Source organism: Halichoerus grypus, chromosome 3 (genome assembly GCF_964656455.1).
Source record: "Halichoerus grypus chromosome 3, mHalGry1.hap1.1, whole genome shotgun sequence".
In the NCBI taxonomy this organism is placed as follows: Eukaryota; Metazoa; Chordata; class Mammalia; order Carnivora; family Phocidae; genus Halichoerus; species Halichoerus grypus.
Window position 1 is genome coordinate 103,047,382 of NC_135714.1, and position 72,089 is coordinate 103,119,470.

The 72,089-nt window shown below is 39.5% G+C and overlaps 1 protein-coding gene across 1 annotated transcript; it reads right to left on the minus strand.

Moving 5' to 3' along the window:
- Positions 1-488: 488 nt before the first annotated feature.
- Positions 489-42,259, minus strand: NDNF (neuron derived neurotrophic factor). The gene is made up of 4 exons (XM_036099218.2): positions 41,751-42,259; positions 15,003-15,191; positions 5,583-5,707; positions 489-3,657 (listed from the first exon to the last, which is right to left on the minus strand). The coding sequence occupies exons 2-4, from the start codon at positions 15,188-15,190 to the stop codon at positions 2,264-2,266; spliced, it is 1,707 nt and encodes a 568-aa protein (XP_035955111.1). The 5' UTR covers position 15,191; positions 41,751-42,259; the 3' UTR covers positions 489-2,263.
- Positions 42,260-72,089: the final 29,830 nt, after the last annotated feature.

Below are 72,089 nucleotides of genomic sequence, written 5' to 3' on the forward strand. Positions count from 1 at the left end.
ACATTAGTAAATGAGATCTTTATTTTTAATAGGTTTTTTCCCTTTCTTTATGAGAGAGAGAAGTTTCACAATGTGTATTTAATTTTCCTTTAAGTTCTAAAAGGCAAATTTCACTGGGGCCATGAAAGAATTCTCAAATTTATCCAGACTATGTAGAAACCACCATCACAGCTGGCTGAAGGTAAAAGCTTGGTTAAATTGATTTGGCTGGGTTCCCAGGGGTTCGCAGGCATTAAGCAATATCTGAGAGTAAGTCCATCGCATTCAGAAGCTGCAATAACTCTTTGATCCACTGTCATTCCATTTAGCACACTGCTCTATAATAACATATTTGTGAGTAATAGGAGAAAGTAAATTCTCCTTCCAAATGCACCACGTTTATAGCTTAGGATGTAACATCTCTGGGATGTTGTCAATTTTAAAGTTCTCCTTCCAGGTTGATTGGCTACATGGCCACTGGGCACGTGTCCTTTTTTTCTCTTTAAACATTCTTTCAGGTGTCATTACTGTTTTATATACATGCGATCAATTTTCTTTTGATATCATAACCCAGAGAAATTGGATGATGGATTTTTAGGGGAGATATTTTATCCTCAGATGATCAGAGGACCTTTCAAAACGACCACCACATATACTGCCTCAGCCATAGTGATGCTACGCTCCGTAGGAATGCCACTGACGCATGCCCGCCACATGAAGGGTGGTGCCAGCATGTAGGGGACAATGTAGAGGTCAAGAGATTGCATCTGTCCCCACTTGTAGTTACAGGAGCACTTTATAATTTCAGAATCATAGAATTCTATGAAAGACAATGTCTTATAATACCAAGTATCTTCTGATGTCATCTTATCCAAATCTGTCACTACCCAATTTATAAATGGGCAAGGGGAACAGCGGGAATTAACAGATTTTCCTAAAGTTATATAGCTTAGGTGATTGCAAATTCTACACTCTTCTGAATCCTGATCTAACGTTCTCATGACAGCTCATGTATAGAACTGTGGAGAATGAAATTATCTAAAGGTGTTCTTTGTGCAGTCTTTGCTAAATGGTTTCTGTTATTATTTGCCTAAATTTCATCTTACGCCTAAATTACTTTGTAAAAATTTGTGAAAAATCAAAGTATCGGACTGTTAATGTTATCAAAATGGTAGCTTCTGTCATCTCCTCATTACCAAATAAAGTCCTAACTGGTGATTGCTAGATTGCTTCAGTTAGACATTGAAATCGTTATCTTGCTAATATTCAAGCAGATGGAAAATACTTGGGATATCCCAATTTTGTACTTAGAATAGATGCTTATTTTTAAAATAAATGTAATATATTTTTGGCTGTTAAGAACGACTTGTTGAATCCTTATTGAGCTACCGTGTTTGGCTTAGCCTATCCTTTTAAAACAAGTCTGTTGGAACTCCTTCAATTCTCACGACACCTGGCTCCAATTCAGCGTCCAAAAGCAAACTGTAGTAACTATCTCTAATGCCACAGTAACTTTAGAGAGATGCAGCACGCTCTTTTAACTATTACAAAAAGGGTCGATTCCGGTGCCAAATTCTATAAGGGCGCGGTTTTATGAACAGAATAGAAATTGAATACACCGTGGTAGCTGCTTGGGAAAATGAACAGTATATAATCTAATATCTTTAATTTTATGTACATGGATATAATGTATGTCAACTTTGTACATGAGATACATACAGTATTTAAACATTTTACTCAACAGATAAGAATTTACAATAGCAATATAACTGGCTAGAGGGCTGTCCACTTAATTATATACTTAGATTAGATCTGTACTTTAACAGGAAAAGGATTTAATAGTTTACAATCATAGAAACACTGACATTTAAAACAAGACTTTATAAAATAATTTATATATATCCTAGCATCTATAGAGAGGAATGATTTGCATTTGTGGATGTGTGCAATGAATGGCATATTTTAAACTTTCATGTAATAAAATAATTTAGAAGCAGTTCATGCAGTGGTCAAAACAAGGGATGGCGGTTCCTTCCAGATGCCCTGTCACTGTGACAGCAGCGGGCAGCAGACGCACACTGGGTACCACTGAGGCTCACTAGACACCGAGTCTTCTCCGCAGTTACTCATATAAACCCCAACGTACACAAGTTGATATCCTTCCCTCCACGGTCTGACGACCGGTCACCACTTCTCTCAGCCGTGGGATTAGTCAGTCTATCCTTAAAGTGATTCCATGTCTCTCCTGCAGGTCTATGGAATAGCATCTCTCCAGACGAGGTAACTAACAGAACTTCCTGGTTTTCACAACTTTGCTCTGGTACTTCACCGAGTGCCCTCCATGTCCTATGACATACACATCCAGCAGGTAAGACTTTCCCGGCAGAAGCCCTTTAATTGTTTCCGTGGTCACTGCTTTCTGTAGGTTCTGACTGTGGAAATATTTACAGAGGACTTTTTCCGATTTCTTCCTTGTATCTGGTCCTAGGCATTGGTTTTGCTCTCTTCTCTTCTGGTCGTCATTGTAGCTGTCGTCCACTTCCTTTTTGTAGATGCAGAACTTGTTCCTGTCCTGAGTGCCCAGCCACGCCACAGTGGCCGAAGAGCAGGTGCGGAGCTTGTCGAAGCCTTTGATTCTTGTGTCTTCAGGAAGAGAGGGAAAGGGCTGCTTGCTGGGCCTTGTGGTAGCCAGTATTTTCAGCATCGATGCTCCTTTCTTGTGTCCTTTCAGGCGGATGAGATACTTCGCTTTGGGCTTTCCTCGAAGCTGAAACTGCCGAACGCCTTCCACATTCTGAGACAGAAGAAGTTTCCCGTCCCTCCTCACTTGGATTTGAACAGCATCCAGGCAGGAGTGAATAAAGAAAGTGACTTTTTGGTGAGAAGAGACTGGCGCAAACCGTAAAAACTTCGCTCCCTTCCGTTTGACGAACACATCCGTAACTTTCCCGTCCTTTAGCTCGACCGTCTTCTGTTTCGCTTCCTCCTTGGTCCTGGCAAAGGTGCCCACGTACGCCGTACTCATGTTGCTGTTGCTGTTGGCCACGAAGACATCGAAGTAGTACTGGGTGTCGGGTTTCAGATCTGAGACGGTGAAGATGTTCTTGTTTCCGATGCAGATTTTCTGAATGTCGACCTTGGGCCTCGAGTAGACGTGCCGCCCCAGTTTTGGAGAAGGCTTTGCTAGGAAGCTGCGTTCTTTACCCGAATTCTCTGAAGGAAACCCAAAATGGGCAAAGTCAAAGGGGCTGAAGTCCAGACCGGGTTTTGGAGCCATCATGAAAGCATCATCTGCGTTCAGTTTGGCTTCTACTGCACAGAGGCTTTTGAAATTGTGCTCTTTGTTGATGACCACACAGTACTGAATGGGTTGTTTCAGCAAGGAGGCCGTGGGGCTCGGTTTCCAGGCCAGAGTGACCGTGGTGCGTCCCAGGGAGGTAACATCTACCCTTGGGTCATAAGGTAATTCGGGGTAGGGCTGATCAGACTCTGGAGTTGTGGTGGCATAGACTTTGAAATGCGTGTCTTTCTCTGTTGAAAGAAGCTCCAACTGATATAAACCAGATGGAGAACTAGAAGATATAAAATACTCCACATCGTTGCCTTTGTAGGAGAATAATTCTGTGCCTTCCTCATTAATGATCTGCTGCCTCTGCTGCTCCAGAGGCTCTGGGTCACCTAGAAGACACGAGAAAAACACAAGCTACATGTCAGGGTATGTACTGTGGCTTGCCGACCTTAAATTCTATTTTCGAAACTATCTTCTTTATTCTCTGTTATAAAAATAATAATGTGGGGCGCCTGGGTGGCTTGGTCAGTTAAGCATCCAACTCTTAAGTTCCGCTCAGGTCATGATCTCTGGGTTGTGGGACTGAGCCCCAAGTCAGGCTCCATGCTCAGCGCAGAGTCTGCTTGGGATTCTCTCTTCCTCTCCCTCTGCCCCTCTCCCCACTTGTGCTCTCTCTCTAAAATAAATAAATAAATAAATAAATAAATAAATAAATAAATAAAAATTTAAAAAATTATAATGTTCCCAGTAGATAACTGGGAAATAGAGAAAGAGAACAAGATAAAAAATCATCCATTAATATTTTGATTCATTTCCATTCAGTCCTTTACATATTTTTATGCAACTGCTATTCTTTTTCATCTTTCTCTATAACTTAGCAACATTTATTCTCATACATATATGTTCCCAGACAAACCTCCGTCTTGAATCCTGTCTTTCTCACTTAATATTATTATTATATAATAAAAATTTTTTTTAAAACAATATTTTCATAAATATATAAATAATACTGTTGGTCAATTTTTGACAATTTAAGATAATGCCTATATATATATATATATATATATATATATATTTAAATTTAGGCTTCAGGATAGACTCCAATTATTGGAAGTTTCAGGTCAAAGACTGTAAACCTTTTAGAGATTAATCCCTACCGTCAGTCTGCTTATCAAAATGATTCAATCTGATTGCATTTTGATGACCAGTCATTTCACTACTTTTACTCTTGTTACTAGGACAGGACAGTCTCTCGTTAAAATATAGAATATAAAGCACCAGTAAGAGTAACTAATTTTCAGTGTAGAGAACACATGCCTAGGAATAATAGAAGGAAAGTATTGAAACCAAACTATTTTTTTCTGTCTTTTTATTGTTAATATCAGATATCATATAGATGCCAGATACGTTTACAGGACTTAGTGAAAGATTGAGTAGCCAGTGTGGGAATGTACCTTGTTCAGCTTATTGCTGCAAGTTGAGTGAGGGATGTAGAATTTCATATTCCCAAACCATGAGATGAACAATCTCATGCAGTTATTTATTCTCTGTCTCCCCTGATGACATACTTCCCATCTTTTCCTAGTTACAACTCTCTGTCATCTTATCCCTACAAGTAGCGCATCTTGCTAGCATCCTTTGCGTGGCACCAGTCACCAAGCCTTCACCTTTAAGCTAGGATGCCTTCACCCCTTAAAGGGAGCAGGTCACCCCAGGGCCTCATATGGACTCTTCTCATTTCCCTGTATCTTGGTATTTGCTTTGCACCATCTGCATCTTCTTTAAATGCCTAACATAGCCCTCTTACTGACTTTCTTGTCATCCTGGCATTTCAACAGTGCTCAATGCCTTTTTACTCCTCTTTCTGGTGCCACCCTTTACTCCCCAGAGATCTTGGCTGCATACCGGAATCACCTAGGGGGAGATTTTAAGAGTCCCAGTGTCCAGATCACACTCCAGGACAACTGAATAAGAACCTCTAAGGGTGGGATCCAGGCATCGGTAGTTTATAAAGCCCCCAGTGTTAATTCCAGTGTTTGGGTGGGATTGCAAACCACAGCTGGAGAGGCTAGTCCAAACCTTTCCATTTTCCTCACTCCTTCAGGCTCCGTGTCTGTCTCCCTTAACTGTTTATTTTACCAAGATCACTGTCATTCGGTGTCATCCCCCATTTCTCTCATCCCCATTGTGAAGTCTCCAGCGTCTTCACCTATGCATCCACGCTCGTTTTTCTTACAGACCAAAGGCAGTCTATGTCATAGGTCTTTTAGCTATCCATTGAGCAGTCTGGGGCCAGACTTAGCATGCTGCTTACCGGAGCCTTCCCCGCTTGCCTCCTCTGGCAGCTCTTGGAGACTCAGCTTCCACTCTAAAGGTGCATCACAGGGAGTTACTGTGACTGATAATGGAGTATTGTCTTCTTCAACCACGAAGAAATACCTGTGGGGAAGTGGACCAATTCAGACTGAGGTCATTCGTGCTAGGACTTATAATCAAGAGTCACTAGAAAAATCACTGGTTTTGTTTTTATTCATTTAACAGACCTACTCTGACCCTTTATGGGAAATATCACCTTCCTACCCATGAAACTCTCCTTCACACTTCTTCATCTGTCTTCACAGCACTTATCACTACCTGACATATTATCTATTTCTTTGTTTACCTTTTTATTTTTCCATCTCCTCTAACTAGAATGCAAGCTATAAGAGGACAGGGCATTCAGTTCATTGATGAAGACTTAGAGACTAAAATAATTCCTAATAAATATTTGTTGGGTGAATTGATGAGTATTTTAGACTTCAGCTTTTTGGGGAAAAGTCCTTAATTGTTTGCAGAGTCTAAAACTTCCTCAGTGATGGGGCCCCTGCCTACCTCACTGGCCTCTCCTCTTCTGTGGTTGAATCACATGGGGCTCCCCTAGTTTCCCAGAATCTACCCCATATTGGCACCTCTGGGATGTTGTTTCATATGCCTGAAATGCTCCCCTTTGCCCTTACTCATATTTAGGGGTCACTTCTGAATTCAGGGCTTCATTTTCTGACTCCTAATTCTGGGCCTGGTTCTCGTATACTCTCAGAGCGTCCTGTACTTTTCACCTGGGGCACTTAATTAAAATTTGTGACTATATATTTGTATTATTTGATTGTCATTTTCTCTACAAAGGCCCACTTAGAGTTCCTGTGCCATGTCATTGTATTCCAGCACTAAGCACTGATTTCTGCATGTAGTAGGTACTTGATAAATATTTTTGAATGATCAATTACTAAATTAATGAATAGAACCCAAGAATCCTAACACCAACCCTATTGTTCCAGCTCCAGGAGACTTACACCTCAAGTCTGTTTCTATCTAAAGATACAGAATCTGAATGGCACTATCAGCACTTTCCCCCCTCACCATTCAAATAAGAATTAAAAGAAGGAGGGTAGGGGTCAGGCAGTGGGAAGACAAAGACTCTATAAAAGTAGAAGCAACTTGTTCATAAAATAATAAAGTTAGATGTCATCTAGACAAAATAACTATACTATTTACTGGGTAGGAAGTTTATGTATCATAGGCATCTTTCAAGACAAGTGTCAGATGGCTTAATTTTCAATTCAGTCTACTTTCTGGACAGTAGAATTTTGCTCCTTTGGCCAGGGCGCATGGGATATATTAACAATACACACACAACTGAACCCATCTATATTACAAAGAAATACGTACAACAAAATATTTTGTTTGGTATCATGGAAGTAAAAAAGTGTTCAAAACTTCTAGGGTTAGATTTTTATGTGGGTAGCAGAGCTAACTGCTGAAGCCAAAATCAATGTGTCAGTTCATCTACTACCTTCTGTTCTCGTTTCGAACAAGGAAGTAGCTTATTTCCTAAAGTAACTGTGTCTTACTAACTTAAATACAAGCAATAGGCAACCAATGACAAAACAATTCTTGCATTCCACAAGGTATTCATTATCCATATAAAACAGCAGGGAGTCCCTCTAACTCAACATTTTCATAGGGAAGCATTTACGATTAGGGATAAAAGATAATCTGAATAAACTTTAACAATTTGACAAACATTTGTTGGCTACCATACACAGAGCATTTGTGGAAGAGAACAGCAGTCACAGATAATAGGGCATGATCTATGTGCTCCAGATATTTACTGGCTGGTGAGGCAGACAGAAATGTAATGAATAACTAAGAAAACATGGCCCCAAATTATAATGCCAAAGCTGAGGGATAAACACTCCATGAACCATTTAGCCTTTGGAATTTATGTGTAAACATAAGAATAATTAATGAAAAAAGCTATCCGCTGCTGCTACGTTTTATCTGAAATTTCATCGTTAGTTGTAATATCAACAATGTCTGTGAGTGCCTCCCACTGCGTCTTTCACTCCTAGAAATGATGTTTCTATTGTTGTTGTAACTCTCAACTCAGTGTGAGGTAACATTTCATCCCAATGTAGATATCAAAGCCCCTGATCATTATTTGTGGGGGGAAAAAGCCAAGAAAGGATAAACAAATATATATCATTTTTCAAGGTCAAAATATTTAGAACCATTATGTGAGCCTAATTTGTTGATGGAGTAAAGATAAAGGAACTGTGATAGTTTTTACTACAGTTTGGTTTAATATTCTCAGAACCTAATCATATCGTTCAAAGAAATATTATCTTTTTTTTTTTTTTTTTTTTAATTTAAGTAGGCTCCACACCCAGCATGGAGTCCAGTACAGGGCTCGAGCTCACGACCCTGAGATCAAGTCCTGAGCTGATATCAAGAGTCGGATGCTTAACCAACTGAGCCACACAGGCACCCCAGAAATATTATCCTTATAATACAATGTAAACCCTTGAGGAATCATATGTATTCATTTAATTTCATTTTTTTTAGCTATTTAAGCCCTGTTTTATTGAGATACAGTTGAAATATATTAATTTCAAATGTACAAAATAATGATTTATGTATACACTGTGAAATGATCATCACAGTGAGTCTACTTCCCCCTTGTAACCATATAAAATTACATAATACGCAATATAATATTGACTGTAGTCACCATGCTGTACATTACATCCCCTCATTTTCTTTGGATAGATACCCAGAGGTGGAATTGCTGGATCATATGATAGTTCTATATATAGATTTTTGAGGGACCTATTACTGTTTTCCATAATGGCTGTACCAATTTATATTTCCACCAACAGTGCCCGAGGGTTCCTGTTTCTCCACATTCTTGCCAATATTTATTACCTCTTGTCTTTTTGATAATAGTTATTCCGACAGGTGTGAGGTGGCATCTCATTATGGTTTTGATTGCATTTCCCTGATGATGAGTGATGTTGAGCATTTTTTCATGTACCTATTGGCCATCTGGATGTCTTTTTTGGAAAAAGGTCTATTCATATCCTCTGCCCATTTTTAAATCAGGTTAGTTGTGTTTTTATTTTTAAGTTGTATGCATTCTTTATATATTTTGGATTTTAACCCCTTATTACATATGTGATTTGCAAATATCTTCTCCCATTCAGTAGGTTGTCTTTTTATTTTGTTAATGATTTCCTTCACTATGCAGAAGCTTTTTAGTTTGATGTGTTTATTTGCTTATTTTTGCTTTCATTGTCCTTGTTTATTTTTGCTTCTGTTGTCCTTGCCTTTGGAGCCAGATCCAAAACCAACCAACCAACCAACCAACCAACAAACCCAAACAAACAGAGAAAAAAAAGAACCTAAAACATTGCTAAGACCAATGTTAAGGAGCTTACTGCCTATGTTTAGATTAGTGGTCCAGTTTCATTCTTGGGCACGTGGCTATCCAGTTTTCCCAACAACATTTTTTTAAACAAACTGTCCTTTTCCCATTGTATATTCTTGGCTCCTTTGTGATGAATTAATTGACCAGGTATTCATGGTTTATTTCTGGGCTGTCTATTCTGCTCCATGGATCTATGTATCTGTTTTTATGCCAATACCATACTGTTTTGATTACTATACCTTTGTAGTACAGTTCAAAATCAGGAAAAATAACACCTCCAGTTTTGTCCTTCTTTCTCAAGATTGCTTTGGTTTTCAGGGTCTTTGTGGTTCCATACAGATTTTAGAATTATTTGTTCTAGTTCTGTGAAAAATGCCATTGGAGTTTTGATAGGGATTTCACTGAATCTATAGATTGCTTCGGGTAGTATGGACATTTTGACAATATTTATTCTTCCAATTCATGAACACAGAATATCTTTCCATTTATTTGTGTCTTCTTTAATTTCTTTCATCAGTGTCAGTTTTCAGTATACAGGTCTTTTTCGTCCTTGGTTAAATTTATTCCTAGGTATTCTATTATTTTTGATGCAATTGTAAACAGGATTGTTTTTATTAATTTCTCTTTCTGGTAGTTTGTTATCAGTGTATTAAAAAAAACAACAGATTTTTGTATATTGATTTTTGTATCCTGCAACTTTAATAAATTTGTTTATTAGTTACAACATTTTTTGGTAGAATCTTAGGGGTTTTCTATATATAAAATCATGTTGCCTGCAAACAGTGACAGTTTTACTTCTTCCTTTCCAATCTGAACACCTTTTATATCATTTTCTTCCTAATTCCTTAGGCTAGGACTCCCAATACCATGTTACATATCAGTAGCAAGTGTGGGCATCCTTGTCTTGTCCTTGATCTTAGAGGGTAAGCTTTCTTCTTTTCACCATTGAGTGTGATATTAGCTGTAGGCTTGTCATATATGGCCTTTACCAAGTGGAGGTACATTCCCTCTATACCTGCTTTGTGGAAAATTTTTATCATAAATGGATGTTGAATTTACCAAATGCTTTTCCTGCATCTGTTGAGGTGATTATATGATTTTTATCCTTCATTTGGTTAATGTGGTATCACACTTACTGATTTGTGGATCTTGAATCATCCTTGCATCCCTTGAATAAATCTCACTTAATGGTGGTATATGATCTTTTTAATGTATTATTTGAATTTGGTCTGCTAATATTTTGTTGAGGGGTTTTGCATCTATGTTCATTAGGGATATTGGTCTGTAATTTTCTTTCTTTCTTTTTCTTTCTTTCTTTTTTTTTTGTGTGTGTGTGATGTCCTTATATCTGGTTTCAGTATCAGGGTAGTGTTGGCCTCATAAAATGAGTTTGGAAGTGTTCCATCCTCTGCAAATTTTTGAAATATTTAGAGAAGGATAGGTATTAGATCTTCTTTGAATGTTTAGTAGAATTCATCAGTGAAGCCATCTCGTCTTGGACTTTTGTTTGTTGGGACTAGCAATCTTCTTGCTAATAATTGGTCTATTCTGATTTTCTACTCCTCATGATTCAGTCTTAAAGATTATATGTTTCTGGGGATTTGTCCATGTTTTTCCTAGTTTGTCCAATGTATTGGGATATAATTCTTCATATTAGTCTCATAGTAGGTCCTTTGTATCTTTTTGGTATCAACTGTAACTTACTTTCTTTCATTTCTGATTTTATTTGAGTCCTCTCTTTTTTTATTAGTGAGTGGAGCTAAAAGTTTATCAATTTTGTTTATCTTTTCAAAGAACAAGCTCTTAGTTTCATGGGAATCTTTTCTATTGTCTCTTTAGTCTCTATTTTATTTATTTCCACTCATGTTTATTATTTTCTTCCTTCTTTTAACTTTGGGATTCATTTATTACATTTTTCTAGTTCCTTTAGGTATAAAATTATTTATTTGAGATTTTTTTATTTCTTGAGGTAGTCCTGTATCACTAAGAACTTCCCTCTTAGACCTGCTTTTCCTGCGTCCCATAAATTTTGGTGTGTGACTTTTCCACTTTCATTTGTCTCAAGGTATTTTTTTATTTTTTCATTGACCTACTGGTTGTTCAGTAGCATGTTTTTAAATCTCCACATATTTGTGATTTTTCCAGTTTTCTGTTTATGATTGATTTCTGGTTTCATACAATTATGGTCTAAAAAGATGTTAGATGTAATTTCAATCTTCTTAAATTTATTGAGACTTTTTTTTGTGGCCTAACATACAATCTATCCTGGAGAATGTTCTGTGTGCACTTGAGAGGAATGTATATTCTGATGCTTATGGATGGAATCTTCTGTATATATCTAGTAAATGGTCTAATGTGTCATTTAAGGCCAGTGTTTCCATATTGATATTGATATTCTGTCTGGATGAGCCATCCATTGATGAATATGGGGTACTAAGTCCCCCTACTATAATTGTATTGCTCTCAACTTCTCCCTTTAGGTCTGTTAATATTTGTTTATATGTTTAGGTGCTCCTATCTCTATTGGGTATATAAATATTTACAAATGTTTAAAAAATTAAAAAAATATATTTACAAATGTTTCATCTTCTCGCTGGATTGACCCCTGTATCATTATGTAATGCCCATCTTTGTCTTTTATTATAGTCTTTTGTTTTAAAGTCTATTTTTTCTGATATAAGCATAACTTCCCCAACTGTTTTTTGGCTTCTATTTGCATGGAACATCTTTTCCCATCCCTTTACTTTCAGTCTCTGTGTGTCCTTACATCTAAACTGAGTCTCTTGTAGGGACCATATAGAATTAAATCCATTCAGCCACACCATGTCTTTTGATCGGAGAATTTAGTCCATTTATGTTTAAAGTAATTATAGGTAAGTGTATACTGCCATTTTTTTTGTTGTTGTTGTTGTTCATTGTTTTCTGGCTTTTTTGTAGTTCCCTTCTGTTCTTTCTCTTTCTCTTGCTTTCTTCCCTTGTGGTTTGATGGCTTTCTTTAGTGTTATGTTTAGATTCCATTTTCATGGGCGCCTGGGTGGCTCAGTTGGTTAAGCGACTGCCTTCGGCTCAGGTCATGATCCTGGAGTCTCCAGATCGAGTCCCGCATCGGGCTCCCTGCTTAGCAGGGAGTCTGCTTCTCCCTCTGACCCTCCCCCCTCTCATGTGCTCTCTCTCGCTCTCTCATTCTCTCTCTCAAATAAATAAATAGAATCTTTAAAAAAAAAAAAAAAGATTCCATTTTCATTATCTTTTTTGTATATGCCATAGGTTTTTGCTTTGTGGTCACCATGAGACTTACAAATATAAGCCTATGTATATATACCAGTCTATTTTAAGTTGGTAACAAGTATGAACACATTCTGAAACTCTACATTTTTACTTCCCAGTCCCACATTTTATGCTTTTGATGTCACATTTTACATCATTTTGTGTATATACCCTAACTAATTGTTGTAGTTTTAGTTATATTTTTTACTACTTTTGTCTTTTAATCTTCATGCTAGCCTTAGAAGTGATTAGTTCACTACCTTTAATATATATTTACCTTTACCAGGGAAATTTTTACTTTCATATGGTTTCTTGGTACTAGTCAGTGCCCTTTCTTTTCATCTTAAAGACATCTCTTTAACATTTCTGGTAAGGCTGGTTTAGTGGTGGTGAACCCCTTTAGTTTTTGCTTATCTGGAAAACTCTTTATCTCTCTTCAATTCTGAAAATCTTGCTGGGTGAGTAGTCGTGGTTGGAAGTTTTTTGCTTGAAGCACTTTGAATATATCATGTCACTCTCTTCTGGCCTGCAAAGTTCCTGCTGAAAAATCTGCTGATCATCTTGTGGAGGTTCCCTTATTTGTAACAAGTTTTCCTCTTGGTTTTAAGATTTTCTCTTTATCTTTGAATTTTGACATTTTAATGTGATATATCTTAGTGTGGATCTCTTTAGGTTCATCTTATTTTGAACTCTAGGTTTCCTGGACATGGATATATGTTTTATTATGTGTTAGGGTAGTTTTCAACCATTATATTTTCAAATAAGTTTTCTGTTCCTTTCACTCTTTTCTCTTTCTGGGACCTGTAATATGCAAATGTTGTTCCACCTAATGTTGTCCTATAGGTTTCTTAAACAATCTTCATTTTTTTCAGATTACTTTTTCTTTTTTCTGCTCTGTTTGGGTGAGTTGCACTGCCCTGTCTTCCGGGTTACTATCCTTTCTTGTGCTTTATCTAGTCTGTTGTTGAACCCCCATAGTGTATATTTCAGTTCAGTTACTGTATTTTTAAGATCTATGACTTCTGTCTGGTACTACTTTCTTATATTCTCTATCTCTTTGTTAAAATTCCCTCTGTGTTCAGCTATTCATCTCCCAAGATTGCTGAGCATCCTTATGACCACTACTTTGAACTCTTTATCAGGTAAATTACTTATCTCTGTTTCATTAAGGTATTTTTTTCTTTCTTTCTTTTTCTTTTTCTTTTTTTTCCTCCCTGGGGTTTCATCTTATTCTTCATTTGGAACATATTCCTCTATTTTTTGTTTGTTTGTTTGTTTTTCATTTTGTTCAAGTCTCTGTGTTGGTTTCTATGCATTAGGTGAAAGAACTATATCTCCCTGTCTTGAAGGATTGATCACAGGACGACTGGGGTGTCTCAGTCTTAGTCTCTGCAGTATCCTGGTGGTGGTAGCCTGCCAAGAACTGTCTCCCTGATTATTTTAATCCCACGGGGCTCAGAAATGTAACCATCCTGGCCACCAGAGCCAGGAATTCAAGGGGCATCCCCTGTGTGGCCCGTGCACATATGCTGGCTTTGGTTGGGTTGTGGTAGAGTGCCAGGCTGGGGCAAGCCCACCTGTCAGGTTTAACAGTGTGGTAAATAGATTTACCAGTTAGCGGTGCTAACAAGGTAGAGGGAGAAGGCAAAAATGATACTTGCCAACACCTCTATGCCTCAAAAGAGTTCCAAGAGACCTCTGCCCTTCCAGCAGACACTTTTAGATTAGCCAGTGAATCTCCTTTGTATGTAGTCTAGGCATTTTTCAACTTATTATGTTTGCACTGGGTCCTGGGGTGAGTAAATCTGTGCATATGCCCTTTAAGAGTGGACTCTTAGGGAGTGCCTGGGTGGCTCAGTTTGTTGAGTGTCCTACTCATGGTTTTGGCTCAGGTCATGATCTCAGGGTTGTGAGACTGAGCCCCACGTTGGGCTCCACGCTCAGTGGGGAGTCTGCTTAAGATGCTTTCCCTCTGCCCCTCCCCCTGCTCTCTAAAATAAATAAATAAATAAACCTTTAAAAAAAAAAAAAGAGTGGAGGCTTAGTTTCTCATAGCCTTTTGGGTCTCCTAGATATAAGCCAGATGTTTTGGGTTTTGTCTTTCTGGTGCAGGTCCCAAGGGCTGGGGTGTCTGATGTGGGGCTCAAACCCCTTGTTCCTCAGGGATGTGCTCTGTATTTGTCAGAGTCTTTCTGTTTGTGAATTGCCACACTAGCAGTAGAGTTTTTCACAAGATCATGCCTGCCTCTCCTGTCCATCTCTCTGTGTGGGCTTTTTATCCTTTGTGTGGAGGAACTGTTCAGCTAGTTGTCAGATCTTCTTCAGAGAGAATTGTTCTATATGTAGCTGTAGTTTTGTTGTGTGAATAGGAGGAGGTGAGCTCAGGGTCTTCTTATGCCCCTGTTTTGAACCCTGTTCTTGATTAATTTCACTTTAATCCTACAGAACCCTTCTTAGAAATTTCCTGCTATCCCAAAGATAAGAAAATAATCATTCTAAAATGTAAGAACTGCAAAAACTGCTCTCTCCATCCCAAAAGAGATCACAATCAGCAAGGATCAAATAGCCTCTACTTAATGATTAAAAGTTGTGTTGTCATTTTCTTTTCTTAGAGAAAATAGGCAATATTATTCAGAGGTTGATTGTAAATTATCTAATCTAAGTTTAATGGTTACTTTGCTTTTAATGAACTTATTGATAAAGAAGGTACTGTAGAGAGAATACCTTTTGGGTGTGTCTCTAAAGAGATAACTGCTAATTTCAGCTCCATCTGGAATTACTGATGAATCATGAAAAAATGCTTTGTCCCGGATCTGCATCTGAAAAAGTTCCTCATCTCGAGTGGGTAACTTCTGAGTCCTTGAGCTGAGTGGTAATAGCAGCCACAGCAGACACCAGTGGAGAGGCACCATCCTGGGGCAACAGAAACGATTGCTTACATTAGTTCTGCAGGTAGATGCTTGGGCAAGTTGCAAACTTTCTAAAGGGTTAAGAATATTTTAGTTTTGACAGGAAGTTAGAGTTGTAGTATGTATTTTGGATACATACATGATCTTGAAGACAACTTTCCTGTTTTGTTTTGTTTTTTCCCCAAAGTATTTCATGGAATTGATAACAAATTCACTAGAATTTCAGATATGAAAAAGATTTTGAAATGAAAGGACTCTTGGTGCATTAACTTCTCTGGATATTCAGAGAGAAAATCCCCACTTCAATATGGTAGAAGCCAATATGGTTCTTGTAGAAATGGGTATACAAATGTCTCAACGGTTGAACCATAGCATAAAGAGACACACAGACTCACTGAGAGTCCATTACCATTGCACAATTATTTTTATTCTTCCTTGAAATTTGACTAAGGATTATACATGTATAGTATTATTCTTGTTTCCAAGATCAGATTTTCATAAACCAGAGGTTTTTAGAGATGATAAAGTTAATTTTGTTACAGGCTAAGCAATTTGTCCAAAATCACAAGATAAATTATTTGCTGATCTCTAATTATTATTCATTACTAGACTCTTCAACACAACATTTAAATGTAAACCTTTGCCATATTAGAAGTGGGCTTGGATTCCCTGTCTCAGATCAAGTGAGACCATTGGAAAGTTGTATAGTTAGGTCATTTGTCTTAACCTCCAGCAGAGTTATATATTTACTACTCCAGCAGAGTATTTTCATTGAGTTACATTTTGGCATTCAAACTGACTTTCATCAAAGATCGTATAGGTAATTATGGATCACTCTCTACTGCACGCTGCTGTGGGGATATTGTCAAGGACACCATCTTCTACATGTCTCAGTGTCCTTAACAGGAAGCCTCATGTAGGCAAGTTCTTTTGATGTCAAGTACTGGCAAAAGGCTTTCCTTCCTCTGAAGACTTGGTGCCTTTCTTCCTCACAAAAAGAACTCTGTAAGAAGTTGTTTTCCCTTATCTTTTAGACAACTTACATCAGGGATTTCAAGCATTAGGGAAACATAGTGTGTTTACACTTAAGTGCTTTAAATAGTGAGAAAGTAGAATGAAAATATTTGCAATAATTTGAAATGAAGTGAAAGCCAGTTTTATTTCTAAAGTGTCATTACTACAGCTATGAGATCACCTCTACTTAAACCATCATTTAACTTTAATTTTATCTTCCTTGGAGTGCTATAAAAAATAGATTCATACAACTAAAAATATTTTCTGAAGGAAATAAGCTTTTCTTTTTTTTTATGAGAATGTGAGAAGTAATTTTCTCACAGTGAGCTTACCAAAAAGTAAATTTAACTTCTTTTTTCAAAAGCAGTTTTTTTTTTTGTCATGTGTTTTGCAGTTTTCCATATAAGATATCTATAGTAATTGAGAGTTACTATGTGCAAAACAAGGTGTTAAATTCACTAGCTGCATTATTGCCTTTAGTCCTCACAATAACCTTGTGAAGTAGGTACTCTTCTCATGTAAGAGTAAATCTCCACTTCCGTAAGCGGAGAAAGGATATAAATCCAGGTGGATCTGACTGCAGAGCCCAAACGTTTGTCCTCTGTAATATCTCTCAAGAAAGCCATCATAAGTTCTTACAAGGGGCTCTTATTTCTCATCCTTATTTCTCAATTGTATTGTAATTGACTGAAAACTTGACTGAGAGCTAAGAAATCTGACTTTTTAGTTGCAGCACTAACCGGATGTGTAATCTGGCACCACAGTTAACCACTCCAGATGGACCTCAATTTTCTGAAGGGTTAAGGTGATGATCTCTAAACTTTGAAAACAAATGATGATTCTGAGACTGAATCCTCAACTCTTCCTCCCAACTAGCTAGCAATTTAGGAATAAGACCAGGCCTTCTTAAGTTTCATTAAGTAATCTGAACCTCAGATGTCCATATAATTGTCAGGATGGAATCGAAGGGAAGTTGGGGATGGAAAGCAGGAGCTCATATTAGTTACTAATAGCAGATGAAGCTTATAACTATAAAAGATGGCTGGATGGATCAAAATCAAAACTCAATGAACCCATTTGAAACAAACATGGACATGGTTGACCAAATGGAATGGGACCTATACTCACAAACCTTAATCCCTCCCCTCTGATGCCCTCCTCCTGTAGCTAACAGAAGTGAACAATTATTTGATATGCTAGAATTTGCTTGGCTGCCCCTGTTAAGAAATAATTATTATTTCAGCATAATGGAAAATATCCAGTTTACTTTGTAGTGGCATCCCTGAAACTTTGCCTCCTGAGAGCAGAAGAAGCCAGACAATAAAATTGGTCTCTTTAGAAATGGTTAGAATTTGGCTTTCCATACTTATTAGGAACTTAGAGCAAACATGTGATGGCAGCACTTGAGTATGAGATACTCAGGTGTGTTTGCCCTAGAACCACTCTCAGGCAGCTTTATCTCATTAGGCGCTATGTTTGCCCAGAAAGTTGTCAGTTGCACAGTACCACAGTATGACCGAGCAGGACAGGCTGCCCAATGTCCCAGGATATTTGGGATATTTAGGTCAGCTCCAGAGTTAGGGAGGTAGCTAGTTATGATTGGTGGGAATCTTCCCATCTTCCTTAGCCATCCATGGGAAGAATTTTCTCTTTATTAAATCAGCGAGTGATAAGAAATGAATTTTGAGTTAAAAACAACAATATTAGTAAGTTTTGTTTTGTACATGCTGCACTCTTCTAAATGCTTTATATATATATATATATATATATATATATATATATATATATATATATTATCTCATGTAATGCTAGCAACAACTCTATGATGTAGGTACTATTATTTTCTCATTTCAAAAATGATCAAACTGAGGCTTGGACAGGTAAGATCACATAGTGAATACAATACGATGTAAGAAATACAAACTATTTTTCACGAGTAAGTTAAAAAATATGGAAAATAGGATTATTGTATATTCACCACATCAGCTACTTTTTCATTTATAAATAAATAAATTAATAGCAGTGAACAGCTTCAGATGATAGGATTCTACAAAGTAAGTGTAGAGAGATAATTCTCCATGGGTCTCTGTGCTTGTTTTTGCACGTCTTGGGAGCAGAGGAGTTCACTGCCTTTGCTCCAGATTATCTTCTCAAGGATGTCTGTGCAACGAAAAGCCTTGGAAGATAAAGTTTCCTGAGCCAAGAGCAGACATGATCACTATACCATGGAAGATCTGGGCTCCCCAAGTTCAGGGTTCCTCTCATAAAAAAACAAAACAAAACAAAACTATTTGGGGCTGGTGCTATCTGGCCCTCTTTTCATCTGTGGGAATTGGGGGTCAGGGAGCCAGTGGGAGAAAATGTTAATACTGTGGATTGTGCTAGGGATGGCTCTGAGTTGCTCTGAGTACTGCTTTTGTCTCTGACCCAGGAGGCTCATGCCATCTAGCATCGATGATACTGTGTTTGACAGGCTGACTTGTTAGCTTACAAGCAGAGTAAAATCTCAAACTCTTCACAGTTCTTGACACTCCGTCTTACTTGCTAAATTATTTTACTGGCTTATCTACTTTACTGGCCCAGGCAGAAGTTTTTATTTAGATTACCACCAACAGGGAGTAGACTCAACTCTATTTTTTGCTTTCTTTATAAAAAAAAAAATCATTATTTCTCCAGCTAAAATTCTATCAGGTTAGCTTTTTGTTTCTGAAACAATTTTAACCATTTTAATTGCCATATATTATGGGCAAAACAGACAGTTTTTGGAAAAGTGTTTAAAATTAGTATGATCTTTTTTTTCTTTTCTTCTTTTTTTTCCTTTGTATCTCTATAAGAAGATGGATGTTAGCTAAGCCTATTGTGGTAATCATTTCATAATATATATAAATCAAATTATCATGTGTGCACCTTAAATTTACACAGTGATATATGACAGCTATTGTTCAAAGAAACTGGAAAAAATTAGTATGATCCCAAAGCACAAGTCTTTATATTCTATAGGATTATCTCTTTCAAAATGTTATTTAATAACATTCATCTACTGTTGGGGAAAAGCATACTCAGTTATTAGGAAAAGTTAATCATTTGATCAATTTGATCAGGTTACAGGCAGAATTATTTTAAATGAAATGTATTTAAAAGAAGCATCAAAGATAGCTAATCAAAAAACTATTATTCAGACAGAGTGTATATATTTTTACAACTTCTAGTCACTGATTCAGGTTTCAAGTGTCACTTAGATATTGTTTAAAGGATTGTTTTAAGATTCTATAGATTTTTTTCCTCTACCAATAAAATACCCTCTCTGACACTCAGCTTAAGAATTAGTCATTTTAAATAAACAACTAAAAATACATTCCTCTTAAGAATAAGACTTGGGTAAGCTAGTCTATAAGAACTGACTTTTCTTCTAAGATTACAAAAGTGCCCTCTAATGGCATAACTTTTCCTCTCATTTATTTTTGTTACTTCTAGGTATCCAGAGCTTATCTAGATTTAAAGTTTAAGTTAAATAACATTTCTCAGAATTTCTCTTTCAGCATTATTTCTTTTGTCATGGGCATCTGGTAGTAATCTCGGCAACCTATCTGTATAGCGAGAAACCGCGCTATCTTTATATAATCAAGGATCTAGTTCCAACAGAAGTAGGAAGTTGCTAGGATGATTCCAAATGTTTTTATTTTTCTAGGCAGACCAATCAACTTGGTCCCGTAATTATTCACAGCCCAGAAAAACTAGCGGGTGTTATCCTATTACTGAGAAGATTGACTTTGTTTCAATTAAAAAGAGGGTTCTAGAGGGGAGGGGGTGGGGGGATGGGTTAGCCTGGTGATGGGTATTGAGGAGGGCACGTTCTGCATGGAGCACTGGGTGTTATGCACAAACAATGAATCATGGAACACTACGTCAAAAACTAATGATGTAATGTATGGTGACTAATAACATAATAAAAGAAAAAAAAAGTAAAAAAAAGGTTCTAATGAATCAAGTAATATAGATGCTAATCTAAAACTCTGATGTTGTTGATGTTGTCAGAGGCATATTCATATTTGGCACACACTTTCAGATCCTGCCAAGACTGAAGTGAGAAAAGAAAAATGATCTAATGATTTGATATACCTCGACCTTTAGTCTAGATTATGAGTAATCTAGGTTATTGGATAGTTTTATTCTTTGGAAAGCCCATGTGCCCTAGATTAAAAGGAGAGATTGTTTTTGAAATATAATTGCCCAAAGATTAACCGTGAGTTCTCTACTTACAAAGTCAGAGAGAGGTGTGGGCACTATAAAGTAAATAACTTTAAATATAATTAATTTATATGGTGCACACACACACACACACACACACACACACAGACACTTAAGGTTAAACTATTTGGAAACATTATATGAGCCCAGTGTTAGAGTAAAGGTAAATGAGCAGTCGTTCTAAAAGAAGAACCTTTTACGGATAAGAAATTATTTTTATATTTGCTGCCCCCTCTCTGGCAAGTGGGTAAAAGCTACAGATCAAGAAGGAGTGGACAGTGGTTTTCTTTGGGCTGTTTTAGGAATGAGGACTAAGGTTGCTTCTCCCACTCCTCTCCTCCATCTTCTCTGCAGGGCTCTCTGCTCCCCCAGCCCACAGAGGGACAGGGGGAACAGTAGAGAGCACAGGGAATGAACTCAAGACCGGTTTTGAAGGAAACGCCAATGAAGAGATATGAAGCATTTATGTTGTTTCCTAAGGGGTAGGGACTAGAGCATATGATGGATAACTGAAAACCTGCAACTCATTCTAAGACTTTATTTTCAGCATTCATTTAAACATTTTATTCTATTGAGGCTTTAGTGCAGTGAAAATAAATAGTCAAACTGACCTGGCATATCCTTTTACCACAAACCTGTGGGAATGTTTGAGAACAGTAAAATAGTCTAACGGTAAGCAGGAAAAAAAAACATTAAAGGAAACTCAAATAATTTGCCAATGTATCAGCTAAACACCCAGGATGACCTCTCTCACCACGAAAACATAGTATGCGTAAAAGCAATAAAACTTGCCCCGGGGCGTGTGCAGCAACTTCACTACTGTCATTTGGCAAGATTTGTCTTTCATTACCTAAGACTGGCCAGTCAATTAACCATCTTGGTTAATCCACTGGGTCACTTAGTGAACATAAAAATTTATTATTTGAAATTGTGTAAGCAATGATTGTAAGTAAATAAATCGTGTTATTTTTTCACTCCTTTTAAAAAATATATTAGTTGTACTTGACCACAGTCTTAATTGGTAATCTCGTTTTAAGAGTAGGGAAAGGCTTCAAGCCACTAAAAAGCTTCCCTTTATATTTATAGACCACTGTTTAGCTATATTATCTCACTCATGTAAGGAATTTGCAAGTGTGGTCAATAAAAAGTTGTTTCAGGTTTTCAGGGACTGTCCAAGCTCTCCGAGTGGAAGGTGTCATGCACATATTAAAGACACCGTGGCCTTGCTCAGCGCCTGAGGCTCCTCAGAAGAGCAGCCAAGAGCTCAGCCCCCCTGCGAGTGGTATGCTCAAAGCTAATGCCTCCGTCCCGGCACCACCAACCACCGAGGGCCGGCATGTCCCTTGCAAAAACATGTGACATATTGGCAAAAAATGTCTTCAAGCTCTTACAGATATTAAACGTTGCAAAGCTCAGTAAGATCAGATTCATCTGTATAAACAGGCCACGCCAGGCGACCGATTAAAGAAAAAAAGTCCCCATAATGTCATTAAGATTCATTTAAAAAACAAGTCAGTGCCCCCAATCACATGTATGCCACAAACATGAAATAAATTTACAATCGCCAGAAAGAAGGATGGGCATTCTGAATTTACTTGCGGCAAATGCATCTGGAGTAAATGAAATCTAATGTTTAGTTACAGGGAGTGGGAAGTGCATGATCATAATTGAGTGAGGATGACTTCAAGAAGTGGTCGGCTGCAGAGATTTCTGTTCTTTTCCTTTCCTTTTTAAGTGCAAATATTTAGTCTCTCGACTTCTATTTTTAAACTCAAGGGCATTTGTTTTTGTTTGAATCATCCACGCCACATCTGATAATAAATCTGAAGCATTTAATGTAGCTTTAAGGAAAAAAATGTAGCGTTCACTGGGGGCCCGGCCCCCGTGTCTGGCACAGCCTGCCCTGTGAGCGAGGGGGTCTGTGCTCTTTAAGAGCACGATGCCCAGCATGGACACACAGCTGCCCTCCAGGCTGACACTTAGCAGTGAAAAAAAGCTGAATTCCCAGGAGTCGTCCTGTTCTGTTGTCTTTTGCAAACAATGAAAATTGCAAACATGAAAAATATTAAAAACAATAACTGAAATTGGTCATTCTTTTCCATACAGAAATATCCTCTGCTGTGGTTGAAAACTGGAGGGAGATAGGGCATCTTGTGGTTTGGGGTGTTTCTATATCGGCCAAGGGGGAGATGAAGCCAGGGGGAGGAAAGGGCTCCCTCTAAGGAGCGCTCTCTGCACGTGCTGGGTGAGCCCTTGCTCGGCCATGACTGCAGGGCCCAGCTGCAATGTGCTCACCCCAGCAGAGCAGAGCCAGAGTGAGGCACACGATCCACCGGCTAAAGCTCTCTAAATGCAGTCTGTCATTACATAGTGGAATGATTATTAAGAGTTTTAGGAGTTCATTATGTCAATAATCTATGGATTAGGGACCCTCACATGCATTTCAACGACAATGATTCCAACCTCCTCTACCACTTCTCTAAATGATTGCCAACTTTCATTCTGGAAGGAAATTAAATTAGTATGAAAAAGCAACGTAAAATTAAAACATGCCAAAGATCTGAATAAAGTTTCCATTCTCTCATCTCCTCCCCTCTGATCCTCATGACGTGTAGTTCACAGCAGGGCCGAGGCTAGCGCATTCTAATTTTAAAAGATGGTCATGCCTACAGAATAAACTTGAAAGGGGATCAGATTTTAGAGTAAGTGATCCTGTATTCTCACCATCGCTAATGCCAATAAAAAGAATAATGAACAAGAGAAATGGCCAAAATAAGTGTACTATAGATAAGAGTAGTCTTTGATCCAGGAAGCCAGACCCATTTTACTAAACGAAGGAGTAGATCTCCTAAAAGGCATCTGATTGGTGATTAGAAGATATGATAAATTCAAAAGCAACAGAGAAGATAATACAAAGTAAAAATGGAACAAAAGGCGGAATATCTTCCTCCTATCAAACTTTGCTCTGCATGTGCAAGTGAGATAGCTGGAATAATTTCCACTATCTTAGGAGAAGCTAATGATTCCTGGAATAATGAAAGATCCTAAGGGAGGAATAATATGCTTGGTTGCTTTCCTTACTCTAGTTTGGCAACTAAGCCTTATTTCCTGTTGATCTGCAACAAAATGAAAATGACTTCCTGTGCAATGTTCCCCAAAGCAGTTAACAAACTGCACACCCCATCCTCGGCTGAAATTTAGCTAAGATGTAACATGACAACATGCCAGGAGCATCTAGCAATAGCACCTATCAGCCCAGAAGATAAGACATGAATTGTCATGGGCAACAAATACTGAGTCCCTGCTATGGGTAATACACTACAAGCACAAAGTCGTTTCATATAGATTCAGACTGTTCTGCTGCTTACAATTGAATTAAGTGGACACTAATTCCAGATAAAAGTACCCTGCAATGTAAGATACCAACAGGAAACCAACAGGAAACAGGTGACTTACATAATAAGTGCTTAACAGAGGTGGAGTGAAGACAGAGCAAGACTCAGAGAGAGAGAGAGCAGGATAAGGGGAGAAGAGCTGGATGCGGGGAAGGGAGATAGATGGAGGTGGGAGCTCAGGGGCTGAAGCACAGAGACAGAACTGCATCAGTAAGAGTTAATAAACAAATGTTAATTGAGCACTTCCTTTGTTCAGGACACTGAACAATGTGCCAGTCATATAAGACGTCCTCTCTTCTTGAGGTATTTATGGTCTAGAAAGAAGTGAGGAAGAAAATACTTTTAGACGTAGGTAAAGCAAGATCAGTAGAGAACTAATTGTGAAGATTCATAAAAGCAAAATATCCCTTTCTAAAGGCTGGGAAAACTTAGAAAGCTAAAAGGTGATTATCTAATGGTTTACCATCTATGTTTCTTAGCAACTGCTGAGATTCCTGGGAAGAATTCTGAAGAGGGGCCCTACAGTTCCGCATCATGTCCTAAGACCACAGGGAAAGACGATGGAGACAAGAACAAGTATTTCCTCAAGACAGGCTACTTTTTCCAAGAGTACTATTTGCAAAACTTCTCTTTTCCACACAGAATTTCCCTCTCCTGCACCCCTAGGTTAGGAAGCATGGTTCAGTGGGAAAATCACAGATTGAGTCAGGACACTTCCACGGCAGGCATGAGAACTATCCACATTGGTGGCTTATTGGCCCAGATGTTCTCCTCAGTGCCCTGCAGTTGTGAACCCCTGAGAGTCTAGGTTAGCGCATCATACCTCTTAGGGAAGCTGGCAACATGAGGCAGTAACTAAGTTTCACAAAGATGCAAACTATGACTTGGGCTCCTCTCTATTTAATTCTAAGACAACAAAGAACAGGCTAAAGACTGAAGTGAAGAAAAACCAACCTACTTTTATGGAAATCTGTCCATCCATTTCATGTACTGAATAGTTACTGCTGTACGTTAGCCCTGGGAGAGGGTTTACCACAACTGTGGTAACAGCTCTTAGAAGAGTATTAATGTGAATTTCTATTAGTGAGTAAACCCACTTCCAATTCCTTCGGAAATAATCATTAGGACAGTAGAGGTGAGTTGTTGTAGACTCACTGGAGGTTAAGACGATAGCATGTCAATTTTGAATTTGATATTCTACAGTTATTTTAACCAGGAAGGGAACTTTTCAGTAAGATACTCCATAGACTTCTTAGGACACCAAAACTAAGTAAGATCGAAAGAGCTAAAAATCAAGAGAACAAGAATTTTCCAAGCGCTGACTCCACATCCCAAACCGAAGTAGGTAACATGAGGACTCAAAAGACATATCCTAGGAATTTATAACTTACTTATAAAAACAAAACTTACATATCCAAGCAGCAGAATCCAATAATGTCAGTATATTCGCTCATTCACTATTTTTTTACTCAACATATCTGTCATGAGTCCTTGCTACATGCCAGACACTCTTCTAGGGACACTGATAATCTCAGGAAGCCATGTTCTAGTGGGGGTGACAGCGCATACACAGAAACATCAATAACCAAACACTAGTGGCTGGCATTCACTGCTCCATAGAGAATTAAAATAGGCCTGTGTGAGAGAAAGCGATGGCTGCTTTAGGTGGAATATTTAGAGAAGCTTTCTTGGAAGAAATGACATTTCCTCTGAGATATGAACCAGAGGAAGCCAGTGAAATAAATGTCAGAGGAAAGAGCATTCTGGGCAGAGAGACAGCTGTGGTGCAAAGGCCCGAAGTTGGCACTAGACGTGAGTACGGATGAAGGAAATGAGTACGGACGAAGGAAATGAATACGGATGAAGGAAAGAATATCAGTGTGGGACAAAGTGGGCAGAAGGGAGAGTGGAAGGCAAAGGGCAGATCACATACAATTCTGCAAACTATATTAAGGAGTTTGGATTCTATTCTGAGTATGAGGGAAAGCCTTTAAGAAGCTCAGGATCAGGACGCCTGGGTGGCTCAGTTGATTAAGCGTCTGCCTTCAGCTCAGGTCATGATCCCAGGGTCCTGGAATCGAGTCCTGCATCGCACTCCTTGCTCAGCGGGGAGCCTGCTTCTCCCTCTGCCTGGCGATCCCCCTGCTTGTGTGCGCTCTCTCTCTGACAAATAAATAAATAAAATCTTTAAAAAAAAGAGCTCAGGATCATGATCTGATCCATGTTTTTTAGGAATAGCTCTATTTTGTAGAAACACGATGTTAGGGAAGGGATAACTGTAAAAGCAAAAACCAACCTCATCTTTGTAAAAGCAACAAGATCAGAAGAAGGCCACGGCAGACACGGTGATGGCTTAAACGTGGTGGGGGAGACGGAGAGTAATGGAGAGATGGGCTCTGTCTTACAGTCACCGTCACCAGAATGGGCAGGTGAGTTGGAGGCAGGAAGTGAGGAAAAGAGAAGAATCAAAGATGACACCTTGATTATAGGAACGTAGGTGCAATAAAATAACAAAACGTTGGAAGAAATCAGAGAAATGAAATTAGTCATGCAGAATTTCCAGATGGCATCAAATAATTCATGAATTGCTGATCCTCTTAGATACAGTTTTTAAAAGCTAATTCTTATACTGGATAAGGTATTAGAAAAGACAAAAACAGAAGGCACTCTCTTGTTGTTAATAAGAAACATAAGGGAGCACCGGCCAAGGTGGGAAGTAGCAAGATGTGTGGGTTGAAAAACCAAAAATATTGATTTCAATTGTCAGGGTGGGAAAAGGGGATCTGCTGGATGCAGGGAAGTTGGATGAGACATACTGGGGAAGGGCAACAAGTATATATGTGCAAACACACACACACACACACACACACACCAGTAGCTGCTTCTTTGCATTTAGATTTCCAATGAAGGGTGCATGTCATCCGAGGCTAACTAATTTATTAAAAGTTCTGGTAAGAGGTTGTTTATGGTCAGTGAGGAGGAAGCTAAGAGAAACAGATATGGAAGTTAAGAAAAAAATTTGACCAAAAAACACTGCAATTTGGCATATAACCAGACCTCTTCATAGGCTATGTCTAGATGGACAGGCTAAATAAAACTTAGAATCTTCCTAAGAGCCCACATCTGCCAATGCCATCTAACTGATTCTATTGGACACTTTTCCGCAGAACGCTGCCGTCCATGGAGGATGAATTGTAAACACAGGGGGCTGATAGGAGAATGAGGGGAACTGGCAGGCAGGTGGTGAGCTCAGTGACAGGCAGGAAAAAGCAGGCTAGAGAAAGCAAACAGGTCATTGGTGGGGTCATTAGGACAGACACCAAACTTTGAAGTGTAATAACTCTAAAGGAGAAAAGTCAGCAATCTTTTTCAGACATTCTGTAATACACATAGTAAGGGTTTACTAAATACCAATTGACTGGTGGACCAAACTGAGTAATCACTACATCTTCTGAACGGAGATCATTACTAGTTTTGTGTGCTGGTGACAGCAAGGATAAAACAAAATACTGTAGGCGGAACAAAGATTCTAAAAATAATCAATCTCTTCACTCATCCATCAGCAACAACCTTACATTTTTATATATTTTCCATCTATCTCAGGTAATACGTACTACCTTCTCAAAGGAACTTCAAAATTTAAAAAGCTTTTTTCGTTCTACTTACCATACGAACAAAACCAGGTACTTTAATTATTCAGGCTCCATGATATTCCTGTTCTGATGACAAACCTGGTTTCAAAAATTGCTTTGGTAATTCTGCCAGCTGTGTCTGCTGAACACATGGGCTGGATCTTCCATAATAAAGTTTTGATCAAAGAAATCTTTATAACCCAGCTTCTAGTGATGTAATAAAAAGCGATACTCATCAACAAGGCAGTGACAACAGGAAATTTTTTTCAAAGAGCCAGCATGATGGAATTGCAGAATTCATTGGCTGATGCAACAAATGTTTATTGGGCACTTACTCGGTGCCAAGCACCGCCTGAGATACTGGGAATATGGCCGTGCACAAGATGTGTGATGTCCTTGCGCTTGCAAAGCTTGCACTTCAGTAGGTAAGGGAGAGGATGAGCAAGCAAACATCTACATGTAACCATTCCAGAGAGCAGCAGCATGGGGAGGAAAGTGAAACTGGCGAAGAGGTTGGAGGGGAGCCACGCGAGGAAGGTTGGGGGTAGGGAGCCCTTCTAGGCTGAGTGGTCATGGAAGGCCTCTCTGAGGATGTGACATTTCAGCAGAGACTTGACTGGAGAGGAGTAAATCATGGAGACTGAGGGGAAGGACCTATTTGGTCTGCTGCAAGTTATGTCCAGGAATCTGCCCCACCTGTGCCTTAACCATAAGCCTCAGCCACTAAAGGGGACACAGTCGCAACCCACAGAGACCAGAAGACAGTCCTGACTCACGGAGGCAGCTGAAATCACATCTGGTGAGGAAGGACTGGCCAGTGTTAAATCCAGGAATGCTAGGATGGGCGGTGACACCAGATGTTTTAAGGTCTGTTATCAGATGAAAGAGGGATTACAAGCACTCTGGCTGGCCCAGCTAGTCCCAGCGGCTGGCATGGGACTATAAGGAAGGAGTTTGGGACTAGGTAAAATAAAGACTTAGCTGACAAAGCCATTAAACTGAACAGAGCAGTTTAAAAAGTAGGAGGTGTTCTGACAGAGGAAGGATGCTTCCTGACTTTCTGGAGTAAGACACCAAAAGAAAAAAAAAAAAAAGCTACAAAATCTGCAGGAAGATTCTTAATAGGATTGCAGCTGCGTGGTATTTACTTAGACAGTTTGCTATCTGAGCTTTCTCCGTACACTGTCAGTAAGTGAACTAGTGTTTATTAGGTGCCTATTGTAAGTTCCCTGGGAACATCAGAGGTGGATAAGGCAGAATCAAGGTCCTCCAGTGAAACCAGAGACCTTGATTCTTACGGCACTTTCTTATCTCACTTGAATTATAGCTATTTTTAATATTTTTTCTTGTCCTTAAAAAAAAAGCTCTTCATGAGGCTTTCATAACATGAGTTTACTCAAGTAAGCGCCCCTTAGAAAAGATTTTTTACTCATCTTTCTATCTCTTATATAGACTTCTGTAGTTCTTAAAGTAGGCACTAATTAAATATTTGCTTAATTATACTGATTTTAAGAAGTTTATTGCCAAGAGTAAGGTGGTGTGAAATCTCTTCCATTAGATTCTGGGCTATGCAAGGAAGTTGGGGGTGGTTGTTTGCCAAGGCCTCAAGGCTGATTCTTAGCTCCAGACCCATTTTTCCTCCTGATGCCCAGGATCAAACACTCAAAGGGGTGAAGTGGCTCAGCACTGGCCACCAAGCCAGACTCGGGCTGCAGTGGGAATCTGGGCCCTATTCCTTCCTCTGCCAGCACACTTCTATACCCTCAAGTCCATGGGCAGATTAAGTAACTGCGACCACTCCTGAGCCACCTTGGTTTCTTCCTGTGTTTGTTGACTGAAATGGAAGAGTAGTTCTCGGCAAGGCTGTGGAAGGGTCATCGGATGCTGCATGAAAACCAGCACACGCGAGTTTTACCTCAGCAGCACTGTCCTGCCAGGTGCCACACTAGGAACCTCAACATTATCCACTCATTTTCAATCTCCATCCCCCGCTAACCAACAAATCCTGCCAGTCTCCCTGCTGGATATTCCTTCAAATTGGTTCTCTCTTCTCTATCCAAACTGCCAGTCCCTCAAATGATCCACTTACTGCTTCTCATACCCACAACCATTTCCCACATCTTTCCTTGATCATTTTGCACAGTACTGACATCATTATCTTTATAAACAAAAATGTTTTCTTCTTCTGCTGACAAAAATAAAAAAGTCAGATGGTTTCCTGTGACCTGGAGGATGAAGTGCACGCACTTTACTTGCTCTACCAAACTCATTTCCTACAACTCCCCACACTTGACTTCCCCTTCCCAGCATGTGCCACCCGCCCTGGGCACTGGGCAACCTCCTTTGTAAGGTTGTCTCTGCTGCTTCTCTGGGCCGCAGACTCCTACTCATTCTTCACGACTCATGCATCTACAACCACAGGGCAACTTAGCTGTGCGCTTTTCTGTGTGCATATTTCTATTGCAGACCATTTTAACTTCTGTTTGTGCATGTTCTTGAGATGCCCTGGTTCTGCAGAAAGGAAATGCTATCTTCACAGCAGGTATAATGCTGATCACGGAACCTAAACACCAAGGAGATGTTCATGACATTTTGTGGGTAACAAATAAATGAAATCGAAAATAGTAAGATTGATTATTATTGTTGATTTATGGAATTTGTTTCACAAGAGATATTATAAGCTAAATAGGAAATAAGTTATGGATGCTTTTGACAATTTTATGGGTATACTTTGTAAAACCTAAAAACTTGGGAAGTATTTCTTTAATCTTTTGAGGGGGACCTCATGGAAACCTGTTGGCTGGTTGCTATTAGATGGGTGGTATGTGCTGGATGGTCCAGGAACCTGGTAGAAGGATGCTTTTTTTCTGTCCTTAAAAACACAGACATGTCCTATTAAGAATAACATAGTGCATTACTCAGGAGGACCTCTTTCCTCTGAAAACATGTAAAATATGGTTTGGCTGGGATACATTCTGATCAGAGAATAGAATAAATACTATGGACCAGTGCTTCTCAAACCTGAATATGCAGTTAGGACCCAGCTTTCCTGTTAAGTTGCAGATTCTAATTCAGAAGGTGTGGGGTGGGCCCTGTCACTTGGCCTCTCTAACAAGCTCTGCAGTGATGTGGTTGTTGATATTTCATGGGCTGCACGTTGAGTAGCTCTGTCCCTTCCAATCACATGACTGATTATCTGGTAATGGTGACACTATGATTTTCTTCTCCAGTATTTTCACTGTTCTCACTTTTTAAAAAATATTTTTTTTTAAGTAACCTCTATTTGAGCTTACAACCCTGAGATCAAGAGTTGCATGCTCTACCAACTGAGCCAGCCAGGTGTCCCTCCCCTCATTATTTGAACTTTCTGATTTCTAATTTTTACTCATTACCAAATGTTAATGTTTTCAACATCTATTCAGCATGGATGACATGAAGATTATACACATCCTTTCCTCCTTTTACTTTGAGTACTATTATTACATCCACACAATTTCACAGCTTTCTTTTCTCTATCTTCTTTACATTTGAAGAAGAAGAAGAAGGAGAAGAAGGAGAAGAAGGAGAAGAAGAAGAAGAAGAAGAAGAAGAAGAAGAAGAAAGAAGAAGAAGAAGAAGAAGAAGAAGAAGAAGAAGAAGAAGAAGGAGAAGAAGAAGAAGAAAAGAAGAAGAAGAAGAAAAGAAGAAGAAGGCGGCGACGATGACGACAGGCAGGTATTTTGCTCTGGGGAATATGTTTATATTAAAGCCCAATAATGGCCTAGTGGAATTTTTAGGCGATTGTGACAAGATTCTAATTTGTTCATATACTTAATGGAGTTGGCAAATACTAAGAAATAAGATGCTGTCAAGAAGAAATCATTATTACTATAGAATAATAACTACCATAGACTAAGAATTGGCATTTGATTCCATGGATCCAATCCCATATTTTCCCAAATTACCTGATGGTCCTGAGCTTTGCCTCTTCCCCCGCCCCCCGCCCCGGCATGTATTTTGATAAGACAGCAGTAAAGGCCATCTGCTGTCAAAGAGTTTTTGAGGTGGCCTCCAGGGCCAAGGCACAGGACAAGATCAAGTTACTGATTTAAAAATAACTATAATCAGGATAATATAATCCAAAGATAGAAGAGTCAGAAAGATGTACCAGGAACCTTAAATAGTTAAAATAGTTAAACCCTAAGTTATTCTTATTTCCAGAAAAAAGAAAAAAGTGGGGGGCACACAAGTATGCAGTTGTCGTGTTCTTGTAAAAAGCAATAAGTTAAAGTAACAGTTTTCAAATAAGTATTTCTTCTGTGACCCCTCTTACAAAATCCAAGGCCAAAAACAAACTACAAACGTAGAGCCCTGTCTTTGGAGAGATGAGATAATACTCTCCAAGGACACTGGTTCGTGACAATCTCGCAGTTGAGAGAACCTCAAAGAGAGGGTAGTTAACGTATCGCCTCTCTTTCCTTTCTGTAGCTCATTCTGTGGTCTCATGTCTCCAAGTTTGGGAACAGTTAAAAGGCTGCCAGAGTAAAACAGAAAATGATCTCTGGACTTCGAGTAAGAAGATCTGAGTCGAAGAAGTTCTGACTAAACCATTATTGGCTTTTGTACTTTGAGCAAGTCTCTTCATCTCTTTGGTCTCCGTTTCCTCATCTACACAATGGAGACAATTATTCCCAGAGTTGTTTAGAGGTTTAAGATAGTGGATGTGAATGCCCTTTTTAAATAAAAAGAGGTCCTATTTAGCTATAAATAGTATGAAACAGCTTCTCTAACTAGTTGCAAAATTTTATTCAACAACAAAAGATACATGTTTTGACCTGCTCTTTAAACAGGTATCAGAAGGTGTCTCAGCATCAGGTTATTCTACCTGAATTTACCTAATCTATCAGGTAAAAGGTTCCTATTTCATCAAAGACTGACTAGAAGCACAGAGGAAAGGCCAAGATGTTGAGTTTTTAAAAATAATCACATAAACAGTAGGAAATTCTTAATATTCTTTTTGTTAGCCTTGATAGACCATATCTGAGGGCATCAATATTGTTTAACAAACAAAGATGGATTAAACGGATTCAAAGGTGAGTGTGCTCGGGCTTTTTAGGGACTAGATCTAGCAAAGGATTTCAGACGCACGTGTTGAGATTAGAGAGCTGAGGATCAGGCTCAGTTCCTGGGATGTTCTGCATTATTATTTCTGGCTTAAGAGATGATTAAAGAACAGGGCACTCAAAAGGCAGATAATGCGGGCAGACCCCACGGTCACTTTTAATGAAGAGTTTATAGTAAATTATGGTGTTATAACACAAACACGTAAGTCTACAACAATCAGAGAGATGACAAACCACACAATGCTGGACCACAATTATTTCACCCCTTCCTCACCTCCCCCCAAAAGTAAGATACACAGTTAGGTGTGGTTTTTCTTCTTTAAAAATTTTTTTTAAGGGACACATTAGGGAAAGGCTGCAGCTGGTGAATGTTGGGGGTCAACAGTGATCAGTGGTCATTACACAACATAGAGCCTGCCAAGAGAAAAAGATGTTTCAAAACTGCCTCTTTGTTGTCATTGCTTTGTAAGTGCGAATAAAACTTTAAATATAGGTATTTTTTTCAATTATAGACTGAACTTGCTGGCTGAAGTGTTAATATGTGTGTGTGTATAAATATGTTCACCGTTGGAGCTTACTTATTCCTCATTACGTTTTAAAGGGCTTTAAATATCTAGGATATTTGGAATATCCTATCATATGCGTCCATAATAACCCTCATTACTCCACTGAAATGTATAACTTCACGCAATTTGGGGGGAAATAATTTATTTAAAAAATTTTAAAACAGATCTAACTTCAAATCTTATCTCTTAAAATGCCGCTGTATTATTAGTAGAATACTGGAATGACTGTAGAGGTGAATTATTATGAATTACCACTAATTTAAAAGGGTTTCTGCAGATTATTAATTTTTCAGTATTGCACCTTAATACACACTGATTTAAAAGTGGAAAAGTGTAATCATCTTCCTTTACAAAATTACCTAGTAAGTTAACCATTACCAAAACCAGTGAACATTTAGCACATAAGCTGTCTACGATTAAGGTCTTGTGAATTTAGACTAAATTAATGATATTTTTGAAACACTAAATTGTAACGAAAAAAATTCCAAGCAAATTGTGTCCTTGCAAATTTCAATTTAAAAGTTTTAGACATTTCCATCAATTTTGCTTCTGGAACCAGAGTCCCCACTTTATTTTAAAAGTTTGTGAGTGTAGGTAAATCTCTTAACTGAAACTGAGTCTCAGATTTCTCAGCAGTAGTCTCTTCCTCACTGGGCTCCTGTGAAGATTAAGGAAAATGATGGATGTGCAGTACCTTGTAAACAACTGAGGGTTTTACAAAGTTATAATATTGTTAATAAGTAGGGTAATTTCCATTCATGTTGTGAAATTCAAAGCACAGAAACAACTTTAACATAAGTTAATAGCTGGCAACTTTAGTGAGAGACAATGAAATTTTAAATAAAAATTTCAAAATGTAACACAATATATATTCTTACAAGAGCATTAAGCAGGTTAGATACCTTTTTTTTTTTAAAGTCTTAGAGTACTGAATTTTTCAGAACACAATGGAGTGTATTATCTGTTTACTGGTAACAGAGGAATTATCAAATGCTTATACATATAACTAAGAATACTTGAAGATAACGGTGACTATTTGAGGGATCTTTCAGCTTTCTGTTTAAAACCTCTGGCTCTGTAATGTGTTGTTTCCAAATCTTTTAGAATTGGGTTTAATGTATATATATCTTAAGACGTTCTATACTGAGATGAGTATCACAGTTGATTATATTGGATGAACTCCTATACTGCACATCTTTTTTCTGGTTAACTTGCGGGTAGGGCTGACTTCTTGTCAGAGCTGATTAGAATGTCATTATTTTCACCTGTTATTTTTACTTCAAGAAGCTGTCACCTCTATCATTATTGATTTTTCAATGACCATCCAATATGCTGAGTAAGAGTGCCTTTGTCAATAGATATATTACATAATGTTAACAAAACTTCTTTTCCTTCTTTATATATAAAAGTAAGTGTAAATAGAGTTTTGATATTTTCTCCTTTCATTATAAGGAGACATCTTGTGAGGCAAAGAGGACACTCCCTCTTAGAGACCCCTGCTTTACAAGATCAACACTATCAAAAGCTAGATACCTGTTCAGTATCTCAATTGTTTAGAAGAGTATTCTGTTTCTTTCATTTTACTGAAAAGATAAGTTTGTAAATACAAATAGTCACTAGACCTAATCTTGCAAAGAGAATCTCAAATGTCCTTACCAATTCCTTAACATTAAGAGTCCATATCTTAAGTTCACATCAAGGTAGAAAGAAGATGAGTTATATATTTTGTGGGCCCAGTATAAAGTGAAAATTCGTGGGGCTCAGTGCAAGACCTCTTGTTCAAAAATTAAGAATTTCAAGATGGGGACAGAAGAACATTCAACTAAGCACAGGGGCCCTTCCAGGTGTGGCTTATGAAGCGGGCCCTGGGTATAACTTACACTAGAGTATAAGAAACTGAGAAGCAATTATCAAAGGAAGAGAAAAAAGAACAGGTGTACTCTGAAGTTAGGCTGTCCAAAGAAGAAGGGGCTAAGAGATCCAAAGATCAGTATCTCCCTTCTCTAAAATTCTGTCTTCAACTAGCCTTCTTCCAATCTGGCTTTGTCTAGCTGTTAACATCTTTTTAAGATGTGAGCTGATAGCCGCTTACCCTGTTTCCCATCCTAGGGGTATATTCATATTTATAGCGGACACTGAAAAACAAAATTACTTTAAAAGTGAAAAATCATCTTTTCACATATAGTATTTTAGTACCCCAAGAGGCCCTGGTAACATTTGGGGTCAGAGTGGCTTCCCCAATACCTCAGGCCATCTCCCATGGGACCTGCCTGCTTGCCTGCCACTGGGATCGTCAGAGGGTCAAATCCTCGTCTTCTATTGAAGGGGCAGTTTCATTTTCCATTAAAAAAAAGTAATATATTTTCATAGCACATTTTAGCAAACTTCGAAGGATCACCCCTAGAACTAAAATATCTGAGCCTTGGGGAGGCCAAAAGATAAATGATTGCTGTCTTTTCTCAGTTTGCCAGGTGTTTTAGCTACCACCGCTGTTTCTGGTCTCTGTCACCACTGCCAGCAACAGACCTCTCTTCAGTTACAGGATCCAGTTACTTCTGAATCAACCCCAATTTGAAGTTTTTGATGATATCAGTGAATTTCAGTGACTGCTGTGATTTAATATGAATAGCAACATACGAATAATATTTAGACTTCAACCAAGACATATCTACTAGTGTATTATATGGGTAAAATGTATTTATTATCTGTCTTTAAATGTATTGTAAACAAGATAACTAAGAAGGATCAAGTACATTTATGCTTATGTGAGTTGAGTTTTTGTTTTTGTTTTTGTTTTTTGGTATGACTCTGATAATTTAATCAGAAACATATTTTGTTACAGAAATAAAATGCATAATGTTACATTTGGCAATGCCCGTGAGCTTCGAGTACACATGACCTGAACAAAAGGGAGTAATCAGAGCCATCTCCTAGGTTCGTATGGATTGCTGAGGTTTATTTTTCACTTGGACGTGCTGTGAATTGTAACCATCTATACCCCAGGAGCCACCTAACACGTGCAGGACCTAAGTCAGAGAAATTAACCCTAAATAAATTAATCCCTTTCACACTAGCTTTTCCCTTTTAAACATAATATTTTCAAGTAAGTATCACAACGTCGCCTCTCATTTAGTTTGTCAACTCTCCGGACACGGTATTCTCAATCTTCGCAAATAAACACTTGCTCGTAGTTTCTATATTATAACTTGAACAACAGTCATGGTGATTTCAAAAACAAGCTATCACCCTTCACAGATCTTTCTAATTGTGGGTTCAGGTTTTACTATTTCTTTCAGAAAAATGATAAAATTCAGTCTCATTTTGTCTAGATCTGTATGCTTAAGGACAATTGCCTCAGAGAACAAGATCTACGTAGTTATGATGATTTTTTAGTTATGGATAAAACACGCATTTGAATGTAGTCCATATTTTTTGGCTATGTCTTTAGAGTGTGGAATATATGTCCTCCGAGCACACAGCTGGAAGGAGATAGGGTTTGCCTCGCTTTCATGTTAGGGAGAAGACAGAAACTTGCACGGTTACCATATACTCCAGTCAGTCACCACTATTTGTGATATTGGCAGTAATCATTCCAATTAGAAAACAGACATGAATGCATGTTGCTAACTCAATTTTTGTTATTTGGTTATTATATTTAAAACCTCCACACTGCAGAGGCAGTGTCTAAGAGGTCTGTTCAAATGAATCGATTTCTAATCATGTGTAATCATGTTTTTATTGAGTTCCTTCCAAACTTTATATAACCCATTGTTTCTAAAAATTTTTTTCTTTTTTTTTTCTTTCATAACTATATAGAAGCAATTCTTTCAAAAGAATAGCAGCAAATTCTTTGAAAGGAACAATTAAGGGACATTGAAAAAGTTAACTATATACATTCTGCCATATTTTTCTTTTTTAAAGATTCATTCAGAGTTTTCACAGGTGAAACTAAAAATAAATACTTCAGAGGAATATGTAAAGTATTAAATATGTGTCATTTTCAAATTTGATACAGGAAAAATGAACAAATCAAAACCAAAAACCAGTCACCAACTTACTAAAATAAATCAGTTTCTAAAGGATCCGGAAATTGTTGAAGGAATAATGACATGTAATCTTGGAAGTTTCTAGATTTAAAAACTTGAGGTCTGGGGACTTTAAAGTTTAAATCACATTTAGTTTAGTGAGTTCTTAAAAAAATTGACGTTGTAACAGGACCCATTACCCAGCTGTTCTGTGGTCAAATCTGTCTCTTTATCCCAAAGGGAAAAATTTGCAAAAACATATTGACAGTTCGCTTTTATTCCATACTGATCAAATACCTTACTCTTAATTTTTAAAATGTAAAACAAGCAACACGTTTTAAAATCTTGGGTCAATTAATATTATATATTTTATAATTTCCAAATATTTCAAAATACTAAAATGCATGGATTTGTTGTTTTGCAGTTTTTAGTAACACAAAAGAAGGGGGGAAGGTGTGAATATAGCATCTTTGGGTTTAGGAAATGTGTTCAGCAAGTAAGCAGCCAGGAATATACCTTCATTTGTCATTGGCTTGGGCACTGGTGGGCTACAGAAAGCAAATGTCAGGTGTCATCTCAGAAGAGGCAAGAGATCTATACACATATCCAAGCACAGCTTAATCCTAAAATGGTGTGGTTTTTCCCAGAAATATTAACTGAATTTAGGATCAGCATACCACCATATGATGCAATAAAATATTAGCAGTTTTGTTCTTTATATCATGCTATGTGATTCTTTTGAACAATAACAGCAAAGTATTTACTTTTCTTCTTAGGTGAAAATTAACATGTGGAAGCATGAGTGTGTGTATCATGGGTGTCAATTTGCACCGTAATATAATGTTAAAATAAGGCAGAATTTAGCGTAACTTCAGGGTTTAAATTGCAAAGCATTTTTAAATGGAGTATTTAAATATTGGAGAACTTTAATTTTGAAATCCATTTGAAAGTAAAGATTTAGTGTGATTTACTATTTACTACTCAACTATAACTTGTTTAGTTGTTGCTTCTATTGAATGATTGTGAACCAACTGGAAAAGAATAAATTATATTCTTTGGAATAATTGTTCCAAAATAGACATTTAGAGGTTCTAGACATTGTTTCGAGGTCAAGTGAATAATCTGAATGACTTTTGTAGATTACACTTGCTTTTGACACAATATGGATGGCTATGGGATATGCTTTCTTTCTGGTGACTAAGATGATGGCAGCTGACCCTGGCGAGGTCCATTCATTACTTGGATGCTACCAAGAGTGCAGGGCTCCCCAAAACAAGACCTAACACAGAGACGGGAAGCAAAAAAAAAAAAAGTGTGAGAGCACTGCTTGGTCACTAGACTCAACCACCTTATCACTGGAATAACTAAGGGAGAAAGATTAAAATAATTTTAGTCAGTGCACATTATGTGGAATTCACACTACTTCTTGCTATCTGTTAACTCAGGCATAGTCCTTACGTTTCCAATATCTACTCATTCACTGTTGCAAAGTGAAAAATAAGTTCTGTCCTAACAATGACAACAAAAACACCATCAGTTTGAAAATAAAAATTCTGGCCTCTTGATACACTGAATAGAAATACTATAGGAACAAACACAGGAAGATAACAACGGACAGGTACATTTTATTTCTACCTTCCGAACTCCTTCATTCCAAATAATTAGAGTTCTACAACACAAGTTTTCCCTTATTACACGGAGAGTCTGGTCAATAAATCCAAGTGAGAAAACTAATATCTGAATCACCGGGTTCAGGAAGCCAACTGAAAAAGTTGCTACGTTAAGTTATCTGCAGACTGATCCACGATGGATGGCTACCTTGAATGTAAGCCTTCCCTCAGCATGGTATTGCCAAGATTATGACATCACTCTTTGCTTTTTACTATTCATGTTACCACATGAATGTTCAATAGACACAGGACAAATAAAATGAGGGTCAGGGCTTCCCTCATTCTTAGAAGGATATTTTTCAATTATATATTTTGTTACATCTTAAGAGATAAAAGCTGTGTCTGCAAGTGATTAAAAGATGTTTTATATTCATGGTTTCATTTCTGCTGAAATAAATGCGTAATTTAAACCACACATAATTCCTAGCAATTTAGGCCCATTACAGAGTTCTAGCTTCTTTTTTATGATAGTTACTAATTAAAACAGAGTGTTGCTGCCACGTGGAGCCTGTGACTTCCACATACAGGTTTAATGAATAAAATGTCCTGACATAAAAATGAAAACAATAGAGACAAAGCTGCAAGCTGTTGTGTTTCTAGTGTATGGTAAAGATTAAGGACCTTCGCTAAATTAAGAATTATGCAGATAAAACACTTGTTAATTTCGTTCTTTAAAGGAAGAATTAAAGGATTTTTTAGTGAAATCTGAAATACTCACTAATTTTTCTAACTTCTGGACCCCTCATTCCCAGCTGACTCCTCCTCCCAAAGAATTTAAACTCATCAGAGTCACTTTTAAAGGATAAATGATGGGATATTTTAATGTAATCCTGCATATAGGTTTAGATTGAAAATGGGAATTGGGACCATAATTAATTATGTTGCCAAGTTTTTTGAACTTTAAGGAGACAGACTGAGGCAAACGAGGGCATTTCATAAGACTGCAACCTTCTAAAAGTTCATGGGTTAAAACTTTGGTAAAATGACAGTATCTTTTTGACATTTAATTAATTACATATGCAGAATGAGTGTGAGGAATTAACACCCTTTTGGTGTATTCACTTTCTGAAACCACTGTAATAAGAGACTGACACAAAATCAAAACCAAATATAAACAGGGTCTTCAGCTAGGGTACGGCCTTATAATCACACTTAATAAACAATAAATAATGATAAATACTGAGAGCCCTCAGTACACTCTGCTCTCGCATCCATCCATCACATCTTTCAGGATAATAAAACAATTCAATCCCATCAAATCCTCAAAACCGCTCCCTCTGGAGGGATGTTTTATCTCTACTTCTGCCAGCCCAGGGAGGATTTTACTTGTTTAAAGGGGGCGGAGAATGGAGCGGGGGTCCTATTTATTTCCATTGACGACTCCCCTGGTTCTCACAGGCGCTCAGGGACCGGGTGGGAGGAAAAAAGGAGGAGGTGCGGAGATTCCCTCGTTCAGAAAAGAAAAAGGGTTCAGGAAGCGAGGCAAAAGAATGGGTGGGCGAGGGCGGTGGGGGGAAGAGGGTAGTGTGTTTGGAGAGGTCAGCGACTAAATGAAAAAATAAATTGTTTTTTGATATAGCAGGATAGAATGATGATGAGAAGTAGACAAATTAACCAGCCCAACTAAGTTGCTAAAAGAAACTGTGTTTAAAAAAAAAAAAAAAATCAAACCCAGAGACATTTTCTCAGGTTCATTTCTCGCTCAAGGTCTTGGTTTCAGGGAGCTCCTTGTACCCAGAGCAGGAGATGGACAGCGCCCCGAAGGGGACCCGGAGGGGAACCGCGACCTGGCCCGAAGGACAGCTCAGCGCCCTTGCAGAGGTGCCCACGGCAAACTCCAAGGGCCTCGGCGACCCGCGTGGACCTGGTGCTGGGGACTGCGGCGAATTCTCCAGACCCGGGCGGGGGTACGGGGGGGAGGGGGCAGGAAGGGCGCACAATGAAACGAAACCGCACCCTAAATTCTGCAGTTTGCGAAGTGTCCCAGGAGAACAGCTGGGACCTGGAACCACTCGTTCGGATTCCTGAGTGTCGGGGCCGCGCCAACTCTCTGCTCGGTGGTACTGAAGGTAGCGCCAACTAGAGCGGACACCGACTGGTGCACAGACAGGGCTAGGGCACGACGCCCTGTCGGCTGGGTCTGGGGCGGGAGGGAAGGTCCCCTCGGTGGCTGCTCTGGTACCCCGGCAAAAGCAGGATCGGGTCCCAGGCCTCCCTGCCCAGCTCGAGGAAGTTTCTCTAACGATGCTCGCCTAGCAGGCAGAGGACTAACGAGGAGCCAGAGCGGTGGGGGTTCGGTTGGCGGAAGGGGACCGAGATCTCAGAGCCCGGGCTGCCGGGCTGGGGGCCGCCCGCCAGGAAGCCGCTCCTGCCTTGCCCGCGGGCGAGCCCCAGGCGCAGTCCAGACCCCTCGCTTTTCGTCCCACACTCACGCGCCTCCAAGACCCCAGTCCCGCAGACTTTCTCTAGAGAAGGGTAGAGGGCGTGAACCGGGGGGGGGAGGCAGCAGCTCTCCCGGCAGGCGGGCAAAGTGAGTGTCCAGGCCAAGTCCGGGATAAAGGTTCTGTGGCTCCCGGGACTCCGCCGCGCCCTGGGCACCGGGAACCCAGTGTCCCCGGCCTGTGCACGGTCTCTCCACCTCTAACACCGTTTGCGCCGCCCAGCCACGAAGCCAGCGTGGAAAACCGAGGGAGACCTGCTCCACGCCCCTTAAGCCCTCGGCTCCTCCGGATCTGGTGCCCTCGGCCAGCGGTGACGGAGAACCTCGCTGGGCCCCTCTGACTTAGGGGACGCGCGCTTCCACCCCCCATCCCAGATGAGCCCTCGGGTGTGAACACTCCCTGTGCCAGGTCTTGGGGTGGCGGGCTAAGGCGTCGGGGCGTCAGGAGTTTGCTTTCCTCTCGCTACTTACCTTACAAAAATCTGTTTGATTTTCCTGGGAGGGGGAGAGGAAAAATCCCTCCCCGAGGTGTGGTGTGCGAAACAGTCCACGTCCCCGGCACCGGCCAAGATGCTAAGCACCAGTACTCAGGAACCGAAGGGGCTGGGAGGCGGAGGAGGAGGCAGATAAAAGAGAAAAATTAAATCGGCCGAAGTGTCCCAACTTTGCCGTGGGCGCTGCAAACTTCAAAGGCGGGCGAGGCTGGCAGCGCGCGGCCGCCGAAGTTGCTGCGAAGTGGAGCGGGGAGAAGCGCGGGGCTGGGGGATCCCGGGACAGAGGGGGGAAGTGGCGGGAGGTCCTTTTAAAAGGCGGGGAGCGTGCGGGGGCTGGGCGGCGGGAGGATGCTGCCGAGCCCAGCGGGGCTGTCGCGGGCTCCGCGGGCGGCCGCCCGGGGCACCGGCGCCTGGCTGGAGTGCGACGCAAGGAGAGCCGGGCGCGCGGCGGCAGCGGGTGCGCGGCTCGGTTCGCTCCGCTCTCTCGCGGCTCCGAGCGGGGAGTGAGTGCTCGCTCCCGAGTGTCACTGCTGAAGCCCAGAGCCGCTCCCCCTCCCGCCCCACCGCTGCCCGCCCGCCCCCTCCCTCCTCTGCCCGATGCCTCCCCCCTCAGTCCCTCCCTCCCTCCCGCTGCGCGCCACCGCGCGCGCGCGCGCGCAAACACACACACACACACACACACACACACACACGCACGACCCAGCGCTCCCCAAACAGGGACCCTCGCGGGCGGCATCGCAGGGGACACCCCACCGTCCTTACCGCCCCCCGTGTCGCGAGGAAGGAGAGGGAGGCCCACCGAGACCCCCTCAAAACCACAAAACCTAGGGAGAGGCGTACGCGGGGCCATCGCACAGTCAGAGAGACCCGGGTGCACAATAAGGGGGAACTCTGGGGTTGATGGGTGGGGGGGGTAGTGGAGAGACGAGCTAAATCCAGAAGGTTGGAGGCGGAAAGCTGAGTGTGCAAACTGTGCATTCATGTCCCACTTTTCACCCGACCGCCTGCCTACCACAGCCTTCACTCAGGGAACGCTTCCCCCTCGGCGCACACCGAGCCTCCTCCGGTTTGAAACTCAGCAGCTGTTTTAACAATTGAAAAGCGGCCCTACAGGACCAGTGAGAGACGGAGCAGAGTGTGTGAAGCCATTAAGGCTGACTAGGTAATTATGATAAGAAGTTACCTAATTAGCAACCTGGCCAGGGCATAGAAAAAAGGCGGGGGTGGGGGGGTGGGGAGGGGAGTGAGTGATTTAGTGATCTCATTTTCCCAAATGCGAACCTACTTTCCAGCAAACCTGGTTTTTATACTCTCGAATTTTAAGTTCTCAGAACATAGTTTATTAAGATAGAGTGTCAGTATTGAAAGCGTGAAAAATACTTGCCCTCTTCTTATTGCCACCGAGAAATGGAGATAAATAAGATGAAAATCAGCCTTACCGAGGTCATATGAACAACTATGGTCTTTTTGTTAAATACCTGGTCACAGGGGGCGGTGCAATGAGGCTCCCGAAGTTTTGTGGCTCCTAGGTGAGAATACTGCTGTAGATGGATTTATGAAACTGTTTATACTCCACAAAGTAGTTTTGTAAAAGCCATAGAATGTTTAGACGCTAAAAGAGATGTTGATATCACCGTGCAAGCTTGCTTATTTATTTATTTAGGATATGAGACAATGAGGTGGGAAAGGGGGATCTCTTGGGCTCTGCTCAGAAGATCTGGAGAAGTGACTCCAGCCCTTACTTAACAGATATGACCCAGAGCTGGTCCTTGGGCATTCATTAACAAACATTTATTAAGTGCCTACTGTGTACTATGTATATCTTTGTGCTGTGATTTCAAGGTAAGACATAGTGCGTGCGGACTTTAAGGAGCTCACAGCCTGGTGGGGAGACAGAGGCATTAATGGAAGTAGAATTATCACTATAATAAACGTACCTGTTGGTTAGGACCATTGGAAAGGAAACAGCTAATTCTTCTTTAGAAGGTACTCTTAATAGAGATTTTAGTGTAGAGTTCTGAAGGATGAGGAAGAGAATGCAAGGCAAATAAGGATGGGGAGGGAAGGGCATTCCACAGAGAAAAGCAAGTGAAGAGGTTAGGAAAGTGTTAAAGTACTTGAGGTATGTCCTGGGAGCTGGGAGAAGGTAGGTGTGGTAGACTGCAGCTGGAAGTGAGCATGGCCAGGCCACACCAGGCTCTACAGGCCCAAAGAGCCAAAACTCTCCTGAAGGTGGTGCATGGCTAGGAGACTATTCAGGGCTTTATGCAAGGACAGATTTTAAGGTTTCTAACCGTCATCCAATAAGAGTTTTAAAAAGTCTTGTCTGCTACTGTTGTGGAAGACAAATAGGAGAGAGATGGCAGTGAGGAGGTTATTTCCAGAGAAAAAGTTAGGGCTCAACTAAGGCAATGGAAGTACCAATTGGGAGGTTGGGACAGCTCTAGAGATATTTCAGAAATAGAACAGACAGGACCTAGTGGTTGATTGGATATAGAGGGTAATGGAGAAAAGGAGTAGTCTAGACTGACATGGAGGTTTCTGGTTGGGGCAAGAAGGCAGGAGATGGTGCTATTTGCCAAGAGAAACAACATATAGAGAGGAGCAGTTTGGGTAGGAATGTAATGAGTTCTGTTTTAAATTTCTTGAGTTGGGGCCGAATGTGGGATATCTGAGTGCAGCACTATTTAGGCTGTTGGAAGGAGTGTTCCTAAGAGAGAGGATCCAAGCTGGAGGAGCCACGAGGAATCATCAGCATTCAGGTATTTCTTAAAGCCAAGGAAAAGAAGAGGGCAGCCAGGAAGAGACTTAGGATGGAACATGGCAGAACACCAATGTTCCATCCATGTAAGAGTAGATGGAAGAAGAGGAGCCGGCAGAAGAAAGATATGGAGACCAGAGAACGAGATGGAAACTAGGGGAGAGCAAGATTGATGAAGCCAAGAGAGGAAGGGACTGTTGACCAGTACAGAATGTGGCAGAATGATCAAGGCAGCCAGACTGAGAAGCAACTGCTACTCCTTACAAATGTCTCAGTGATCTTCACCTAAGCAATTGTAGCTTATAGTATATGTGTGTGAAAGATCCAGATCATAGCAGGTAGAGAAGGTGGGACCATGGGGACAGAGAACACAAGCTCATTTTCCTAGCAGTTTGGCCTTGAGGGAAAGTAGAAAAAGTTATAAGAAAAGCACTTGTGTAGAGGTTGTACTTCTGTTTGCTTTTCTTATGTGAGACGCTTGGTCTTAATTGCATGATACTGAGGGAAAAGCAAGTGGAAAGGGAAAGGCTGAGAAGTCTATGAAGTTCTCTGAGGGTCAGTTCCCTCCTCAGTATGGACAGGGCACCCTCCCTGGCCCGTGAATCTCACAGAGTTAGTGGGGAGTTTGAATAAACCAGAAATTGAGATAGTACTTTAAAATTGCCATTAGGAAGAAACGGAGTCCGAAAGGTGTGAAAGTGACTTATCATTAATGCAGACAATTCATGACAGACCAAATCTATGTGACAAGTTCTATAAGAACTCTGTAAAGGATATTTTTATGAAAGTTCCTAAAAATATTTCTGTTTTGAACATCAGGATTTGCATATATCAATATATCTGTCTTCTCGTAAAATATATATGTATTAAATATCTTCAGACTTGGGTGATGTGCCGTATTAGATAGAACATGCATTATTTAGTCAGACAGACTTGTATTTGATTCTAGACTCAGGTAATTATTTGCTATGGGGTAAATAGGTTAGCCTCACCGAGCTTCAGTGTTTTGTTTTGTTTTTTCAAGTATAAAAATGGAACAAATTATAGCTGATTTACAGGTGTTTTGTGAGGATGAGGTAGTATGCCATATTGAAGTGTTTGGCAGAGATTTCGTTATTATTTCTGAAATTACTTTTAATTATGAAATTTATTGTTATTTAATTGGGGAGAAAAGCCCAAAATGATTATAAAATTAAGAATATAACTAAAGTCTGTGTGAGAGAACTCTTCGTTCAAGCCTGTGTCTTAAAGTAGCAATCCTCAAAGTATGGTTCATAAGCCCTTTGGGGATTCCTGAGACCCTTTCAGGGAGTTCTGCAAGGCCAAAGCTATTATTATGTTAATTCTAAGATGTTAATTTTCTTTTTTTTACTATGTTGATGTTTGCACTAATAGGCACAAAAGCAACGGTGAGTAAAACTGCTAGCACCTTAGCATGGGTCAGGACAGTGGAACCAAACTGTCCTAGCAGTTGTAGTCTCCCCTGTCACAAATGTCACTTGCACTTAAAAATGTCTTTGATGAAGCAGTAAAACTTATTCATTTTATTAAGTTTAAACCCTTGACTCTGTCCTTTTACTATTCTGTGTGGCAAAATGGAAGGCACACATAAAATTCTTCTGCGGCATCCCAAAGCACAGTGTTAGTCTTGAATTAAAACCCTTGGGTAATTGGGTTGTGAGCTAAACTAGCTGCTTTTTTTCATGAGACATATTTTTACTTGAAAGAGCAACTGACAGACAAGCTATGGTTATTTACACTTGGATGTTTTGCAAATATTTTTTTTCAAAACAAATTAAGTGAGCCTATCACTTCAAGGTAAACAACTGGAAGTATTTATTTTCAATGAAAAATATGGGCTTTCAAGTAAAAAACAGAGAATTTAGAAAACTTGTCTCTGCCACCATGAGCTTGGTAGATTTCCTATATTCAAAGTCTTTTGTATTAAGATTGTGATCATTTTAATTAATGTGTTTTTGGTATTGTAAAACGAAAAGTATTGACATTTGGAATATCTTCATGACTCAGTGAACCAGTATTTTCCAAATGACCAGTGATGGATGATGTTATAAAATCATTCATGAGTTAAAAGATCCATTCAAAGTACAAGATAGATCAAAGAATTTTAATATAATGGAGTATGAAAATTTAGCTGACAGTTTCATATTCCACACTGAAATTAGAAGGTTTAAGAAACTACCACTTGTTGAATTTTGGTGTAGCATCAAAGAAGAATATCCAGAATTATTAAAAGTGTTACTAAAATGCTGCTTCATTTTCCAACTACATATCTGTGTGAAATGGGATATTCTTCAGCTACTTCAAACAAAACAGCATACTGCAATACAGATTGAATATAGAAGTGATATGAGAATCCAGCTGTCTTCTACTAAGCCAGACACCAAAGAGACTTGCAAAAATGTAAAACAATGCCACTTTTCTCACTAAATTATTTTCTTTGGAAAATATAGTTATTTCCAGAAAAAAAAAAAGTTAACATGTAGCAGATACACCACAGTTACTTTAAAATAAATCTATGAATATTTTTAAATTTTATGTTTAAATTTCTAAGATAATGAATACTGATAGCAATAACCCACATAAACCAAAGTTCTTTGGGTTCCTCGATAATTTCAAGACTGTAAAGTGTTCCTGAGAACCACTATCATATGGAATAGGCTCAATCATGAAAATAGATTGAAACATTATCAATAGACTGAACGATGATTGTTGGAAAGATCAAATAGACTGAAGATCATCAATGCTATTAGAGTATTCTGCCTATCAATTGGCCACCACCTTAATTGTATCTGTACAATATATTTCTCATTTCACACATATACATACACTTTCTATACATATAGGTAACTTCACAGAGTGTTGTGGTTGACATCTCCACTCTGGGGACTGGGACAAAAGAACTGGTGGAAACCATCGTACAGATCCTGAAGCTTGGTTGAAACAGTATCATAGCCCTGGCCATACCACTGAATAGGTACTGGGTATTCTTTTGCCTGTTGGCTCATTTTCAATCCCTTTCCCACCCCAACCCACCCTCTCCATGGCAAGGGTTGTTACACAATTCTTGAAGTGGGTCTCTAAATTTCCTTTGAAATTAATGATTACCTCTACTTTGATGACTCTTACACACTGAACCAATGTAAAGTTGAAACGTTAAGCCTGAGTCACCTTCCATTCTTCCTGAGGAGGGCATTCACTCATGTAATAAATATTTGTTAAGCACATACTATATGCCATGGATTATGTTAGCTGCTGGAATAAAAAGAATAGACAGGGCCCTTGCTCTCCAGAAGCTGTAGTCTGGTGGAGAATTAGGTAATTACCATGTGATATAATAAGGGGAGGGGGTGTGATGTGCAAGTCCATGAGGAGAGTGGGAATGGGACATCAGGGAAAGATTCTTGAAGAAAGTAACATCTAAGTAGAGACCCAAAAGATGGATCAGTCATCTTGGGCTACAGGATGGGGCTGTGGAGTCAATGAGGGTTTGAAGGAAGAAAGAACATATCTAGGGGATGTTATCTATTGGGGACATATGTTACTTTAGGGAGTGACATATTTAGGGAATGTTACAAAGAAGCCATTACTATAGAAAATTGCCTTAATTAAATCACTTTAATTATAAGGGTATAGATAAGATCAACATAATTTTCTTGAGTTTTAGTTTGAGAAGTAGAATGGTGTATTTAAAAATTACTATAGTACATTTAAATACATTTAACTTAAATCAGAATCACCATTATCTTATAAAACCATCACTGGATTAAAAAATATTTAATATTTTATTAAAAACTCAAACATTTTGCATGGATTTTCAAAGATTAATTTAGTACATGGAAGAGAAAATTACTCTTACTTTGTTCAAGGCACTGTGGTCACTGCTGAAAGAGATACCAAAAAATACATAGAATAGTATGTATGCAGGACAACTCTGCAAGAAGAGTTCCGACATTTTTTCTTTCCTTTCTTTAGACATTCAATAAATATTTATCGGCCAGATCCTGAGGAAGTATTATTAAAAAGACAGAAGTTGCCCCTGCCCTCAGAGAGCTTACAGCACAATGGTGCCAAATTAGTTGGCTTTCAAATTTTGGTCACAACATCAGACAAGGGATAATTCCACGGGAGTAGTAAACATCATAAAATAGAACTTACTCACCTTGGGAAAAGTTTGGATCGATGGAGAAGAGGGTGAGAGCACTGAAGCCACAGAAATGTCTTTGGGAAAGGTTCAGAGGAAGGAAATACCAAGAGGCATTAAGAGGCAGTGAAGAGTACAGTTTGGGTAGGATGGATATTGCTAATGGAATTAATATAGAAAAAAAAATTAGATATATAGGTTGGACAGACTGGAGTGACCATGGCAGAAAAGGTTTGGACTCGATCCTCTTGGCAATGGGGAAAACTTAAATAAATAAAACATTAAAGCAAGCACCATTTGCCACACTTAAGAAGGACCCTCCTGGTTTGTAAAAGAGGCGTTCTTTCGATTATAATAAACGAGTTCTTCTTACAAAAAATCCCCTATTTGTCTCACTTCAAGGTATGTGTCTGTTCCTTCATTGCATTTCAATATACCCGTTCATTTCAATATATATTTTAATATATCAATTAGTAAAAGCAACATTTCTGATATATTACACTTTATCAGTTATGTGCTGGAAAAACTAAAATATTTTTAAATGTCAATCCAGAAAACATTTCCTGAGAACCTCCTATGTTCTAGAAGAAGGAATCTACTGATGACATTGAGTCTCAGCCTGTGGTATCCTATCGCTCACTATTCTTAATTGGTCCAGGCTGGTTGACCAAATCAGCGTGGATTGCTGTTTTCAGTGCCCCGCACCAGATCAATTATATAGCCATGACAAACAGTGCAAGCCTCAGCTAGTAGCAATACTGTAAGGATACTAAAGGTATATGCACACAAAGCTAGAGAGACGAGAAAAGTCTGGAGTATAAAAAGGGCTGAAAGAAACAGGGGTTAGGATGCATTCTTAGGTATAACAGGGAGTCCAGGGGTATGTGATTAATATGCTCCTATAATGTGGGATCATTTAAAAATTGTTTTATTTTCTATATCTCATGGCTTGTTTAGGCACAGCTAAAAAGAAAACTCTTTCGTGCGGGCAGTTTGGCCCAAGTGCCCAATAGTTCCATGCCAGTGATATCATTCTGCCTTAAGGCCACACAGACACCAAGCCTGGTTATTTGTTAAATGTTGTGAAGCTGAATGGCGTGAGATAGAGCGGAAAAAACACAGGCTTCTGAGTCAGAGGTCTTGGGTATGATTTCCTACATTGCCTCATAATAACTCTGTCACTGTGTGAACTTGGAAAATTATTTAATCCCTCTGAGGCTGTTTTCTTATCTGTAAAATGGGGATAATAGAATTTCTCTGATAGGGTTACCGTCAGAATTAGACAGTTTTAAATATGTAAAGTGCCTGATACAAAAATACGTACTAAATAATTGGCAGTTCTTATCCCCTGGATTCAATTTGCCTTAAATTTAAATTCAACTTGCATAAATCATTTGCCCCTACCTAATCAGAAAACCATTTTTAAGTGAAAAAATAACATGAACGGAACATTCAGAACCTGCTCATTAGGATGACCAAAATGAGTGATTCGTGTTTGACAAAATGTACTATATCTAGTACTCTTCCCTTTATAAATTTTATCTAGTTTATTCCTTAAAATATCCAGTGAAAAGGACATAATTTTCCATATTTCTCAAACGAGGAAACAGATTTAGAGGCATAAGTGGCCAGGCTGGGGTCTGATTCAAAGCCTCTGCACTTAACCAACTCTCCAGGCTGTCCTGATATATTACTTGGAGCCTTTCTAGCAACTATTTTCACAGATTCATTTTTCTTCTTTTGGAGCTGTCATGTTAATGGGCAATTTTTAGAAGAGGATTTTACCACAGAATTTGATTTGGTGGCTCCTTGTTGGCACTCCATAAGAGCAAATGTAACCACACATACTGTTTTCACAAAAGCGTCCTGATTTATCAGTTCTGGCCACAAACCTCTCAGGTCCCACGTCTGGAAGATTAAACCAGAGGGAGGTAGAGTAGTCAAGACTGAGTTAGCCACTTGAGTCTTTTACTAGACAACCATTTAAACTCCATCCTATTGACACAATAGGTTCTTCCCTAAAGGTAATTAACAAATGAGCTTGTCTACGAAAAATGGGATGGATAGGAGGCCTAACATAATTTCAAAAATCTTAACATGTGCAGCTCATAAAAAAAAAATAGACATACGATTATATGTACCTTTGATTCAACCAGTTTTCATTACTAGTAATTTGTTAACCCTAGAGCTCAATTACTTAAAAAAAGAAAAAAAGGCATCTCCACATTGACGCTTTGACTATCTAATCCTTGTATTAATTGAGTGGTGTCTACATGCTTGCTACTGTTACTGCTCACTAGTCTGCACAAGGGCCATCTTCCAGAGGTATTATTATGATCCCCATTTTAGAGATGAGGCTATTGAGGCTGTCAGAATTGGTCATATTTCCTGCCAGGAAGAAATTTGAACCCAGGCAGCATTTTCTTCTATGACACTCTCTTCTCCCCTTTTGGAATAGATTCAAAGTGGTCCCTCACAAATGTGGGGAATGAACTAAATAATGAAAGAATAAGTCAACTCCAGTCATACCGACATCCATTTTCAGCTATTTCTTATAAACATTTTCCCTTTGAGAAAGTAAAACTTTTCTTGAATAGAATAGCATTATTTAAAAATTCCGTTAAGCTTCTTTGGGTGTGTTATCAGACTCAAATACACTAAATTCCTTATTGGATTAGAGCAGTTAAGGCTGGATTTTGTCACTTTTCTAGTTTTAAATCTAGGAAAAAAATGTATTAATATTTACTTCAGTGTGCCAAATCAGATTCTGTTGTAAAACTAGATCAAATATGAATCGCTGCTCTGTAAAATTCAAAATCTGTATGTTCAAGGTAATGAGAAACAGAGGTGGTTCTCATTTTCTGAGCGTAACTTCTCAACTCTCATTATGCTCTATTGAAGAAAAAAATTGCATTATTTCGGGTCATGTAAAAGGAGTTAAGCCATTTTTTCTGGATAATAAGTTGTAATCGAATCACTGGAATTATTTTGGGAAAACAGCTTTCATTCCAACAGAGTCTGATGTGACTCTGAAAACTCCTGGTGTTATAAAGGAAAATTTTGATTTTTGCTTATGTAAGCTTAAATGATTTAACCTAAATCATCTTCATTCTTCAGATTAATCGTTATATGACATTTTCTCTCTATAGAATATAATCAATATAGAACCTTGAATTTTTCTCTTTTGTCTTCCTAGCATTTTGTCAGTAGCTGTTTATATTTCAAAGTACATATATTTCTCTTAATGTGATAATCATAGTGGTGCTATATCCATTCCAGTCCCTAAACTTGGAGGGAATTCCTATTGTGAAGGAACTGCAAGTTGAGGGGTTGGACATTTTTCCACAATTAGAAGAAATTAACATCATGAACATTCAAATAGGTTGGAAATTCGGAGGTCATTTTGAAATACTAAATTCCAAAAAACTCATTTGTGCATCTGTCAAAACATAGGAAAATCATTCTGATTTTGAAAGAACTTTTCAATGACCTTATCTATGTGGGAAATCGCACACTGACCTATGAGGCATATGTAATTTGTGTTAAACACCGAGTCTCATTCAAAAACGAAAGATAAGCTTATATCCAATCAATTCTAGACCAGAATGTTTGTAATTTGACTGGGAAAGTTCTTAAGGGAATACGTGATCCAAATCCAGCAGGATCCAAGTGCAGAAAGACCTTCAAAAGTGCTAAAATGTCTGACTCTATCTTTGTATGAACAAACACATTTACGCGCCTCCGAATTTGCTCTTCCTCTATATTTTGAGGCAAGTCCAGAAAGACACATGTAGGGGAAGAAACACAATAAGAAGGAGAGGAAAAGCAGTGGGAAATAGGGATAGAGAGGAGAGAGGAGTGAAGAGAAGAAGATAGTGGTTAAGAGTTTAAAATAGAGAGTCATGAGAAAGTAAAGAGAGGTAGCAAAATGGTTAAGGCGAAGGACAGTGGTAGAGGGCTCAGAGGCAGAAGATTTAACAAATGAAGAAGGCAAGAAGATAAAGAACGAATGCATCAGAGGAGTGGAGAAATCCAAGAAAAAAAAGGGGTGATATATGACTTAGCACCAAACCTAGAGTAACATCGTAAAGCCAATATTTATACAATGGGAAACAAATCGGAGTAGGGACAATGGCATTTACTGGTGGTGGATGTGGGCAGGGTAGTCTATTTCAAGAATTTCCATCTCCTTACCAGTTAGGAAAGCTTCAAAGAAGAGCTTGATTTTCTTCTTAGTGAAAGGAAAAGGGATAGAAAGGTGAGGCAAGGAGGATCTTGAAGGTAGAGGAGTCCTCTTAGAAAAAGGAGAGAAAGTAAATTGGATTGTATATTTGCACCAAGTGGGATTTAAGCCAATATGCCTTAAAGCAGAATTTCCCCAAAGTTTTCTATATTTAAACATAGCTTCTACTATCACTTGATTTGTTTAAACTGCAGACCTTCTTTTTTACTAAATAGCTTATTTAAAAGGGAAATTAACAACCTAAACAGTAATATCTGTTTCATATACTGGTTATATTCTTCTTTTCCCATATACATAAAATAAATAAAATATTTGCCATGGAACCAATCTAAAGTAATATCTCATGCCATGCTGCTTTGCATGCACATGAAGTCAGACAGTCCTAGGCTGAGAAGAAGGCAGGATGGATCTTGTCGAATCTACAGTGTTGGGAAGCTCCTGAAGTATCCTAAGGAGACAGGAAATACAGGAGAGCAATGGGCAGTGAACCCCAAGGCCTGGAAGAAAGGGGGCAGAAATGAGGAAATGGCCCCTTGACATCTGGAATGGAGGTCTCTCTCACCCTGCCGCTTCTGTCTCATTCTGTTGATCAAAGCACCTCACGAAGTCAGCACGGTGTCAAGAAGTGAGGAAGTAGACTCCACTCCTTGATGGGATGAACTGTAAAGAATTTGTGGCCATTTTTAATCCACCTGGACTCATATAATCACAGGCTCAAAAACGCAAGAGTCATCAACATAATTCAAAAGAGGTGATATGAATCTGGAAAGTAATTTCATGTTTTTTTGGAGACATAATATGTTTGGGGCTGACTTTGACAGAATTAGGTCAGGTAGGAGAGGAATAGATCGACAGTTTTATTCTAACTCTCGCTCTTATTTTGGGATGCCGAGTCTCGTAAATCCTGTTTGACATAAATACACACACTCACGTAAACACACACCCTCCAGGTCTATAGGTCTATTGTAGGTTTCTTGCACTATCTTTGTTCCAGCAAACTAGAAAAGCATTTTTGTAATATGAATGGGAAGAACCAAATTAAAGGCCAACTTAATTTATTTTAACCTAAAGTAAACACAAAATGGCTTGTTTTTATATGACATCTTTCTGTGGGTGAAACACCCAATTCAAGCATTTAAAGAAAGAAATATTTATTTAAGGTAGAAGAATAGCTCCACTTCAGAGTGGAGATGGAGAAAGGATTTCTATTCCCCTTAATTCTTAACTAAGAGTAATATTGTAGTGTTTTGTTGAGCACTTCTAGAATATTATTATTACCTCCAAAGTAGAGAAGAGAATAATTTATACATTCTGTTGACCAATAGTTAAGAAGCAGTGGAAAGCTCACAAATCTTCCTAAAACAATGGGTTAACTGAACCTCATTTTTTTTTTTTTAACCTCATTGCTAGGGCTTGGAAATGATGCTTTTCCTGAAGTCTAAACATATCCGCGGCTCCCTCTCGAATATATAAATGTGTATGTTGCATACATAACATATATCATTTTGTGCCTGGTATTAAGCTCTTTTCACTCCATTTTGTACGGGGTCGGGTGGGGTTCTGCCAGGGGGGTGCAGGGTGCGGGGTGCGGGGGAGTGGGAGCGTGCAAGGCTGGAGGAGGAGAGCTTCCGGTTTTAATCTGTGGCTGCTTTCCTTCCTGTGCCTGCCTGCCTCACCCAGACCACTTCTCCCCTTGGCAGCGGCGGGGTTTTGCAGTTCCCAGCCCGTAGAGGCAGGCAGCCTCGCGACACCCCCTCAGGGACACAGCGCTGCTGCGGGTCCTGGCGGGGGGGGGGGGGGGTCTGGGTTCAGTCCGGGTTTACAGGCCCGCGGGGCCCTCCCCCACGGGTCGGCGACAGCAGCATGAGCCTGACCGGGCCTCGCCCTCAGAGTGGGGCATTTCAGCTGCTTGGCGCTCCTCCACGCGTCTACTCCAGGCTCTTGGCTTTGAGAAGTCCATCTCTTCTCTTTGTGCCTGTGGGAACCCGCTGCTTTCTTACTTGCTACCTCTGCGAGACCTCGGTGTCCCCTTTTTTGCCCTTCGTGTACCCTTTCCAATTCTTTCATACTTGGCTATATTAAATTCTCTCTGTTTTAAAGAACAGATCTGATTTCTGTTTTCTGATGGACCTTGACTGACACACATGATTTCTTGTTTGAAAAGAAATTCGAATTTTTATATTGGCTCCATTCGTAGTGAAGAAATTTTGTCAATAAAGTGACTGAAGGGTAACATAGGTGATAAAATAACAATATAACGGTCATCTTGATCATTTTAAGCACGGTCTTTGAAGTTCAGGATGTACCTCCCAGAAGGCTTTAAAGAATACAATCTTTAAGAAGTTTCAGGGTTTACCACAGTGGGAGTAGTTTAAGATTAAGGAGACTCTCTAATATGAAAACTACATAACATAATGCAGACTTCTCACCTCAAGATTTGGAAGCGCTCTGTAATAGGGACACTTAAATTAGTTAATCTGCACAATAATCTTGTGAATAGGATAGAAGGTAAATATCACATGCTTGTCAGCCAAAGATTGGGATTGGGATACCAAACAAGGTATACTTGTTTCAAGCTAATAGAGGGGAAAATCCAAATAAATCATTTCATACACATCTAAGTTAAGCAAGGGCATGTAGAAGAAAAATAAAACAATTGATTTCCGGTGGATTGCAGCTTCAGTTGGAATGTGTGAGACTAGGGACCATTTAAGTTGTTATGGTTCTGAGCAGAAGATGTAGCAACTCTGGGCTTCACTGGGCTCTGTGTTCCCTGTGGGGATTGTGTGCCAGGAATGATGGTCTTTTCAGACTTGTGACAGAATTTTTCTCAGTGACTGAGTGACTCTTAGTAGTAAATACAGTTAACGGAGCAAGTAGGCCAATCGTAGGTGTCAGCCCTGGGTGTTGCTGGCTTTAAAGGTGTTAAGAGGAACCTTAGGTTGGAGGAAGGTGTGGGGGGCAGTTGAAGAGTTTATTAAAAGGTACATAATAAATTTCATATAAATGTAATATCTGTGGGAGTATAAATTAAAAACTGATGACATCTCTTGTCCTGAATGAGGGATCTGAGTGGCTGGAAACAAGACTGGGAGAGGACTTGCCTGTTACTGTGCATTTGTATTTTTTGAATTTTATGCAAAGTTTATATATTACCTATTCAAAATTAAAAAAAAAAAACAAAAACAATTGTTTAATTCATATTTGTATTGCTCTCTACAGTTTCTGAATGGCTCCAACTTCCATAATTCTCTCTGCTCCTTACAAAAAGCCTGTGAGGTGAATATGGCAGGATTCTCCTCATCTTATGCAATGCAAATGTCTGACTTCCTCAGTATCATGCAACGTTTAAAGCTTAGGTTAAAAACAAGGGTTTCTTGCTCCAAATTGTTCTTCCATCATATTGCACTGCCTTAGATGTGCAAAGGATTACAAAACAGAGTGAATAGGAAAAGAAAATCTGCCTTTACGAACCAGAGTTTACAGGCCAATCTCTGGGCCACGTATCCCTCGATGCCTAGTGGAAAGACACTTACTGCAGCCACGGTAACCTACAGACCAGAAAGCAGACCAAAGCTCCACGCTACGTGAATTAAACCAATAATGTATTAAATAATGATATACCTCCTTTACTAGTTCAGGGCTGAGGACCTTATACACATTATTTGCTGTCTTAGCCAAAGTATTACAAATAGCTCTTCTCCCCATTTTTTGTAGTTGGGGAAATTGAGATACAGAAAAGTTACATCACCAACAGATGAGGTCAAAAAAATTGTAAGGCTAGGATTTGTCTTCAGTTCCTCCTTCCCAAAGGCTATTCTGTTTTCAAAGCACTGGGCTAGTTGTTTTAGTGGATGCATAGGTAAGTGACAGCACAACAGTCTTAAAAATAGAAGTGTGCAGGGTGCCTGGGTGGCTCAGTCGGTTGAGCGTCTGCCTTCCGCTCAGCTCAGATCCCAGGGTCCTGGGATCGAGTCCCACATCGGGCTCCCTGCTCAGCGGGGAGCCTGCCTCTCCCTCTCTCCTTGTTCCTCCCCCCCATTCATGCTCTCTCTCTCTGTCAAATAAATAAATAAAATCTTAAAAAAAAAAATAAAAGCGTGCATTGTGGAGAGTAGTGGATGGCAGAGCAGAGAGAAGACAAGTACTGTGAAAGCTGTGTGATGAACCCAAGTATGATAAAAGGAGTCTGAGCAAAATGCCATGGGGGTTAAAGATGAAGCAATCTCAGCCTCCTTTGGGTGAGTTGGACATGGCTTCATGAGAGAGCTAGGATGCGAAATAAGCATTGAAAAATGACTGAGAAATTGAAATATGGAGTGGACTTGGAGTCATGAAAAGGAGGAAAGTGACGCACTGCAGATGAAATGTGTGAATGTTTTCAGGCTGGCCAGTGCCTGAAACATAAATTATGTTAATAAAAAGAAAAATTTGTCTATTGGTTCCCCAAGATCAGGTCTCCAAGCAGCAGGAGTAATAGCTGAGATACTGGGGACCAAACCCCTTCGGGGGGAAAGAATACTAAATAAATAAACAAACAAATAATTTTTAAAATGTTGAATGACTGCATATAAGGCAACAAACAGAAAAGAAAGCATGAGAGCCCCTCTCCCCCAATTTTCTATCATTTTGTCTTGGATGATCTCTGAGTTATATTAGTATCTTATTGTGGTAATTATTTAGTGCTTGCTTGTGATAAAAACAAAACAAAACACGACAACCCTCAACACTATTAAGGCACATAGGAGCTCAAGGAGAATGGCAGAATCCAGAATTCCTGTCGCCAAATATCCACTTCCCTCAGGCTAGAGTAGTTTTCCAACTCTGCTCTCTAGATATGTTGGACCTTTGAAAAGTCTTCAGGGATTCCACAATGAAGATTTAAATTGCCTGGAAAACTCATCCTTTGATTTTTATCTGTTTTTTTTTTAATTTTTTTTTAATTGTAGTTCCAGATAAGATGTTATTGTTAGTAGTAATTGTATTTCTTTAGAAACCCAGCTAGACAACACATGTCATTGAAATACATTCTCAGGGTTGCAAGACTCAGAAATTCTGAGCCAGGCAGAGGGCATTCAAACGAGATGCAAAGGAAGGGAAATGAGGGAGGTCAGCAACAACACAGTGTAATGGAAAGAGCCCTGCGTAGGAAGGTGTGACAGTGGTTTCCACTATGATCCTACTAACAAGATGGGGGATTTGCCCTTATGTGGTGGGGTGACCTGAGCAGTGAAATCTGGCCTCTTGGGACTCCTTTCTCCTGATCTATACAGTGAAAGAATTGACAAAGATGACCCTCTCTTGTCCAGCTATTGCCAGTTAGGTACTGATTACTTTCTGGGATTAAAACACACTGTTACTTATTTATTTCTTTTATGCAGTTAGCTATTTTAGACAGTTAAAAATGTTACATTTCATGTGAATCTATAAACTGAGCTGAAGAATTCACTTTAATTTGTGATGGCTAGAATTGTCCAGCACAAAGTAAAGTGATTTCTCCAGTAATTCAATATAACCTGTATAAATTGCTTCTTTAATACGAATGTTACAATATATAAATACATACACAGGCTGGGTTTAAATTTATGGAATGTACAAAGTGTCTCTTAGCCAATTCTTTTATTTTGATCCTCTTAAAGGTCATTGTTGATTACAATAGGATGACCCACATGTTATGATGTGGCGACCTGTGTAGAGTTGCCCATCTATGTATTTGTCAAAATACAATTCGATAGAATCGCCCTACTATTCCATGAGAGAGCTTATGTATATGACCACGTAGTTGACTTCTTAGATGAAATCGCTATTGTTTATAGTTAGTCACTATAGGCAAAAAAAAAAAAAAAAAAAAGACAAAAAACTATTAACCAACTACGGATGGCCTTTTTCTCCCCAGTGTGGTAGGTTTGATTACTTTTCAGAATTCATCACATATATACATTATTGAGCACCTACAATTGCTTCAATATGTATTATTCACCTCTTGTGCCAGGTGCCATATTAGGCACTGTGGTTATGGCAGTGCAAAAAATAGACATGATCCTATATACCAATTTCTGACCATACCAGTGTTTGCAAATAGTCAAGAACAATTAAGTATAATCTATAAAGTGTAAGATGTTATTGGAGGTACGTAGGAAAAATACCTGACCCAGGTGTGGTAGGTAAATGGAGATTTTCTGGAGGAAGAGATGTATATAGTGAAAGGCTTGGTAGATGGAAAGGAGTGAGCCTTTTAAAGAGGTTAAGAGGTAAGAATAAGGGTAATCTAGATGTAAGGAACAGAATGTGTAAAGGGCCCGAGGTGAGAAAGCATGGTATGTTGAGGGAACTTGAAGACCTTAGAAGAGCTGGAATGTTGGGTTTGAAGGGATATGATGACAGATGAGGCCAGAGAAGTGAGCAGTACTCAGGTTATGGACACTATTGTAAATGATTTTAAGGAAGTTGGATTTTGTTCTACGAGTCATTAGAGTGATTGATGTGTTTAACCAGGGGGGATGATCAGATTTGTATTTGTCAAGTTCATTCAACCTTCAGTGTGGAAAATGCACTGTCAGAAACCAAGACTAGAGGCAGAGTGAGTTAGAAGACATGGTAGAAATCCAGGTGAGAAATTATGGTGGTCTTCACCAGGGTAATGGGAGAGAAATTGGACAAGAGGGGCCATATTCAAAAGTTTTGTAGTTGGTAGAATTAGCAGGGCTCAGTGTTTGATAGATTTTTTGGAATAAAAGAGAGGAACAATCCAGGGAAGATACTCTGGTTTCTGGCTTGGGAAGCTTGATAACTGGTACAACCTTTCAATGTGATGAGGAACAAAAAATAAGCAATAGATTTGGGTGAAGGGAGAAAATTTGATGAGTTTGTCTTAGAACATATTGTACCTTGGGTGCATATGGACCATTCAAACAGAAAAGTCTAGCAGGCTTTATGTGAGTATAAAGCACAGAAGAAAAGACTAGGATAGAGATCAGACAAAGATACACAAATCACCAGTCTAGCATCTGAAGCTATGGATTAGATGACCATTCAGGGAAAGTGTGTGGGCTGACAACAGAAGGCCAAGGCCAGCACACTGATTGAAGTCCACATTTTAAGAGCTGGGTTAAGACACAAGAGGAAATCCAGAAACAAAATGTCACAGAAGTTCAAGGTAAGAGGGCACTTGAAAGAGGAAAGAATGGTCAATAATGTTAGGTGATATAGAGAGGCCAAATGAGGAAAGGTTCAAGCAGTACCCATTGGATTTAGCAACCAGAAGGTCAGCAGTGTCTCCAGGGGGAACAGTTTCACTTGAGTGATGGGGATGGAAGCCAGGTCACATAGGGTTCAGAACTGAGTAGGGGCCATAGTTGTGGTGACAGCATGTGTAGAAAACCCTCTCAAGAAGTTTAACTGTTAGGGAGAGAAGAGAGATAGAGTGCTATTTGAAAGTGTGTATCAGATGGTAAAGAAGGCCTTAGGAGTCTTAAGCATAATTATATGCCCTTGCAAAGAAGCCAATAAAGAAGAGAATAGCCAGTGGCAGGAGATCCCTAAATAGGGGGGAAGGAGGGTACGAGATGGTGGTCAAAACATTAGCCTCTACCACGAAGAGGCAATCCCTCCAAGTAGCAGGAGGAAGGAGTGATGATGGTCCAGATGGTTGGGTAACAAGAGATAGTGTCATAAGAGCTTTCGAGACACAAAGATGAATATGCCAGGATCCCAGTCCTCTCTCGGTTTGAGGAGGGAGACAAAACATGCAAATAAATCCGTTATTAAGTAGAAAGTGATACATGACACAAATGACCTAGAAACAAAAGGCAATGAATGGTAGTTCAGAGATTGAAAAGGTTGTTTCTGATTTGGGATGGAGTAGAATCTCAAAGAGGAGCTAAAATCTAAGATATGTCTGGAAGAATGCAAGAAACTCAGAGGTGTAGACCATTACATAGCAAGAGAAGAGTTTAAGCAAAGGGGAAATGTCAATAAAGTGAAGGTGGTGTTTAGAGAACAATGAGTAGAGAACAATGAGTGAAAGGTAAGCTACATGGCATAGCAGTTGATAAATCTCAAAATGTAAGGTGGGAGCTCTGTTGAAGAAAGCCACTCACATCAGACCCAAGAGTTTGGAGTTGGACTTGTTTTCAGTGAGCGGTGGGAAGTTACAGAAGATATATTTATTTTAGTGTTTAAAAAGCAGAATATTGGAGCACCTGGGTGGTTCAGTCGTTAGGCATCTGCCTTCGGCTCAGGTCATGATCCCAGGGTCCTGGGATCGAGCCTCACATCGGGCTCCCCGCTCCGCAGGAAGCCTGCTTCTCCCTCTCCCACTCCCCCTGCTTGTGTTCCCGTTCTCGCTGTGTCTCTCTCTGTCAAATAAATAAATAAAATCTTTAAAAATAAAAAAATAAAAAGCAGAATATTTGGGAATCATATTAGAAAGGTATGACAGCATACTAAGAATAAAGACATGGAAAACATTGAATGCTAAAAGAGGTATATTAGGAATTTGAGAAATATTGATTAATGAATGAAGGGGTAATTGGGTGGATGAACAAGTAAGGGAATGCAGTTATTCGAACACTGGAATCAAGGGTGTGTTGTTTTGCACTTACCACTAAAATCATGTGAAGAGGCCGCCTTCTGCTCTATGTCTACTATTTATACCAAACATCAACGGTGTGCAGTCATTTCTTTAACAAGCTCGCCCACAATCCCCTTGTAGGTGAATTTAGTCGGCTAGTCCTAGGACTGGAAAATAAGCTTCTAGAAGTTTCAAAAGTACACTTGACAAAGTGTGAACTGCTTTTGTATTTGTATGTATAATAATCAAAACCTAATATTTGAAACTTCATTTTGACGAATGATTTAAATGAAGAATATGAAATTACTATGTTAGTTTTTGAGAAAGCTTAATTTATTTGCTAAATTTTACTGCCAAGTAAATTATGCAAGGAAGAATATTTACTCTTAAAACTTTAAAAATATTTTTCAATAGTGAGGGCTTGAAAAACCTTTTAAGAATGTATTATGAGTATTTCAGTTCAATTTTTTTAAAAACTTCCCTCTGCTTTTATAGAGAAAAAAAGAGCTAAAGTATTTTCAATGACATCATGGTGACTCAGATTTGCTGTGTGAAATACCCACTCTTTGATATTTCCGATTATAAAGAGTTTGCCGAGGGGCTGATTGATTTCTCTTTATCAATTGTTGAAAGTATTATACTTGTGGGATGACATGTAGAGGAAGCTTGTCATTAAGGTGGAGGTTTGAAGCCGCTAACTAAAATGCTTTTATATGACATCATAACTTGGCTTCCTCAGAATTACAGTTCTTAAAGATAAGTTAATAATTAACCCAAAAGCTATGTTTAATTATAAAACATAGTACCCCATAAGACATTAAGTAAATGCTTTAAAAATATTAGTCATAAACATTATAGTAAGAAAACAACAAAAATGCTTTAGAAGCTGCCTTAAGTATACTAAACTAAGGGCAAACCATGACAAATTTCAGTTAATAAAGAGAATTTTTATATTCATGTCAGCAATTGCAAACCGGAGTGGAATGTAATTTGCAACTTTACTATGCCATTTGCATTAGCAAATAGTAAAACAGGCCCTTTAAATACAGTTGTGTACTCTGGACAAGAGTACATGAATGCACAATACTGTGTTTTTGAGCACTTGACAGATATACCTAATAGACACTCACATTTAATCTCTGTATGTGTGTTTCCACACTTGAGGGTTTGTTTTTATTTTATTTTATTTTAATATATATGTATATATATATATATATATATATATATATATATATATATATTTTTTTTTTTTTTTTTGCTAAGCTCTTTAGCTTTAGGGTTTTTATTTAAGCTCTGTGAGTTATTTCTGGCTCATTAAGCAAGTTCCCAGGATTCTTATTTTAAGGCAGATTTTACAACTAAGATATTTTCATTTGTTTTCATAAACCTGTGAAATATACAGGAAAAACTGTTAAAAAATAGAACTCAGTATTGAGACATCTTAACTAAAAAAGTCGTAGAGATGCAAAGGTTTTCAGAAGGTAAGCTGTCAAACGGCATTCATTTTAAGTGCTAATGTCATTTTTATAAAAAAAAAGTAGTTAAAAAAAAAACAGAAAAAGAACGGGCATTCTCTATCAGTCTATCAGTTTTCATGATGTAACTTCCAGTGAGAATGTTTTTAGAAATGGGCTCTTTCTGAGGCATCTCTCTCATTCTTTTGAAACAATAGTTCCATCTAGTGGACATTGTACTAAGAAACAAACCTTGGATTCCAAATGTTAGGGTTTTTGTTTTGTTTTGTTTTGTTTTTCTTTTAACAAAATCAGCATTAGAAGAAAATCACTGGAATACTAGCAGAGATACTTTGTTTTAAATCTTAAATTCACAAGCAATGAACTAGAAACCAAATGATTACGTTCGAGAACAAACAACAATGTGTGCTTGTAAAGAAAACACTTTTCCTGTGTTTAAGAACACAAGAGAAATTCGGCAAAGACTGGGCTCATTTAATCCATGTAGAGGACCAAGCTCCATGGCACTGGAGTGGCTGAGATGAGTCTGGTACAAGTGTTTCCAAAAGTAAAAGCAATGGAGATCGTTCATTTATTCACTCATTTCAGCAACAGCACTTGCTGGGCTTCTGCTTCAGCTATGTGCTGGTCCTTTTCTAGCACCTGGGATACTGACCCGTGCTTTAGTCCCAGGGCATGAGGCGGGCTACCTACTAATATCACTGGCACTACAAACCACTGGGCATATAAAAACCTGACCTCTGAGAATGGCTTAATTTGCAACACATGAGCAAAATAGCCAATCTATTTAGATGTTTCATTCAAATATTAATCATCTGGACGTATTCCTAAATATTAACATGCTTGGATTTTTAAAATTGGTCTGGCAGGGACGCCTGGGTGGCTCAGTCGGTTAAGCATCTGCCTTCAGCTCAGGTCATGATCCAAGAGTCCCGGGATCCAGTCCCATGTCGGGCTCCCTGCTTGGCGGGGAGCCTGGTTCTCCCTCTGCCTGCCACTCCCCCTGCTTGTGCTCTCTCTCCCTTTTACAAATAAGTAAATAAAATCTTAAAAAAGTTTTTTTTTAAAGAGCTTTAAAAATAAATAAATAAATAAAATTGATCTGGCCGTGTTACTTCTAATTACATTGTCTCTAAAAACAGATTGAAGGCCTACACAGTAAACTTCTAAACACTTGGAATAAAGTAAGCCTGAAGTCTCAGTTCTTGTCATTGTTATCCTCCTGAACTTAAGACCTGACTCTTCTATGAATGGCTGTGTTAAGTAGAGCTATCACTAATTTTATTTCAAAAGACCAAAACGGTTGATTGAATCATTATTTACTCTTAGCTTGGTTTAAAATTAAAATGATGAAGGTCTGAGTAAATCTTTTAAAATGTGCAGATTGTGTGTCCAGGTGCAAGGCTCTGTGCATTCAGGCAGGGCATTTCTGGCTCTCATCTATCCCTTCTATGACTTGACTATGACTGGCTCAACCCAGAGCAGACAGAGCACCAAGGTAGTCTTAGGTTAAGTAGTATTTCTGTACCTCTTTTTTCACATTGGAACCAATCCCAGGGCCTCCTGATGTTATTCTCAATTTAGGCATGTGAGCTAGTAGCCTTCCTTGGATCCCCATATTATTTGTGTGGTGACAAAATGCCACTATGCAATTGTAAAACAGTGGTTCAGTGATTCGGTCCTTGGAAGTCTTCGATCTGGGTGTCAGAGGTTAATTATCCTTGCCCTTTCATCAGGATGGAAGGAGTCTTACCAACTGTCTTTGATACCACATAAGTACTTTTCAGTATATGAGCCTCAAAGTAATTCAGACAGACATAAATGGTCTTGAATCTCTAAAAATATATTCTCTAATGATCTTTCTCCATAGTAGAAGTTGTAAACTAGACTTGAAGGTAAACATGCTGGATAGACCTTTTAATGAAATGGTAAACAGGTTAGAAAATTAAGGAGTGTTATTGTGATCTATGCAAACGATTGAAATCAAACTCTTAATAGCGATGAGAGGAAAAAGTTGGAACAAAGCCCCAACCTGTAGCAAAGGGATGAAGGAAGGAGCTTGGTTAGTTTAGAAATGTAGGGGCTGGAGTATGGGCCCATTTGGAAATAAAACCAATGACTATCCTGTCACTCTTGTCTTACTTGGCACCAAACATTATACTAGGTACTTCCATATGTTGTCTCATTCGTTCTCACAACACTCTGGGCAACAGAAATTATTGCATTGATCCATTTAACAGACAAAAAACTTAAGGTCTATAGGAATTAAATTACTCCCCCAAGTTCACACAGAAAATAGGAGGCTGAATGGCCTTTACTGTCTGACTCCAAATCCTTAGTTTGTTCTACTTCACCAGTGAAACTATTATTTTTACCCTCAAAAGAAATGCTGATATATAAAACTAGTGGAACTTCATGGAAAGTGATTGAAACCACTGCAGTACTCTACTCAGAAAAAACTTTACTATTCACAGCAACATTATTTACAATAGCTAAAAGGTGGAAACAATCTAAGTGTCCATCAATAGGTGAATGGATAAACAAGTGTGGAATACACATACAATGGAATATTATTCATCCTTTAAAACGAGTGAAGTTCTTTCTTCTTTAAAGGACTGAAGTTCTGACACATGCTACAACAGGTTTGAACCTTGAACACATGACGTGAAGTAAGCCAGATACAAAAGGTCAAATATTTTATGATTCTACTTATATGAGGTACCTAGAATAGGTAGATTCACAAATACTGAAAGCAGGATGGGGAGACATAGGAAGTTATTGTTTAATGAGTTACAGTTTGGGATGATAAAAACAATTCTGGAAATAGATAGTGGTGATGGTTATACAACATTGTGAATGTCCTTAATGGTACTGAATACTTAAAAATGGTTAAAATGGTAAATTTTATGTTATGGGTATTTTACTACAATTAAAATGAAAGAGAGGGGCACCGGGGTGGCTCAGTCGGTTAAGCATCTGACTCTTGATTTCGTCTCAGGTCATGATCTCAGGGTTGTGAGATCAGCCCCGTGTTGGGCACCGTGCTGGGTATGGAGCCTGCTTGAGATTCTCTCTCTCCCTCTCCCTTTGCCCCACCACGTCCCCCACCCCCGTTTGTGTGCTCTCTCTCTCTCTCTCTCAAAAAAAAAAAAAAAAAAAAAAAGGAAAACAAAAACAAAAAAGAAGGCTTTATTGAGGATGAAAGAGATTTGAAGAATGGTCAAAGATTCCAAAGAAAATTAGGAGCAGTGGAGGGGAGTAAACTGTGCACTTGCAACACATCCAGAAAAGTCAGAGGATAGAGCTTGAAAATTTCTGGGAGTGAGTTGGGATCCAAGGATTAAGCCAACTCTGAGTACAGAAAATCAAAGGGAAAAGGGTAGACAAACAGGACATCAATCTACCTAAGAAAGTGTATTGATTTGCCTGTTCAGATCCTAATAACTGAACCTGCTCCCGACTCAACCAGGAATAGGAGATACGGTGCTTTGCTTTCGCGTACGTTATGGGCTGAATTATGTTTCCTTTCCCCGTCAATTCATAAGGTGAAGCCCTGACCTCCAGTAAGTACCTCAGAATATGAGTGTATGTGGAGATAAGATTTTTAAAGGGGTGATTAATTTAAAATGAGGCCATTATAGTGGGCCCTAGTCCAATCTGGTAACCTTATAAGCAGAGAAAATTTGGACACACAAAGAGACACCAGGGATGCTTACATACCAGAGGAAGGACTGTGTGAGGCCACAGGGAGAAGGTCACCATCTGCAAGCCAAGGAGAAGAAACCGAACATACGGACACATTCATCTTCAGAACTATGAGAAAATACTGCTGATGTGGCGTTTTGCTATCATGGCCCTAGCAGACTAAAACAAGTAAAAACCTTGTTTCTTCAGGTATTCTTGGTCTATGGTAGAGTACTTTTAGAGATGTAGGAGCTAATCCTTCATATGCTATGCTGACAAGGGACATGGAAGGGGAAACAAAGGGCCATAACTCTAATAAAAATCGTCTTTGGGTGACTTAAGAAGCAGTTGTCTGGATAGCAAAGTGCTGGGACCATTTTCTACAAGTGTCACACGTTCTTGGCTCTGGAGTTTTACCCATATAAGCCCAACTTCCCAGTATCCTTAGACTCTTGCTGGATTAGCATCTTAAGAGTCCAGCCATGTTCATTCCTTTATCCTGTTCCCACGTAGATCTAGAAATGGAAGCAAACGCTGCCCTTGACAAATCACAAGGGGCTTGAATATTTTAATGAACAAATTTTATTATTTAACTAGGAGTAAGCAAGACCACTGAACAAGAGGAAAGGGCACATTATTTCAGGCACAATAAGAAAAGACCTTTTCGAGCATGAGTTTTTGAATTGACTGGAATTTTACACAAAGAAAACGGCTAGCCCAGGACCCTTTGGGGAGGCACCGATTCCTGGCCTCATGACTATTTTATTCTTTGCCTGGTTGTTTGTTTGTGTCTTCTTCCTTTGCTTCCTGCCATGAGAATTGAGTTCCTATTGTGGACCAAGCACTGTGCTGAGGGTACAGAAATGAAGTCCAGAAACACAGTTCCTACTCTCAAGGAGTGCCAGCTGAAGTCATGGAAAGAGCCAAGTAAGCCGATGATTTCCTGCAGTGCATTACATCCCATCACCCAGTGATACAGAGTCCTGTGAGGGGGCACAGCCAGATAAGATGGAGGCTGGGGGAAGCTTTTCCCAAGGGCAGTGGGGGGGGGGGGGTCCTGAGTTTAATTTTGATGGAAAAATTCATTTATTCATCCAACCAATAAACACTTACTGAGTACCTATCATGTGCCAGGCATCTTCTAGTGTGTCCAAAGTTAGGAGTGGATCAGAATCATCTGGAGGGCTTATGGAAACACAGATTGCTGCTTGCTGAGGCAGAAGGTCTACAGCATGGTTCGAGAATTTGTGTTTCTAACCCATTTCTAGGTGATAGTGCTACTGGCCCAAGAATTATACTCTGGGAACCACGGCTTTAGACAGAGCAGTAAGTAATGGGGAAGAAGACAAGTAACACCATGGGTTGGGTTGTGTAGTGTTAGCATGAAACAAGGCTTGAGGACAGGTGGTCGTGGCAAGGGGCCTTGAAATCCAGCTCCTACCTCACTTGCTGAGTTCTGAGGGTTACCTCAACCTGAGGGAAGAGCCACCTGTCTAATTTGTCCATTTGGCAGGGCCCCTTTGTAGAATGTCTGTCCTGTGTGTCTTTTCATCATTGGTCTGCTCAAAGGGACCACTTTCTTTTGTAACTTGTGTAGAGGCATGGAATGTGGAAATGATGTGCAAAGCAGGGCGTGGGAGGTGGAATTGGAGATGGTTCTGAATGCTCAGAACACACAAGCCATGGTGAAGCCATGGCACCATTTTGTCCAAGCCGACTTCTACCAGTGGTCTATTCTCAGCAACCTCGATCCTCTTTCACACACAGACGCTGTGTTAAAATGCTTCACCCACAAGGGGGCGGTCCTCATCTCACCCTGTCTTGGATCCACCCCGTCACTGTGGACAGCTCTTTAGCTTACCTACTTACAGGCCAAGTGATGCTGCCAGATATTAAATAGATGCCAGAAAAAGGCAAAGATAAGGGACCCAAAGGACCAATTGAAGGACACTAATAAAATAATGGCTTAGGTGAAGATAGTCCACGAACAGAGAAGACCACGTAGGACCAAAATGCCTGAAGATGGCTGCAGGACATGTGGGCTCCAGGCCTGAACTTGGGGACTCACGTGAAAAGATTAAAGGGAATGACTGGCATGGCAAGTTCATAAACAACAACAGAAAAGATGATTAGAGTGGCTGTATTTAGAGTTGACCTGAGAGGATTAAAGAAACTTTGCTCTGAGAAGAAAGCCTATTAGGAAACCAGAGTCCTTGGGCAAAACCCATTCTGAATAAGAGATTTAGCTTCAGTAATGAAGAGAGAGAAAATCCTGCACATGGAGTGTTGTATTTTTAAAATATTTAAAAGAGGCCCATAGCCTGCGGGTCATTTTGGGTGAACCAGGCTGGCTGTCGCTATCTCTGGTGTTCCTGCGGCCTAGAATTGTTCACCCCCGTCTTTTCAACAGGGCTTGCAGTGTCAGAGAATATGATTCATGTGCTAAAAATGGATTTGGGTGAAAACAAGAAAATATTGGGGTGCCTGGGTGGTTCAGTCATTAAGCATCTGCCTTTGGCTCAGGTCATGATCCCAGGGTCCTGGGATCGAGCCCCGCATCAGGCTCCCTGCTCAGCGAGAAGCCTGCTTCTCCCTCTCCCACTCCCCCTGCTTGTGTTCCCTCTCTCGCTGTGTCTCTCTCTGTCAAATAAATAAATAAAATCTTAAAAAAAAAAAAGAAAATATTGAAATTTCACCATCTCTGGAGTAAAGGCAAAAGGCTGAAAAAAGATGATGTAACGTCTTCTATGCATTGCTTTATTAAGACTTTCAGCCGCACAAGACTCTTTATGTTATCCAATTCATGAGCAGGTAAAATCTGCTGTCTGCTAAGTATCTTGCACGTGAGAGCTCAGCATGCATCAGGCCCCTGGAGGGATTGTTCAAACAGATTGGTAGACTCCCACTCCTGGAATTTCTGATTCAACTTCTGGGGTGTGACCTGAGAATTTGTGTTTCTAACAAACAAGTGCCCAGCAGATGCTGATGCAGCTGGTCTGGGGACCACACTTTGAGAACCACTGTTTGTAAACATTAATAACGTCATTTCTTACAACGAGGAAATCAGTGTTTAAATGGCAAAAGTCACAGCTTTTAGACGTTTCGTGAAGCATTGTGGTCAAGCCACTGGGTTAAGACAACACTTGAATAAATGTGAGCCCCTCCCAAGCTGCCGTGAAAAGATCTCGCCAATTTTGGCCAGCCTGCCTCCTGAAGATTTCATACACAAGACGAGACGTGCAATATGGAAGCATTTGATAAATTTTACCTCAGTGGGACAGAGCTGATTATCATTTTAGGCAAGGCTGATTGGGTCATGCCAAGTAAATGCAGGACGTGAAAAATGCAAAAGTTTGTTTTGAATTTTCTATTAGATGATGAAAAGATTCCTTACAGGTAAATCTGAGGGCATGTATTTGCTCCAATCACCAATCAGAGCACACCCTGCGCTATATATACGTTTGAACATGCCACTCCGTTTGAAGAACACTGTCGGTTGGAGACAAGCACAAAGAGACTAGCACAGAATAGACTTCCTGGTGGTGTCCACAAGCAGGTCTGGGAACACGCACGGATCTTAAATCAAAAGAGCCACTACTGAGATTCAGCGAGCTACGGCTCACCCGTGCATTACTTAAGCATTCCTAGATGAAGTGGCTTCATTGGCCCCAAATAAATCACTGAAATAATCGGAGACTGAAGTGGCTGTTAGACACTGTTGTTCTTTCTTTGACTGCTGAACACATCTCCTCAGTGAACAGGTTTAACCCAATGAAATGATAAGTAGATCAGAACTCCTATGGAATAAGCTCGAACTGGTGAAGGGGTTTCCAACATTCATCTGTGAGCGACCAAGCCTTCACTAGTATATATTATGTATAGAAACTGGCCTGTTAATATGTAGCCTTCATTCTACAAGCTAATTTGGGAAAGCAGTAGGTGATGGGGGCCTATTTCAAATGGACAAGTTTAACGTAACATTTATTCTGAAAAATAGCACCGTTGGTTCCGAAAATGAAAATGTGAAGGCCCTGAATAAGTATCATAGGAAACATTACAGAGTCTTATTAGGAATGCTGTTGGAAGTAGCTGCGGTGGGAGGGTGGGGCTCAGTCCCTTTAAGAGGAAGGTTGGGCCTATTGAGTTCCAGCGGCTCCTCATTAAAAGGGACTTAAATGAAGACTCCTGACTGCGCCGGGGAGGCCAGCCAGGCTGGGTGAAGGAGGAGGCTTCGGCTAACAAGCCTGGTATGGGGCCTTACACAGAAAATCAGCACAATTGACTTCCTTTGTTGTTTCTACATGGACTGATGTATGGGAGAGAAGGCCCTGATGGGTTAGTTAGGGGTATCCCTTTTGAGGGAGCCCTAGAAAAGGAGCCAGATGGTAAAATAAAGACTAGCTGAGATCAATGTGACACAGCCTCCATGGCACCCTTTAGTTATGGCTCTGTCATACTGGAAAAAATGTGTTTGTTCCCCGTGTAGTTACACGCTATGCTGGGTGGTGTGATGTCTTGAATGCACCCATATAAATGCAAAACGCTAAGACCAGTGTAGAGTGTTACTTCACTGTACACACAAAGGCACCTCGATTTAGCCCTCTTCCCAGGATGCAAGTATTTGCATGGTCGCCATTCTTCACTCTGCAAATGGGCTAGAGCCAGGGAACCACAAATCCCAGATGGACCGATCGGGAGAGACCCACTCCTAGCCCGCTTCAGTCAAGCAGCTGGTGTTCTTCTAAGCACTCACCATGTGCTTGGCACCCTTATGTTCTCCGCTTTTGTGAGTATTTGGGCTTCTCCACCATGGAGGATGACCCAGTCCCCATAGTTTGTTCCCTTCTGCTTTGCCTTCAGAAAATGTGCTCATCCTAAGTGAGTCCAAGAAAAAGATCAGGTTCAAAACCGGATAGTCATTATTGCAGGACTGTTTTCATTAGGAAAGTCTGAGGATATCATGCATAAATGTGTTTTTCTCTTTTCAACCAAATAATGTTTTGAAAAGAGCTGTGAAACCAATGGGAGAGAACCTGAAGAAAAAACTGCAAGATGAGGGTCCTGGAGGCCAGAAATGACACAATGGTGGTAATTGTCATTTTTCTGGCTTCATTTTTGTTGCTTTGCTGGGATTCTCTACAGAAGTTTATTTCATTGAAACAAGATGGCTGACTCTTTCAGAATATCTGTTGCCGACACTCACGCTAGCTCTCCAGTTTGCCAAATAAGAATTCTTGCCTTATCTCTGGCATCTTTAAAGTAGCTCTTCTCCTTATCTTCAGTCAGTGCCCCATGGAATTTGTTTTTCATAGTTTGGAGGCTGAAATCCAGGATCAATGTGCCAGCAGAGTTGTGATCTGGTGAGACCCTCCTTCTGGGTTGTAGAACTTCTGCCTGCTTCTCTCTGAGTCCTCTCATG

What these genes read in the sequence shown, in the direction of transcription:
- NDNF (XM_036099218.2), bottom strand. Translation starts at nt 15,190, where the DNA reads ATGGTGCCTCTCCACTGGTGTCTGCTGTGGCTGCTATTACCACTCAGC. An exon ending in TTTAGAGACACACCCAAAAG is followed by an intron (nt 5,708 to 15,002) that starts GTATTCTCTCTA and finishes ACTTCCCCACAG; the next exon opens with GTATTTCTTCGTGGTTGAAG. An exon ending in GGCAAGCGGGGAAGGCTCCG is followed by an intron (nt 3,658 to 5,582) that starts GTAAGCAGCATG and finishes CGTGTCTTCTAG; the next exon opens with GTGACCCAGAGCCTCTGGAG.